General features: G+C 33.8%; 4 protein-coding genes across 4 annotated transcripts; all 4 read left to right on the top strand.

Annotated features, from left to right (window-relative positions):
• Positions 1-19,555: 19,555 nt before the first annotated feature.
• Positions 19,556-22,558, top strand: LOC107470940 (gamma-glutamylcyclotransferase 2-1). Its single transcript, XM_016090361.3, has 9 exons — positions 19,556-19,764; positions 20,357-20,476; positions 20,565-20,641; positions 20,771-20,827; positions 21,184-21,240; positions 21,350-21,390; positions 21,523-21,594; positions 21,859-21,938; positions 22,025-22,558. The coding sequence occupies exons 2-9, from the start codon at positions 20,368-20,370 to the stop codon at positions 22,207-22,209; spliced, it is 678 nt and encodes a 225-aa protein (XP_015945847.1). The 5' UTR covers positions 19,556-19,764; positions 20,357-20,367; the 3' UTR covers positions 22,210-22,558.
• A 3,991-nt stretch (positions 22,559-26,549) lies between these two features.
• On the top strand, positions 26,550-27,944 carry LOC107470846 (putative F-box/LRR-repeat protein 23). Its single transcript, XM_052255885.1, has 2 exons — positions 26,550-26,869; positions 26,987-27,944. Coding segments are annotated over exons 1-2 (780 nt in total). The 5' UTR covers positions 26,550-26,867; the 3' UTR covers positions 27,765-27,944.
• Positions 27,945-48,249: 20,305 nt separating this feature from the next.
• On the top strand, positions 48,250-51,975 carry LOC107470937 (proteasome subunit beta type-6). The gene is made up of 8 exons (XM_016090357.3): positions 48,250-48,502; positions 48,678-48,754; positions 49,300-49,355; positions 49,477-49,549; positions 50,441-50,552; positions 51,159-51,232; positions 51,484-51,558; positions 51,676-51,975. The coding sequence occupies exons 1-8, from the start codon at positions 48,394-48,396 to the stop codon at positions 51,799-51,801; spliced, it is 702 nt and encodes a 233-aa protein (XP_015945843.1). The 5' UTR covers positions 48,250-48,393; the 3' UTR covers positions 51,802-51,975.
• A 1,465-nt stretch (positions 51,976-53,440) lies between these two features.
• Positions 53,441-55,601, top strand: LOC107470938 (AIG2-like protein D). The gene is made up of 5 exons (XM_016090358.3): positions 53,441-53,641; positions 53,722-53,794; positions 54,129-54,221; positions 54,431-54,514; positions 54,933-55,601. Exons 1-5 carry the CDS (start codon positions 53,517-53,519, stop codon positions 55,083-55,085), a joined length of 528 nt encoding a protein of 175 aa, XP_015945844.1. The 5' UTR covers positions 53,441-53,516; the 3' UTR covers positions 55,086-55,601.
• Positions 55,602-63,646: the final 8,045 nt, after the last annotated feature.

Raw genomic sequence — 63,646 nt, 5'->3', positions numbered from 1 at the left:
ATGAAAAATATATATAATTAAATAGCTTTTAGAATTGAAATAACTAACTTATTGTATATGAGAAAGTTTTTCTTTCACATATTTATATAATATAAAGTATAATAAATGAATAACAAGAAAACAAGTGCAAGAAAAGAAATAGGAAAATCTACTAAATGAAATTAAATTATTGGACATTTTGATTTATTTATAATTTTATTAATACATTTATAAAGAGAATTATCGAACATTGCCCTAAGTCAATTAATTAATTAATTAATTTTATTTAGAGTACAGTGAGAAAGGGGCAAGTAGATTATAGAAAGAAAGAAATTTAGAAAAAAAAGTATAAAAAATTAATTTTTTGAATAGAATTATGTTAACTTTTATTTGTTGAAGAATTTAGAATATAAAGTTAGAAATTAAGATTTAGAATTTATTAAAAAAAATTATATAAGAGTAAAATGGATTAGATTACGCACCTCTTCTATTAAACTACTTTTCGCAAATTGATGTGGTAAAGAGAAGATTCAAATTTCAAGTAAGATGGTGCAAGAACGAGGAAGTTAGAGAAGTCATTAAAGAAGCTTGGAGCATTAATTTTAGCATATCAACAATGTATATACTAGTCCAAAAAAACAAGGCATGTAGACACGGCTTGGTTCAATGGCAGCACTCTAGTAAGTCTAATTTAAAGAAAGTTATAAAAGAATTGCAATAGGAATTAGAATTGTTGAAAAAAGCTGAGAGGGTTGGGGGCTGGAAATTAGAGAGCTGGAGAAAAAATTGGAGAAAGTGGTCGTCCAAGAAGAGAAGTATTGCCGAGAAAAATCTAAAGTCCGGTGGCTCAAAGAAGGAGACCAAAAACATCAAAAATTTCCACCAAAAGTTCAAGACGAGAGCAAACCGCAACGAGATTTGGGGGTTAATTAGGGAGAATGGTGAAGTCGTTTGCTCAAGAGCTGAAATTAGTCCAGTGACAGAATCATATTTTACATATCTTTTTCCTCCATTTGTCATGGAGACCTAGGAAACCTCTTCACATACTTTGAGTCAAATGTGACAACTAACATGAATCGAAAGCTCTAACGACCAGTTACTGTAGAAGAAGTGAAAAGAGTCACTTTCAGTATGTGAAAAGAGTCACTTTCAGTATCAACCCAAAGAGTGCATCGGGTGATAATGGAATGATTGTGAAGTTCTTTCAACACTATTGGGAGTTAGTTGTGAGGGACATTTTCAGAGTTGTTCCCAGTTTTTTGTTTTTTGTTTTTACGGGAGGTGAAATATTGAGAAGCTTTAATCACATCCACATTTGCCTCATTCTAAAAATTTCAGGTGCGATCAAGATAAGACCTATTAATTTATCTTCAGTTGTTTACAAGATTATTTCTAAAGTGTTAGTGCATAGAATGCGAAGCATGATGAATAAAATGATCAATTTGAACCAAAGTACCTTCATTAAAAGAAGATTTATTTTTTATAATATCTTAGTTGCACATGAATACATGCATTATCTCAAGAACAATAAAAGAGGACCTGGTAATGATGAAATGGCAATCAAACTGGACATGAAAACAAGGCTTATGATAGGGTGGAACGAAAGTTTCTATGGTTCATGATGGAGAAACTTGGATTTGACATTAGATAGATTAATTGGATTCGTGAGTTGGTTTCAACTATTTTGTTACTCAATTATTATGGAAGAACAACCCTGCCCATGGCTTCTTCATGCCAACTAGAGGCATCCAATAAGGTGACCCTCTATCCCCATATTTATTCTTAATTTGTGTAGAACGATTTTTCTTTTTGCTACACAAGACGTAGAAAAACAGTTTTATTCAAGGAATCCAAGTATCTAAAAGGTGTTCTAAGATAAATTATCTACTTTTTTACGGATGATTCTATCGTATTCTGTAAAACTAATGGTGAAAATTACGAAGGGATACTAAACTTGCTAAAGAACTATGAAAGTTCCAGTGAGAAGAAAGTTAACTTGAATAAATCAATTATTTTTTTTGGCAATAACATCCCGCAGTATGTCATCAGAATCGAGATTGCTTCAGTAATGAACATTACTCACATAGGAGCACAAGACAAATATTTTGGCTTATCCTCAACTGTTATCAGATCTAAAAAAGCCATATTTAGCGCAATCAAAGAGAAAGTCAGATCTAAAACTTAAGGATGGAAAAGAAGTCTCCTGTCAACAACAGAGGAAGGCAAATTTTGGTGAAGGCTATAGGTAAGACGATCCCTATATATACCTTGTTATGCTTTAAATTCTCAAATAATTTGCTATTAGAAATTCACAGCATATTATTTTAATTTTGGTGAGATTAAAAAGATAATGAAAAGAAAATAGTATGAATTAGCTAGAATACAATGACGAGATTAAAAAAAGAAAATGGCTTAGAGTTTAAAGATTTAAGAACATAAAATCCAGCATTGTTTGGACAGCAATTCCAGAGAATTCGCAAACATTCTAACTCATTATTAACTAGAATCCTCAAAGAAAAGTATTTCAGATATAGTATTGTAATGCAACCAAAAGTCGGAATATTATCATCCTGGAAATGGACGAGTGTGTTGGAGGGATTCCCTTGGAGGGACGAAGAATTATGGAGAAAGGTATTCTTTGGAGTGTCGGTGATGGCTAAAACGTCTAGATTTTTCAGGATCTTTGGCTCCCACCCCTTATCCTTTTAGCATTAATTTGACAGAGAGTCTCCATGAGCAAAATCACCAAATCAGTGGATATGGAATAAATCAAAGAACTATGATGTAGCATCTGGCTATAGAATAGCGTACCAATTTTTTCATGAACCAGTTGAGATGAATCAAAATCTGACACGCCAAAGAGAACTTTGGGTGCATTTATGGAATCTTCATGTGCCTAGAAAAATTGCAGTTTTCCTATGGAAAGCACTCCATGGCCCCCTCCCGGTGATGCAGCAACTACACCAAAGATTCATATACTGGAGGGTGTCAGAGAAGATGGTTCAAGAAGTTCAAAAGGTTCCAAGACCTTGAAGAAAGCCCACTTTTCCATTCTCATGTATTTTATTGTTAAAAAACTTGCTTTTATATTTGCTATTGTCATTTCGTCAGTTGGGAGAACCCCATTTCAATTTTGTGTCCTGACTTGTGAACAAATGTATTCTTTGATTTTTAAGGAATAAAATTTACTACCTTTAATAAAAAAAAGAATTAATTGTTGACTTTTAATAAATAAATAGTTAAACATTTGTGCTTAAGCAAAATGATTGAGAGACACCATTACTAAGCCTAGTTATCCTCTTAATAACATAATTTTAATACTTGTCAAATTTGTTGATATCTCATTAACTATTTTTCTTTCTTTATCATATTTTTTTATTCTTAATTTACTCACACATTTGGTTTCATATTTCTTTCTATTTCTTAAACTCTACACATATCCAATTATGCTATTAGCCTTGAAAGGAGCTTGAAATTTTTTTTTCGCAGACATTCGGAATCAGTTTCTTAGCCCCTATTTTCCATTTGTTCTTTTTCCTTTTCTTTCTTCTTTAGACAATAACAAATTAAAAGAACAACTTTACACATTTTCACTCATCAGCACATTGCATACTAGTAATTTATTTGATTAAAAAAAAGAAATATCAAATTAAAGGAATTAGAATAATTAATTATAATGGGAGAGATGGATCCGCTTTCATCCAAAAACCAGTATGCAAAAATTTGAAGTTGGAATCAGAGAATCAAAAGATGATGGGTCATTATTTTGTATTTGTAAGATTAAAAGAAGAGTTTAATTTTGATATACTCACAATGTAAAATGTTTTATACAGTTGTGCAATCATATTTGTTTTTTTGAATGTCCATTCACGCGGTCAATAAAAATAGCTGTTATTTTAATAATGTGGTGTTACATAATTAAATACATGTGTAAAACTATTTTATATTAATAGCGCATCAAAATTAAATTCTTAAAAAAAGGTGTCTAAAGAAAAAAAAAAACAAAGAAAAACCAGGAACTTCTTTTGAATTCTTGCAAAAAAGATTTTAAAGCTCTATCCAAAACTAATAATGTAAGAGTTTAACTAACATGTATTCTAAGAAGATATGATAAATTTATTAAATTGTTATTAATAAAANAAATTGCTAAATAATTAGTCAATAATTTGAATTTTAATTAGAAAAATTAAAAATGCAAAACTAATATTAAAATAGGATAGAGCTCTTCAAAACGAAAGTTTTGATACCAATTTTAAAAAATTTGGCTGAAAATTAGACCGGATGGGCCGAACCAGCTGAACAATGAAACAGCAGCTTCTTCTTCCCCATTCTGCATCAAACACGCCAAACAGGTTGGGGGAGGAAGAGAGCTCTCTAACCCTCATCAAACACCCCAACCACCATAACTTCCCCGTTTGAGCTCCAATCGCCACACCGTTCGCGGCCACGCGTCCAACTCTATATTTTTATCGGATCAATTTTACTGGTAAACTCCATTTTCATTTCAGAATCTCTATTCCCTTTTTATTCTTGAAATTGAAACCCTATGGTGAGATTTTGCTAATTTTGATGTTCTAGGTTCGATTTAGCTTGTGAACTTACTGGGTTTGAGTTGCTACGGGTGTGGGAGCGATAAGGTTTCCCTAAACTTTAATTTAATTTTGAATCCATTAGGTAAAATCTGAATTTGGGATATATGTATGTAATAGGTGTGAATTAAGTTCATATATATGCATTGGAATTGAAAAGTGAGTATTTGGAAGATTATTGGTGATTGAAGCTTTATTTGTGGCTGGTTTCGTTGAGCTTAGGGGGCTGTATTCTAGCTTGTGAGGCTGCCTTGGATTGAATAAAGTGATCGGCTAAGGTATGGTTTAGGTTTCACGTGTTTAACATATAAGGTTTTGTGAAAACTTAGGGTAGGAGACCATAGGCTAAGTTGAAATGGATAAATATATGAAATGATTAGTTGTGTGATGATGTACGATAAATTTATGATTGAGTTTGTATTGGAATTTATGAGTATGAGTTGTTGGTATTGTTGAATATGTGTGATTGTAATTATTAATGTTGGGTTGATGATGATGTTGATATGAGTTAATTGAATTTGGTGGTATAGCTTGTTTAATTAGTTGAAGGTGGATTATGACATGGTATTAATGAATGAAGGTAATGGACTAATGAATTTTAATATAAAAGTTATGGTTGGAATGGGTGAATTCTTTGAATAATGTATGGGTTTTATGAATTGGTATGAAAATTAATGTGATAATGGATAGGATTAATAAAATGGAACTTGTTATATAATGGAGGTGCACGTTTTCATGGTAAGGAACATGACTTTGGTGAAAATGAGGTTTGGATATGAATTGGTAAAAAGTAAATTTTGGTAAACTTTGGAAGTCCATAACTTGCTCTTCAAATTTTGGATGGAATTGTAGTTTATTTCAAATGAAAGATGGTTTTATAAGCTTTTGAACGATATCAATTTTGTAAAAAACAGAATTTTGTAGAGAAAGTTATGGATGATGGAAGTTTGGTATAAAAAATGTGCTTACAGGATAACAAAATCTGGTTTGTAGCAGCTTTCTGAGCATTGTGCCAATTTTGGAAAAACGTCCCTCCACGCGTACGCGTGGTGTGGCATTTTGACGACGCATGCGCGAGTAGCCATGCCTGTGCATGAGAGGCCAATGTGCATAATCACGCGTACGCATGACTCACGCGTACGCGTGACGTGCTATTCTCACCACGCATGCAAGCGGCACCCGCGTGCGCGTGCCCCTGTTTGCTGCAAAATTGGATTTTTTGCATATAAAATCAGATTTTCACTTTTAAACCTCTGTTTTCTCCTTTTTAGACTTAAGGTATAGTACTAAGTTCAGTAGCTAGTTGAAGCTAGGAAAATAAACTAATTTGGGGGAAGCGGTAAATGATGACTTATATGACGAAGATGAGAATATTAAAAGAAGTTTAATGACTTGGCTTGATAAATGATTGTATATTGATTATGAAAATGAAATGGCTTATGAATAATGATATATGAGATACGAGTTTTTCTGGATAAGAACCGTGGCTTGCCACCACGTGTTCCAGGTCGAAACTCGATACTCTGTTGACCCTACGTCGTAACGGTGACCGGGCAAGTATAAATTCCCGGGTATGGATGGCCCACATTGAGTGATTTGAATGATGATTGAATGTGAAACCTATGCATAGACTCATGGGGATGCGCGACGGAGGACAGTCTAAGGTTTTCAGACTTGTCGGGTTGGCTGGATAACCGACAGATGAGCTTCATCAGCCATAGGACAGGCATGCATCATGTGCATTTGTTTGTTTTGATTACTATGCATTTCCTGGGTTTGCTTAACTGAATATATACCTCCTGCTACCTGTTATACATGCTACTTGCACTATCTGCTCACTACTTGTGTGTGAACTTGTTTGGTTGCCTGTCTCTGCTGTATTATGGATGACGGAGGGATGGAAGAAAGGGTGAAATGGTTTGATGTTATGTTAGGTTTAAAAATTGAGTGAGTTTAGGCAGGTTTAGATTATCTACCCCTATTTATGGCTTCTGTTTAGCAATTAAGTTTTATAATTGTATGACCTAGGATTGCCTCTGGCATTCCCAGGACCTTATTTATTATACGTGTGGCACCTTTACCATGATGAGAACCTCCGATTCTCGTCCTATACTGCGTTGTTGTTTTCAGATGCAGGTCGAGAGACTCCTCGCTAGGCGTCTAGATCTTGAAGCGAAGTAGTCCCTGGGTTATTTTGGGTTTTATGATTGTATATATATGTACCTCTGTACTTAGCTTGCTCTCCAAGAAGCTTGTTTATTTTGGTTCCTCATAAAGGTTAAAGGAGAGCTACGACATTATTTTGAGTTTTGAGTATTTTGGGATACCTGTATATGTATGTATATATATTATCTGGCCAGCCTTGGCTTCGCAGGCTGAGTCAGGGGCTAGTTATGCTTTCCTTTACTCTCTTGATTATCTTTATCATTTCCTATTAGGTTTCTTAGCATGCAAGTAATCCTATTCTTCGAGCGTTGCACTTTTCATTTTGCGAGTTTGTTCTACCCGGTTTTCAAGGCTCCTAGTATATTATCCTTTTCCGCTATTATATGTATATATTTTACTTTGTAGTGGTCCGTAACACCACACTACCTCCGTTCTACGACTTAAGCGTAAAACTCTGTGTAGTAGGGTGTTACACTTACGTATGTTAGCAAAATCTTAATTATTATTAAGGTTAAGTACTTTTTTCGTCGCTAAGATCTGAGGTCAAAATCAAAATCATCCTGGATATTTTTTTCTTATTAAAATCATCCTCAACGTTACAAAACGTTATAAATCATCATTTTCTACTTCAATTTTAATTTTTTTATCAAATTACCTTTAATAAATAATAAAAATAATTTTAAAAAATAAAAACAAAAACACCCCATCCCCCACCCACGATATCTCTTCTATCTCCATCCCCTTTCTCCTACTCTCCTCGAACCCTCCCCCCAAAAAAACCTAGTTCTTCTTCTCTCCATTTCTGCCACCTATCATCTCTGCCCCGCCTCCTTGTCCACCTTCTTCTCCCTCTCTATCATCACCAATCTCAATCTTTCCTCCGTTGGCATCGAGCCTTGACGAGCCTATTGTTAAGGCCCTGAAGATTGATTCCACCAAGGAAAGAGATAAAATCTGCGATGTTGAAAGCTCCAAACAGCTTCAAGAATTTCTGAAGGATCGGGATGAACTCATCTTGACCTTCTTTGGAATTGGACCCGAAGGCGGTGCGATAGATGGTGTTCTTAGTCATTTTGAAAACGAGTTCACCAATGTTGACGGGTTTTTTGGTGTTGGAGATGAAGGAACTGACCACTTTGTCGACTTCGTCTCTTCTTGGTGCTTGTAGCTGAAGAGCTAAGTGTTGTGTTCTGCACTATGGCAAATGAGGATAGAAATGGAAAGAAATTTGTGACTTCATGATTATATATTGTCTTGTACTCTTGTCAAACAGTTTGTAAGTTGTAACAATTGAATGTGGTGGAATCTGCCTTTTTTTGTTTCTCTTTATGTTTTCTATTTTAAATTTGGGATGCACCACGTTGATTTTTGTTAGTTATGCTAGATTTATGTTAAAATATGTATCAGTCAGTAATCATGGTAAGGGTTAGTGTTTTGAGTGATGCTCTTCATGTGGGGGTGGAGGGGTTTTTGTTTTTATTTTTTAATATTTTTTATTAGTTGTTAAGGGTAATTTGGTAAAAAAATTAAAATTGAGGTAGAAAAAGATAATTTTATAACGTTTTGTAATACTGAAAATGATTTTAATAAAAAAAATCGAAAATAATTTTGATTTTGACCTCAAACCTTAGGGACAAAAAAAGTATTTGACCCTTATTACTCCTCCTCTAAAACTTAAACCTGATTGAGAGGACAGACAAAAACAAGATTCAGAGAGACGTTATACTTACTAAACCAAGTGGATGTTACTAATATATCATGATGATTTTTATGATTGCATTTGTCTTTCTTACCTACAATCTTTCTTTCCCGTTGCTTCCTAATTCCTATGCGTGAATAACTCACATAATTTAAACATGACAAAACTAACACCACACTACCTTTGTTCTACGACTTAAGCATAAAATTCTCTGTAGTAGGGTGTTACATTATGGTATCAGAGTAGTTCATTCCTACAGAGCCTGAGGACGGACTAATTGTGCTTCTGTGCATTCTTTATGTATGTATTTATCTACTATTAGGATATCTAACTGATATATGTGGCATAAACGATCATGAGTATGCATTTGGGACTCAAAGCACTGGACTTGCGATATTGGGACTGATCAACTTGATATCACTTGTTTGATGTGTATAGGGACCAGATGTCGACTCGCGGACGCGGACGCGAGCGAGGTAGATGCAGAATAGGCAATGCTATGCCTGAAGCATCAGGGAATACTCCTAACCCTGTAGACTTCATGGCTGCTTTAGGCAATATGGCAACAACAATGCAAGCGACAGCTGAAGCCCTAGGAAATCAAATTAATAATGGAAATAATGGCAATAATGGGGATAGTGGTCCAATGTCACTTTCTTCCTTCCTGAAGGTTCACCCTCCGACCTTCAGAGGGACCTCGAATCTTACTGATGCTGATAATTGGATACAGGCTATTGAGCAAGCATTATAGGCTCAGCAGGTTCCTGATGAACAGTGGGTTGAGTTTGGAACCTACCAGCTACATGGTGAAGCTCAGCATTGGTGGCAAGCCATGAAGGGCATTGTGCAGCTTGATGGGGTTGTGATCTCTTGGGAGTTGTTCTGAGAAGAATTCTATAAAAAGTACTACCCCAAATCAGTTAGAAATGCCAAAGAACTTGAATTGCTTCAGCTGAAATAGGGCCATATGACTATTACTAAGTACACCAGTAAATTTGAAGAACTGTGCCACTTTTCACGCATCTGCCAGGGAGCTCCTGAGGACTTTGCTGAGTAGAAGTGCATAAAATATGAATGAGGCATTCGAAGTGACATTCAGATGTTTGTAGCACCTATGGAGATTCGAGTGTTCTCTGAGCTTGTGAATAAGAGCAGGGTGGTTGAGGAGTGTGTCAGAAGGGCTGTAGCAGAAAAAGGGAGTATGAGGATGTCATTCTAAAGGACCACAAAGAGGAATTTTCCACCTAGGGGCAGACAATTCAAGCGTGGTGGCTTTGTCCCTTAGAACAATCAGGGGCAAGGCAACTTCAGGAGGCCTAATACCAATGTTAATCAGGGAAGGAGACAGGGGAAGCAGCCACAGCAAAATGTGAGTTGCCACAGATATGGGAAGTACCATTCAGGACCATGCAGGTTTGGAACTGGAGTCTATTATTCCTGTGGACAGCCTGAACATTTGGCTAACAGTTGCCCAGAGAAGAAGAGGTATGAGACAGGTAGAGTGCAACAGCCAGGGAGAGTGTACACTACTTCTTCAGTAGGCTCTGAGGGGTCAGAGACATTGATCAGAGGTAACTATGAGATAGCTGGTAAAACTTTGAATGCCTTGTTTGATTCTGGAGCTACACATTCTTTTATTGCATTTGAGAAGGCTGATGAGTTAGGATTGAAAATAGTAGTCCTGGGATATGATTTAAAGGTGTATAATGCCACCCACGAGGCTATGGTGACTAGGTTAGGGTGCCCCCAAGTTCCCTTTCGAATACAACAGCGTGACTTCGTGCATAACCTAATTTGTTTGCCGATGACTGGTCTTGATCTCATTCTGAGATTGGACTGGTTATCCAAGAATCACGTTCTACAAAAATAGTGTGTTTTATGCCAGAAGACACAGAGGGGCCAGTGGTGATGAATGACTACTATCTGAATTCCATGACAATGAAATACTCTGGGGTCGAATGTCAGGGAATATTGTTGTTAGCTGTGGGTATTTTGGGTGATGTTCAAAGCTTGGAGCAAATTCCGGTTGTGTGTGAGTTTTCAGAAGTGTTTCCTGATGATATTGAGGAATTTTCACCTAATGGAGAAGTTGAGTTTGCCATTGAATTAGTACCTGGGGCCAGACCAATCTCGAGTGCTCCTTATAGGATGTCACCTCTAGAAATGGCCGAATTAAAGTCTCAACTGGAGGATCTGTTGGGTAAGAACTTTATTCGACCAAGTATTTTTCCGTGGGGCGCGCCAGTGTTACTGGTGAAGAAGAAAGATGGAAGTATGCACTTATGTGTTGACTATAGGTAGCTGAATAAGATTACTGTGAAGAATAAATACCCGTTGCCAAGGATTGATGACCTGATGTACTAGTTACAGGGAGCCGTGTGTTCTCTAAGATTGATCTATGATCTGGATACCACCAAATAAGGGTCAAAGATGAGGATATTCCTAAAACTGCCTTCAGAACGCGCTATGGCCACTATGAATACACAGTGATATCCTTCGGACTGACTAATGCTCCGGCGATATTCATGGACTACATGAATAGGATTTTCCATCCATACCTGGATAAGTTTGTTATTGTGTTTATCGATGACATTTTTATCTACTCTAAGATAGAGTGTGAGCATGTAGAGCACTTACGAACAGTGCTGCAAATCCTAAAGGATAGGAAGTTGTATGCCAAGCTATCCAAGTGTGAGTTCTAGAAGTCTGAAGTGAAATTTCTTAGTCACGTAGTGAGTAAGCAAGGAATAGTAGTGGATCCTGCTAAGGTTGAGGCGGTGATGAATTGGGAGCGTCCAACTTCAGTGACGGAGATCAGAAGTTTTTTAGACTTAACGGGTTATTATCAGAGGTTCATTAAAGGGTTTTCACAGCTCGCTTTGCCTTTGTCCAAGCTGACTCGGAAGGATGTTCCTTTTGAATTGACTCCTGAGTGCGAGGAAAGTTTTCTTGCATTGAAGCAGAGGTTGACTACCACACCCGTATTGGTGTTGCCTGAACCGAGAGAACCATTCGAGGTATACTATGATGCATCCTTGAAGGGTTTAGGATGCGTGTTAATGCAGCATCACAAAATTGTAACTTATGCCTCGCATTAGTTAAGGCCACATGAAAGAAACTATCCAACTCATGATTTGGAGCTTGCCGCCGTTATCTTTGCTTTAAAAATTTGGAGACATTACCTCTATGGTGTGAAATTCCAAGTCTTCTCAGACCATAAGAGCTTGAAGTACTTATTTGAACAAAAAGAGTTGAATATGCGTCAGAGGAGGTGGATGGAACTCTTAAAAGACTATGACTTCGAGCTAAACTATCATCACGGAAAAGCGAATGTAGTGGCGGATGCTCGGAGTAGGAAATCCTTATGTGCTGCTTGGATGATGCTAAGAGAGGAAGAATTGCTGAAAGCCTTCCAAGGATTGAAACTAGGGATTAGAGAAGACTCTGGGACTTTATGCCTAAGTCAGTTACAAATTTCAAGCAACTTCCAAGGCTGAACTACTAAAGGCTCATCAGAATGACCAAGAATTGTATAAGATTTTGCCGGCGATTGAGAAAGGTAAGCAATGGAGAGTGTCAAAAGATGAAGATGGGTTGTAGAGGTTCAAGGGTTGGATAATTGTGCCAGATGTCGGGGATTTACGATAGAGCATATTGGAGGAAGCTCACAAGAGCAGGTTCCCCATTCATCTTGGAAGCACCAATATGTACCAAGACCTAAAGATGATGTTCTGGTGGCCAGGAAGGAATCCTTCAACCTTTGGAGATTCTATAGTGGAAATGGGAGAGCATTGTTATGGATTTTGTGTTGGGTTTACCAAGGACTCGGACAGGTTGTGATGCTATTTGGGTGGTTGTAGATCAACTGACCAAGTCAACTCATTTTCTGCCTATTTGGATAAGTTGTACTATGGAGGAGTTGGCGCGGTTATACATAAAGGAGATTATGAGGTTACATGGTGTACCTTCCACCATTGTATCTGATAGAGATCCTCGCTTTACTTCACGATTCTGAGGAGCTTTTCAGCGAGCTTTTGGCACTCAATTGAACCTAAGTACTTTCTATCATCCTCAGACGGCTAGCCAATCAAAATGAATAATCCAAACCTTGGAAGACATGTTAAGAGCTTGTGTTTTGGACCAGCCGGCGAGCTGGGATTGATATATGCATCTAGTGGAATTTGCTTATAACAACAATTATCATGCGAGTATTGGAAGGCTCCGTATGAAGCTTTATACGAAAGAAAATGTCAATCTTCATTATGTTGGTATGAAGTAGGAGAAAAGAGCTTGATAGGGACTGAAATAATAAGTGAAACCACTGAGCAAATAAAGAAAATCCGTAGTCGAATACTTATGGCTCAAAGCCGTCAGAAAAGCTATGCTGACCAAAGGTGGAAGCCTTTAGAGTTTGAGGAAGGAGAACACATTTTTCTAAAGGTTACTCTGACCACTGGAATAGGGAGATCCATCAAAACTAAGAAGTTAAATCCCCATTACATTGGGCCATTTGAAATCCTAAAGAGAATTGGACCAGTGGCGTATAGGATTGCTTTACAACCACATCTTTCAAACCTGCATGACGTGTTTCACGTATCGCAGCTTCGTAAATACACTTTTGATCCTAAACATGTCCTAGAGCCAGAATCAGTTCAAGTGAGAGAAGATCTGACACTTCCAGTAACTCCGGTTAGAATTGATGATACCAGCATTAAGCGTTTACGCGGGAAAGAGGTTTCCTTGGTAAAAGTAGCGTGGAGTTGGGCTGGTATTGAAGAACATACCTGGGAGCTTGAGTCAGAGATGCGGAAAGACTATCCACACCTCTTTTCAGGTAACTCACTCTGAATTTTGAGGACAAAATTCCTAATTAGGTGAGTAGGAAGTAAACCCCGCTGAAATCGGTAAATAATTAGTCAATAATTTGAATTTTAATTAGAAAATTTAAAAATGAAAAACTAACAAAATAGGATAGAGCTCTTCAAAACGAGAATTTTAATACCAATTTAAAAAAATTTGGCTCAAAGTTGGATCGGATGTGCCAAACCGGCTGAATCGGGGCCCAAACCGGGCCCGTGGGTCCAACCGGACCTATAACTTAAATGAAACAGCAGCTTCTTCTTCCCCATTCTGCATCAAACACGCCAAACAGGTTGGGGGAGGAAGAGAGCTCCCTAACCCTCATCAAACACCCCAACCACCATAACTTCCCTGTTTGAGCTTTGATCGCCGCACCGTTCGCGGCCACGCGTCCAGCACGTCCAGCTTTACATTTCTATTGAATCAATTTTACCGGTAAGCTCTATTTTCATTCTCTAATCTCTATCCCCTTTCTATTCTTGAAATTAAAACGCTCTGGTGAGATTTTGCCAATTTTGATGTTCTAGGTTCGATTTATCTTGTGGAGCTTACTAGGTTTGAGTTACTACGCGTGTGGGAGCGGTAAAATTTTTCTAAACTTTAATTTAATTTTGAATCCATTAGGTAAAATCTGAATTTGGGATATATGTGTGTAATAGGTGTGAATTAAGTTCATATATATGCATTGGAATTGAAAAGTGAGTATTTGGAGGATTGTTGGTGATTGAAGCTCGGTTTGTGGCTAGTTTCGTTGAGCTTGGGGGGCTGTATTCTAGCTTGTGAGGCTGCCTCAGATTGAATAAAGTGATCGGCCAAGATATGATTTAGGTTTCGCGTGTTTAACATATAAGGTTTTGTGAAACTTAGGCTAGGGGACCATAGGCTAAGTTGAAATGGATAAATATATGAAATGATTAGTTGTGTGATGATGTAGGATAAATTTATGATTGAGTTTGTATTGGAAATTATGAGTATAAGTTGTTTGGTATTGTTGAATATGTGTGATTGTAATTATTAATGTTGGGTTGATGATGATGTTGATATGAGTTAATTGAATTTGGTGGTATGGCTTGTTTAATTAGCTGAAGGTGGATTATGATATGGTATTAATGAATGAAGGTAATGGACTAATGAATTTTAATATGAAAGTTATGGTTGGAATGGGTGAATTCTTTGAATAATGTATGGGTTTTATGAATTGGTATGAAAATTAATGTGATAGTGGATAGGATTAATAAAATGGAACTTGTTATATAATGGAGGAGCACGTTTTCATGGTAAGGAACATGACTTTGGTGAAAATGAGGTTTGGATATGAATTAGTAAAAAGTAAATTTTGGTAAACTTTGGAAGTCCATAACTTGCTCCTCAAATTTTGGATGGAATTGTGGTTTGTTTCAAATGAAAGATGGTTTTATAAGCTTTTAAACGATATCAATTTTGTAAAAAACGGAATTTTATAGAGAAAGTTATGGACGATAGAAGTTTGGTATAAATACTGTGCTTATAGGATAACAAAATCTGGTTTGCAACAGCTTTCTGGGCATTCTGCCAATTTTGGAAAACGTCCATCCCTCATGCGTACGCGTAGCATGGCATTTTGACGACGCATGCGCGAGTAGCCATGCATGCACATGAGAGGCCAATGTGCATGATCACGCGTACGCATGACTCACGCGTACGCATGACGTGCTATTCTCACTACGCGTATGCGTGGCCCTTGTTTGCTGTAAAATTGGATTTTTGGCATTTAAAATAAGATTTTCACTTCTAAACCTTTATTTTCTCCTTTTTAGACTTAAGGTATAGTACTAAGTCCAGTAGCTAGTTGAAGCTAGGAAAATAAGCTCATTTGGGGGTGAAGTAAGAGGTAAATGATGACTTATATGATAGAGATGGGAATATTAAAAGAAGTTTAATGACATGGCTTGATAAATGATTGTATATTGATTATGAAAATGAAATAGCTTATGAATAATGATATCTGAGATACGAGTTTTTCTGGGTAAGAACCGTGGCTTGCTACCACGTGTTTACAGGTCGAAACTCGATACTCTGTTGACCCTACGTCGTAAGGGTGACCGGGCACGTATAAATTCCCGGGTATGGATAGCCCCATTGAGTGATTTGAATGATGATTGAATGTGAACTCTATGCATAGACTCATGGGGATGCGCGACGGGGGACAGTCTAAGGTTTTTGGACTTGTCGGGTTGGTTGGATAACCGACAGATGAGCCTCATCAGCCATAGGTCAGGCATGCATCATGTGCATTTGTTTGTTTTGATTGCTATGCATTTCCTGGGTTTGCTTAACTGAATATTTACCTCCTACTACCTGTTATACTTGCTACTTGCACTATCTGCTCACTACTTGTGCGTGTACTTGTTGGTTGCTTGTCTCTGCTGAATTATGGATGACGGAGTGATGGAGAAAAGAGTGAAATGGTTTGATGTTATGTTAGGTTTAAAAATTGAGTGAGTTTAGGCAGGTTTAGATTACCTACCCCTATTTATGGCTTTTGTTTAGCAATTAAGATTTACAATTATATGACGGAGTTCTAGGATTGCCTCTAGCATTCCCAGGACCTTATTTATTATACGCGTGACACCTTTACCATGCTGAGAACCTCCGGTTCTCATCCCATACTGTGTTGTTGTTTTCAAATGCAGGTCGAGAGACTCCTCGTTAGGCGTCTGGATCTTGAAACGGAGTAGTCCCTGGGTTATTTTGGGTTTTATGATTGTATATATATGTACCTCTGTACTTAGCTTGCTCTCCAAGAAGCATGTTTATTTTGGTCCCTCATAAAGGTTAAGGAAGAGCTAGGACATTATTTTGAGTTTTGAGTATTTTGGGATACCTGTATATGTATGTATATATATTTTTCGGCCAGCATTGGCTTCCCAGACTGAGTCAGGGACTAGTTATGCTTTCCTTTACTCTCTTGATTATCTTTATCATTTCCTATTAGGTTTCTTAGCACGCAAGTAATCCTATTCCTCGAGCGTTGCGCTTTTCATTTTGCGAGTTTGTTCTACCCGTTTTTTAAGGCTCATAGTATATTATCTTTTTCCACTATTTTATGTATATATTTTACTTTGTAGAGGTCCGTAACACCACACTACCTCTGTTCTACGACCTAAGCGTAAAATTCTGTGTAGTAGGGTGTTACACTTACGTATGTTAGCAAAATCTTAATTATTATTAAGGTTAAGTACTTTTTTCGTCGCTAAGATCTGAGGTCAAAATCAAAATCATCCCGGATATTTTTTTCTTATTAAAATCATCCTCAATGTTACAAAACGTTATAAAATCATTCTTTTCTACTTCAATTTTAATTTTTTTTACCAAATTACCCTTAATAACTAATAAAAATAATATTAAAAAATAAAAACAAAAACACCCCATCCCCCACCCACGATATCTCTTCTCTCTCCATCCCCTTTCTCCTACTCTCCTCGAACCCTCCCCCCGAAAAAATCCAATTCTTCTTCTCTCCAATTCTGCCACTTATCATCTCCACCCCGCCTCCTTGTCCACCTTCTTCTCCTTCTCCATCATCACCAATATCAATCCTTCCTTCATTGGCGTCGAGCCTTGATGAGCCTGTTGTTAAGGCCCTGAAGATCGATTCCACCAAGGAAAGAGATGAAATCTGCGATGTTGAAAGCTCCAAACAGCTTCAAGAAATTTTGAAGGATACGGATGAACTCATCTTGACCTTCTTGGGAATTGGACCTGAAGGCGGTGCGATAGATGGTGTTCTTGGTAATTTTGTAAACGAGTTCGCTAATCTTGACGGGTTTTCTGGTGTTGGAGACGAAGGAACTGACCACTTTGTCAACTTCGTCTCTTCTTGGTGCTTGCAGCTGAAGAGCTAAGTGTGGTACTCTGCACTATGATAAATGAGGATAGAGAAGGAAAGAAATTTGTGACTTCATGATTATATATTGTCTTGTACTCTTGTTAAAAAATTTGTAAGTTGTAACAATTGAATGTGGTGGAATCTGTCTTTTTTGGTTTCTCTTTATGTTTTCTATTTTCAATATGAGATGCCACGTTGATTTTTGTTAGTTATGCTTGATTTTTGTTAAAATATGTATCAGTCAGTAATTATGGTGAGGGTTAGTGTTTTGAATAATGCTCTTCATGATATAGAGCTTACGCATCTGGCGTCAGAGGAGTCGTAGTGGGCAAAGCTGCTAAGGCCATGTCGGTGCGGTTGTAGGTCAGGAAAAGAAAAAGATGTCGCGGTTGGGGGTGGGGGTGGAGGTGTTTTTGTTTTTATTTTTTAATATTATTTTTATGAGTTGTTAAGGGTAATTTGATAAAAAAAAATTAAAATTGAAGTAGAAAAAAACGATTTTATAACGTTTTATAATGTTTAGAATGATTTTAATAAAAAAATCGAAAAATAATTTTAATTTTGACCTCAAACCTTGTAGACGAAAAAAATATTTAATCCTTATTACTCCTCCTCTAAAACTTAAACTTGATTGAGAGGACAGACAAAAACAAAATTCAAAAAGACGTTATACTTACTAAACCAACTGAATGTTACTAATATACCATGATGATTTTTATGATTGCATTTGTCTTTCTTACCTACAATCTTTCTTTCCCGTTGTTTCCTAATTCCTATGCGTAAATAACTCACATAATTTAAACATGACGAAACGTATGTTAGTTTACCACACATCTACCCACAAATTAGAAAAAATAAAAAATAAACAACACACTCACACATTTGACATTTCTTATTTGTTAATTAATACCATGTGTTCATATTCATACTTACCAAATTACTCAATCCAATGCTAAAACATATGCTAGATGTATATTTTATTTACGAATGTTGTTAAATTTTCATATTAGCATTCTAAATTTTAAACACAAAATTAAAGGGAAAAATTGGGAGCTAATATTTTTAATTAATAATCAATTAATAACAAAGTGAAGATTTAATTACGTATTAATTTTTTAGTTGAAACTAGGGTTGAAAGTGAGTCAAATTTAAACTTAAATCGGATAAACTCAATTCATTAACTTGTGAGTTCGATTTTATATATATATTAAATTTATTTATTTATTTTTTTAATATATATAATTTATAATTTATTAATATAAAATTATAAATTATACTCTTATTATTTGAACCAACTCATAAACTTAAGCCTGCTCATAAATTTTGAGTGAATCGAATTTAAATTTAAAAAATAGATTTGATGGTTAATAAATTGAGCTATGAATCAAGCGGTTCAAGTTCAACTCACTTTTAGACCCAGTGAAACCATGAATGTTCTACGCGGAAAAAGTTTCCAACTGTTGTAGTGTTGTGGACACGGCTAGCTGGAACCCTATTAATTCTATGGAACCTAACCTCTTTACCTGCCAACCATATATATTTGTGTGTTCATATAATAACATGTCCAGGTTCAATGAACCTATCTCACTCCCTCGCCCTCTTCCTTTCATTTTTTTACACACTGACTCAGACTTTATTCAAATCAATATCCACGCATCAAGCAACTTGATTTAGAATGCAGTTGCACGCAAATAAATGTCAATCTTGTCCAGGTTCGATGAACCTACCTCTCTTCAACACACTTTCCACACTTTCCTATTTCACCACCTATGCCATTCAGTTTTGACTTTTGACTGTCCGAAAAAAAAAAATCCATCATTATAACTAACAATTAAGAGTGATATTTATAATTATTTTTAATAATTTGTTGTCAAAACAATAATGTTAACAAAACTAGATAAATTGATAATTAGTTTTTTAATAATTAGTTTTTTTCTAATTATTCTTTCACTTTATCATAAATCAATTTATCCAATACAAAATTCTTAAGAAAATTCTCTATAATCAATAATTAAATACTGATAGTACTAATTAGGAGTAGATAATAAAATCAAATGCTTTTATTATTTCTTAATATGTAACTAATAAATTAATATACATGCATAATTTCCTATCTAGTTAACTGAGATTCCAATAAAAACAATATACTCAAAGAAGTATTTCTCATTTTAATATATTTTCGAATTTAAAATACTGATAATTTATATGCAGAAAGAGACAGTTTTTTTGGTAATAAGGAAAAAATGACACTTTCTTTTTCCTTTTTTAAATCGGTTTACAATATGACAACAATAATATAATAATGGTGCGTTGCCCAGCTTGGGCACATTCACATGCACGTGGGTCACGTGACAAGCGTGCTTCCCTCAGCATAAATACGAAGCATTAGGAGATTTGACCACCTCAGCTGAAAGAAGAGGAGAAGCGAAGAGAAGAGAGGGGGAGAGAGAAAGAAGGGATTTAGAGAGAGAAAACACAGGAAAAATTCGAAACCCTAATTCCCAAAGCTAAGCCCTAATCCTTTCTATCATTCCTCTCGTCGCTTCTCTTCATCCAATCGCCACCGCTAAATCCATTCTTTCTCACTCATCTTCATCTCAATTGTATGAATCCTTAACCATTTCTTCTTCCTATTATTATATTGTTGGTTAATTTTACTCAATGCTGGTGATTGTTGTTGTTTGAGCTACAAATTTGAATATAGAATTGTGTGTGGCACAGAGAAGAGTTGAATCTTAAATTTTCGTATTGGTAGATCGCAAAGGGGTTTATACTTGAAAGACTTAGCAAATCCGTGATTATGGATTTCATTTTGGGACACCTTCGACTTTCTTAATTTGGATTTTCAAAGCTTAATTGTTGAGACATTCTTTCCATTTTGTGATGATAATCTTATCAGTGTATTGAATCTTAACAAATGTTTTGGGTTTCTTATGGTTTTGTGGCGCTTCTAGCTGTATTCAAGTGCTGCTACTGCTACGTTTGATTTTTCTTTTTTTGGTTAGTAGTGTTTGCCGTTTTTGTTAGTTATTTTATTTCTGGACTTCGTGTAGTGTAGTCTCTGTTTTAAAAGTAAAGATTTATTTATTAATTTATTTTTTTACAAGTAGTTATGTGGAAATATTTGTTGCTGTTTCTATTTGGTGAAAACCATTCACCCATATTAAGTTTGTTTTTCGCTTTTCTTTTTCCCAGAAAATTAAGCCATGGTTTTCTGGGTTTTTGGCTACGGTTCACTTGTGTGGAACCCAGGATTCGAATTCGATGAGAAAATTATCGGCTACATTAAGGATTACAGACGTGTATTTGATTTAGGTAACATAAACGTTCTTCCTCATACATTGGTATTTATATTTCTGCATATCTTTCCCAGTTGCATAAACTGGCATTTCATATTTGGCAGCATGCATTGATCACCGGGGTACACCTGAAAGCCCTGCAAGAACTTGCACGTTAGAGGAGAAAGAAGGAGCAATTTGCGTAAGGGCACATTTTTTCCTATTGAATGTTGTAGCTATAGGTTTGCTTCAGTAGTCTATTGCCTTAAGCAGTGGATGATTATGTTGGTTTTTTCTTATATGTATTTACTTATTTCCAATTTTGTTTCAGTGGGGTGCTGCTTATTGTGTTAAAGGTGGCGCTGAGAAGGAAAAATTTGCTATGCAGGTGAATTTTCCATAACCTGAAACTATTTCCATATTTAACTGTATTCAGCAATGCTTAATTATATAGTAATGATTTTGAATCTTGAAACTGTTTCCTTTATATTAATTTAATGTCAATTTATAATGATGCTATCTTCCATGCATTTAAGGGTTTTTTTTTTGGTATGTAATTATTTAAGGATTCTTTTGCCATTTGTGTTATACTAAAATGCCAGGCAATGCTTAAGAACTGAACACTTTTTTAGAACTAATGGATGTTTGTACTAGCAATCCTTGCATCCCCATTTAGGTATTAGCTTCACATTTTCACTCTTATTTGTTTTGGTAATAGTTTCTTCTAATCTTTGGGTCTTGTAGTATTTGGAAAGGCGAGAATGTGAATATGATCAAAAGACTCTCGTAAACTTCTACAAGGTGAGTTACCTGCAAATTTTAAGGAGTTTTTTTGTAATTGCTTTCTATTTATTTAACTGTTAATTGTTCTTATTATTATTTCTAATTTGTTGTCTTTCTGATTCTTTAGGAAGGAGAGACACTGCAACCTGCTTTAACGGGAGTGATAGTGTGAGTTGTCAGATATTGTTTTCCACTTTGTAATTTTCTTTAGCTGATTGATCAAGCAATGCAGTTACTTGTTTATGTAATTTAGGTTTTAATTCTCAACTATGCTAACGGAACTTTCGTCAATTTGTTCAGATTTACATCTACGCCGGATAAAATTAACAACAAATACTACCTGGGACCTGCCCCTCTTGAAGACATGGCTAGGTAAATCTTCTTTGTACATTTTCCTTCTATTTTTTAACACAATCATTTCTATGCATTCACAATCTAATGCTGTCTGCCATTACACATATTAAGGAATATAGAAGTTTTGGTGGGAAGTTATTAAATATGATTTGACACTTGAATTTTTATTGTTAGTTGAATAAATTTACTTTATATTATCAGTTCATAGAAAGTAAATCCATTTTTTAATGTGGAAGCCGTGTTCTATCTCTGGGCTTACCAAGTTCTGCTTATTTATTTCAGGCAAATAGCAACTGCCTATGGTCCTTGCGGAAACAACAGGGATTATCTTTTCCTTTTGGAGAAGGCCATGTACGATATTGGTAAGTCATCTGTAGCATCCACCTTTATCATTTCTACACATGAAACCATAAAGCATGTTAATGAGTTGCGATGTTTGATTTTGCAGGCCACGAAGATGACTATGTAATAGAGCTAGCTAATGAAGTAAGGAAAGTACTTGGAATGGGGAAGGCACTACCAAAGGACAAAAAGTTGGTTGGAGCACCATCACAACTTCAACACCCTCCTCATGTACCTATTCCAACCCTTCAGCTTCATCCTCTTCCAGAACCCATTGCTTTGGATAGCTGATATGACCAGAGGTTACTGAAAGATGATGCTGAATTATGGACTAAGCTAATTCACCCTGGATCCTGCTAAATGCTAACCCCATTCAAATTCTTCTACTACCCTTTATTTCTCAAAAGAAAAGCATAAGAAATATATAACTGTTCTACCTGTTATGACTAGTTTTAGAGGCACTCTTTTAAGCCTTTCTACGGAGGTACTTCTCAGGTTTGGTGAGACAAAATAAGACCATGTTTTGAATTAGAAGGAATTTGAGGATACTTTACACCTGCAGTGCGATTATTGAAAATGTTCCGAGGCATGTAATACTTGAGTTAGTAATGTATACTTGACTACTTGAGCTTTTGTTCAATTAACTTGACTTTTCTTTGTCTTGTCTACTTGGATGTACCGCGTATTTTATCTTATTGTTTCGGGTTGTAACTTGAGAGTGGGTTATTGTCTTATTGATGAAGTTTGCAATTGAGTTCGTAGTTTGTTATCGGTTGATTGGAAGTGCCATTGCAAGCTCTAATGTTATACTCTAAAGAATGTCATTTTCCACTGATCAACTTTCGGTTAAACGACAAAGTGAAGATTGCAAATAAGTTTTGATTCAACAAATAATGATCATATAAGACTTGAAGCCCAAGTGATCGAGTCCATCGTCCACTCCACACAAGTCAGCTCATTATACTCACGAATACATCCACGTTCAAGAGTTCGTTACATAAATAAGAAAAACAAAATCCATCATAAAAAGGGTGAAACATTCACTGATATTTCATTGTTTTGAACTAATATTGGTGCACCATCAGAATAATTGTTAGATCATAAGATTGGAGATCTGACAACCATAAACTAATGGTATTTATTCTTCACGTTTTAGTCATTATATATGTTTATTTTTAGTCTAGTACATTAACCTAATATTTACAAAATGAAACAGAGTCTTTATCCAACCGATCTTCTGTCAGCACTGAGTGGAGGTGATCGAACCAACCAAGAGCTTAGTAAGATCTGAAGCATGCAGTGCAAACTGTCACTAAAATAAGAACAAAACAGATAAAAATTAGACTTAGTTTCAGCTATGCTTTTCTTCCTTATCAGCACCTTTCCCTTGGTTCAATCACTATGTTCTCTTCGTCTCTTTCCACCTCTGCTATTTCTTCATTTGCATTCATAGATCACATTGCAAGTTCGGACACTTTCTATTTATTCGATCATAATTCCTTATTTACTTCCTCTGCATATGTATATTCTTTTGTATCCTCCATAAGATATATCTATTCCTATTTTGGTGGAAAGGAGAGAAGAAAATAGAGAAAGGTTGAGTGGGATAATAACAACAATAATTTTGTATAAAATTCATGGTTAATGTAGTAGACAGATAATAAATAGCATAGAAAAGTTTAGCTAAAATATATAAAAAAAAAAGAAAGACAAAGTCTCAGGACCAACACTTTTATTAAAATCTAATTAGCAGTTAACTATCAAGAAAAAAAAGTGTCATTCCACAGTATTAGATATGATCTCACACCATTAAAAATACTAATGATGATTAATTAATGGTTATAAATCACCAAATGTACTAGCCTCTAGCACTACTGGAAAAAAAATAGGTGCTGCAATTGATATTGGTCAGAGATATCCATGATCCAACTATCATTCTAATTGTATGCCAATATTAGTAGCGGCACCCAACATACACCTAAGAGTCTTAATTGACTATTAACATGATTAATTTTTAAAATTAGATCAAATCAATTCTAAATTGAAATATTCCAATATCTCAAATTCTTCCTTCAATTAGGTTTTGATTTGATCTAATTTCATAAACTTATTATATTAAGGGAAAAGCTCAGTATACAAGCGATTAGGGCTTGTAACTATTACAAGTTTATTAATGCCTAATCCACCAAAACGTGTTGCAACTCCTACGTCACTTACACGCACTTTATTCATGCCGTTTCACGTTTTTTTTGTGCCTCTTTTTCTTCTTCTTCTTTCTCCGTGCTTCCTCTTCTTCTTCCTCTTCCTCTTCCTCTTCCTCTTCCTCTTCTTCTTCTTCTTCTTCTTTCTCTGTGTCTCTTTTTTTTCTCTTCCTCCCTCTTTTTTTTTATTGAAATTTCTTCTCCTCTTTTCGTTTTCTCTTTCTTCTTCATCAAAATCACTAGAAAAAACGAAGAAATATTATTCAAGATACGTTTCTTGCCTTCTCTTTCTCCTTCTTTTTCTTCTTCTTCTTGCTACACATTCTTCTTACTCTTGCTGTTCTTCTTCTTCATTTACGTGCTTTTCTCTCTGTTTTCTTTTTTCGTTATTCTCGATTTCTATTATTTTTTGACATCAAGCTCTGAAATCGTTTTTGAAGAAGAAGAAGTAGCAGAAGATGAGGAGGAGAAAGAGAAAGAGTTCTGAATTATGCATGATTTTGGGTGTATTTTCTTAAATCCTTTGGGTGTATTTTCTGTAATATTTTGGGTGTATTTCTATAATCGTTTGGGTGAATTCTTGTAACCGTTTGGGTGTATTTCTATAATCCTTTGGGTGTATTTTTGTAATCGTTTGAGTGTATTTCTGTAATCATTTGGGTGTATTTCTGAAGTTCCATTATCTTCAAATTTGGCAAGAAATTATTTTTTCTGAAATGAAAAATACACCCATAGATATCAGTAAGATACACCCATAGATATGAGTCAGATACACCCATAGATATCAGTCAGATATCACTCAAATACACCCAAATGATTACAGAAATACACCCAAAGGATTACAGAAAATACACCCAAACGGTTACAAGAATTCACCTAAACGATTATAGAATACACCCAAAGGGTTACAGAAAATACATCCAAAGGATTTAAGAAAATACACCCAAAATTCGTTGAAGTATATCTTATGCATAATTCAGAACTCTTTCTCTTTCTCCTCCTCATCTTCTGCTGCTTCTTCTTCTTCAAAAACGATTTTACCATGAAAAATTGAAAAAAAAAATGAGAAAACAGAGAGAAAAGACGTAAATGAAGAAGAAGAAAAAGAAAATGAGGAAGAAGAACGTGCAGAAACGAAAGAAAAGGAGAAGAAGAAGAGTAAGAGGAAGAAGAACGTGCAGCAAGAAGAAGAAGAATTTCAGAAACCATGAAAATCGAAAAAAACGAAGAAGAAGAAGAAGAAGAAGAAGAAGAAGAAGAAGAAGAGGAAGAGGAAGAGGAAGAGGAAGAGGAAGAGGAAGAGGAAGACGAAGAGGAAGAAGAAGAGAAGAAGAGGAAGAGGAAGAGGAAGAAGAAGAAGAAGACGAAGAGGAACTGTTTGAGTGGGGCGCGTGTAGTTACGCTCCATTCAAAATGAGTTAGTGCGCGTGCTAATAAAGTTTGGGCTGATAACTTGTAAAACTTGTACGGTCCTTTTACTTGTATGTGTAGCAGACCCCTTATATTAATAGCCAATTAAGACTTTTAAATATGTGTTGGCGTGCACTTAACGTGTTACATTAGCAAATTTTGACACCATCAACAAAGAAAGTAACGAAAAACTAACATGACTAATTTAAAAATTTTAAAGGACGAATTTGATTGAAAAAATCTTTCGAAAACCAATTTGAACAATGAGTGATCTTTCAAAGATTAATGTGACCATTTACTACTTTTTTATTCTAATTAGCCATCCTATCATTTTTTATTGGAGACATTTTTTTTTCAAAACAATTACTAAAACGAAGATGACGAAATTATATTTTCATAAAAATGTTTTGTTTAAAAATATAACTTATTTATTTAGCCATATTTTAAATAAAAATAATACTTTTATAATATTAAAAAATCTAACTATACAATCCATAAAAAAAAATTTATACGAAGACAATTATGAAATTCAGTATCCACCTTTTTTCAATTCACTCCAATGACTTATGATACAATAATTTCTTTCTGAAAGCAAATTTCTATATTTGCCATTACATTTAAAGTTTGTCATTTACCACACTATTAATATATACTTTTCAATCAACAAACATTAACAATACATTAATGATCATAGGTGTCACTTGTTATAAGATTATTTGTGAGTGAAACACATGATATTCTTAACCACCTAAAACAATGCCACCACAAAACTCACCATATATTTATTATGAGATATGCAAAATAAACAAAATATTCAATGATATATGTTATATAAGATCTTGCTTGAGTAGCAAGCAATTGCTGTAGTTATATACAGTGTCATTCTCCCTCATTTTCACACGGAAAGTGAAACCTAATCCCAATTTTCACTTCATCAATTCTTTGAGATCTCTCTCTCTCTCTCTCTCTCTCTCTCTCTCTCTCTCTCTCTCTCTCTCTAAGAAAAATGCTGAGCTACAAATCCAATATACCGGTTTCCCAAACCAGGGAGAAATTGGTTGGATCTTCCCTACGAATTGACAGTGGAAATCATGTCGAAGGTAGGTGCGTTTGACATCTTCGCCAATGGCGTCGAAGAAGTGTGCACTCTTTGGCGTAGGGTTTGCAACGATCGGTACACGTGGCGGACTATACATATCGGCAGCTACTTAGGGCGCGGCGGCCCCTTCAAACGGAAGTTGGTTATGATGCGCATATTCGACGACAGTTTTCGCCGTGCAATTCGCCGCAGCTGCGGCCAGGTGGTCGATTTAAGTCCAATATATTTTCCTTGTTGATATGTACGTACATTTCTGCTTCCTAAGCTGAAAATTTAATTCTTCTTTTTGAATTTTATCTGTTCCTCCAACATTTTTCTTATGGGTATCGCCCTAAATTTTATTGATTCGTCGTTGCAGGGGATGTAGTCTGCAACAACTACGACGGCTACAACTTGTCAACTGCGATAATACAGAAATATTGATTAAGATGGCTAAAGGATTTCCTTTGTTAGAAGAACTTGATATCACTCTGTGCGATATATATAAAACTAGTGTTACTTTAAAAGTCATAGGCCAACGTTGTCGTCGTCTAAAATCATTGAAATTTAACATGAGTGGTTCTAAAGGTAACCAAGACGCATATGCTATTGCACAAAATATGCCAAACTTAAGGTATCTAAAACTATGCAGGAACAATTTGGATAATAATGGCTTGAGTGCAATTTTTAGTGGTTGTCCTAATCTTGAATATATAGATTTAGGATGGTGTTCCAATGTTGATTTGGATGGGAGCTGGTTGGGGCAAGAATATGCTGACAAAATTGTGGATTTAAGATATTTGCATGCATCCATGGAGGACTACTGGAAAATGTATGATAGAGGTTCACATACTTGCCTAATGGACTATTATTACGATATGCAATTTGGTGAACCTTGGGATGAAAGAGGGATTCTTATTGATGAAATTGAAGATTTAATACTTGTATCTGAAGATGAATTAAAATTAGAATGGAAAGAGGAAGTAGATGGCATATGTGAAATTGCAATACTTCAAAGATGGCATAGGTCAAGGAATGTTAATAGTTTCAAGGAGTTTAGAAGATACTGTCAAGAAACCAAGAACAGGAAATCATCCAATGGCAAGAAACATGGAAGAAGGGCTTGGAAGATTAACTATAAGAGTCTATATCTTTAGTCTAAGGAATGCATTTTTTTTAATCTTTAATCTGGTCACTACCTTGTTCTTCCAATTACTGAAATCTGAATATCAAATTAAAGGAAGAACAAAGAATGCAGATCTTGGTCTCCAGCACCTGCTCCTCTTGATCTCTGTTTTTCTCCCTTTTCCAATCTCACTTTCTTTTCCTGTTTCTGAATCTTGCTTTCTTTCTATGTTTCTTTTAATTGGAAAACAAAGATAAATAAATTGTTTTTTTTTTCTTTTGATTTGTGTTTCGTTTCTCTAAAGAAACAGAATTAATTGGTTTATGATCTTTTGCTTTAGTGAATAGTGGTGATGGATGGAAGAACTTGATACTGATTTAATGTGGTGATGAAGAAGAAAGATAGAGTTAAAATTGTTGTTTTACAATTTTTCTACCATGTACTTACTATTATCACTTATTAATTATGCTACACATTTATAATTTTTTTTAGATTTATCATGATTTTGATTGATAAAAACTAAATATTTAGATATTATAATAGAAAAATTTAAAAACTAAATAAATAAATTATGTACTAAAAATATTTAGATTAGTATCTAAAACTAATTAAGATAACATCTAAAAAAATTATCAAAAAATTGTGTTTCACTACCGTGTGAATTATGAATAGAACTCATTGTATCGCATTAGAGATTACATCTTAAAATATTTTTGTTCTTTCTCTTTAATTTATTAATAATATAATTATCAAATGCTCATAATATACTAAATTAATTTTAAATAATTTCAAACTAACATACATCATGCTAAGAGTCAATTCAGATTGATATTTGAAAATGTATCTTTTTTTTAATATATATTTTTAATAAAAATATGTTAAAATATGTATTTTATATTCGTATAGGGTTTTTAAGAAAAAAATTTAAATATTAAAAGTAATTTTGTTTTATTTGAATAGAAAAAGAAGTATTTTTTAAAATTAAATTACATAAAAAAGACATGTCAAAAAATAAAGTTGCATCATTTTCAATTTTTGAGAAGCTTTTAAACCATATTCCTAATTTTATAAAAGTACGATATTCCTATTGCAATTATACATAATCTTAAAGAATATCTTATCATAATTGTGAACACTTTAATTGTGCTTTTTCTTAAAATTGATAACTCTATCTTTACGAAGGATTTCAGGTCTATTAGCTTGTATAATGTTGTTTATAAAATTATCACTAAAGTATTGACTAATCAACTTTGGCCTTTTCTTCCAGATATTGTTAGTCCTTTACAAAGAGGTTTTATTCCGGGTCGTGGTGCTCCTGATAATATTATTGTGCCCCAAGAAATTCTGAATTTCATAAAGCACACAAAATTCAAAAAAGGTACTCTTGTTTTTAAAATTGATATTGAAAAAGCTTATGATAGAGTGGATTGGAGGTTTTTTGAGAGTACTCTCACTGCTTTTGGTTTTCTTATCATCATTATTAATTTGATTATGAATTGTGTCCGTATCATCTCTTTCTATTATGTGGAATGGAAATAGATTGGATAGTTTTGCTCCTAGAAGGGGGCTTAGACAAGGCGATCAAATATCTCCTTACTTATTTGTACTTTGTATAGAAAGACTTGCTTGCTATATATCTCATAAGGTGGTCGAGGGTATGTGGAAACCAGTTTCTATCATTAGGGTTGGCCTAAAATTTTCTCATTTGATGTTTGCAGATGATCTCTTACTTTTCTATCAGGCTACAAAGAGTCATATCCAAATGGTCATGTGTTCTCTTAATATTTTTTGCAAGGCATCTGACATGAAAGTAAATCTTGAAAAATCTAAAACTTTTTGTTCTAAAAATGTGACTGCTCGTAGAAGAGATATTTTTACTAGTGTTTCTTCAATACATTTTGCTTTGGACTTAGGAAGATATCTTGGAGTTAACCTTAATCATTCCCGTATCAGTAAGGCTTCTTTTCAATCGGTGATTGAAAAGGTGAGGGAAAAATTAGCTAACTGGAAATGAAGGTTTCTAAATAAAGCAGGGAGACTTTGCCTGATCAGTTATGTTGCAGCATCCATTCCTATCTATCATATGTAGGTATCTTTTTTTTCAAATTGGGTTTGCGATAAATTATCTTCTATGATGAGACAGTTCCTTTGGAAGGGTCAAGTTGATGGCAGAGGTCTTTCTCTTGTTAATTGGAGGACCGTGATCACTCCAAAAAAATTTGGTGGCCTGGGTGTTAGAGATCCTGCGTGTGTTAATATATCTTTACTTGGTAAATTGATTTGGCAACTTTTTTATTGTCAGGACAAGTCTTGGGTTGCTCTATTGAGGGTGAAGTATCTGAGAAATGAGGGAGTTTTAGATGGCCCTGTCCCTTGCAACGCTTCTCATGTTTGGAAAAGTATCTCAAAGGCTTTTGGTGCTCTTAAGGATGCCTTCTCTTGGTGCATTGGGTCACTTGATCAATCTTCTTGGCTTGACAATTGGAGTATTGAGGGCCCAATTGCTAAAGATATCCCTTTTGTACATATATCTAACTCTGATTTAACTATTAGAGACGTTTGGAAAGATGGTCAATGGAATCTCCATAATGTTTTCTCTAACATTCCAGAAGATGTCAAACAGCATTTGAATGCTTTTAATCTGGATTTGAATGCTGGAGAGAGTTTGGGTTGGTCGTGGAGTGTGGCATCTTCTAGACTCTACTCAGCTAGGAGTAGGTACAGTTGGTTAGCCAAAATAAAGTTTGATTGGAATGAGCATGATAATTGGTAGAGGGTATGGCGACTGCATATTCCTGAAAAGTACAAGTTCTTGATTTGGCTCAATCTTCATAATGCTATTCCTACGGCAAAGTTTCGTTTGGGTCATGGCTTAGCTTTATCTAGCACCTGTCATCGGTGTCAAAATGGTTATGAATCCATTCTTCGTTATCTTCGAGAGTGCCCTAGTGCCAAGGAAGTCTGGAACTTTTTAGGCATCTATATTCAGATAACTCGGATTTCCGTGATTGGCTCTACAAAGGTGCAAGGTGTGGAGATATTTTTCTATTCTTTTCGACCTTTTAGTGGATTTGGAGAAGCAGGAATCATGACTTATTTAATATAGATGACTCTTGGAGTGCTAGTAAAGTGGTGAGTTTGATTTGTAGTTCAGTAAGGGAGTTTAACACTATTTTTGCTATGCATCAATCTTTGTCTCCTCCTTCGCTTTGTTTGCATTGGGTTCCACCTCTAGTTCATTCTATTAAATTGAATTGTGATGCTAGTTATTTTGCTCCTTTTGGCTATGCTGGTTTTGGTTGTATCATTCGTAATTCTGATGGATGTTGGTTGAAAGGTTGCACTGGAAAAGTCGAAGTGTGCAGTGTTCTTTTTGCTAAATTGTATGCAATTTGGAGAGGTTTACTTCTTGCTTGGGATAGTGGATTTCATGAGCTTATTTGTGAAACAAACTGTTTAGAAGCTCTTTTCTTGGTAAACCAACGAATGCTTGGTAAGGATATTCCGAAATGGGATTTGGCAAAGCATATACAAGAGGTTATGAATTAGAATTGGAGAGTCTCTATTCTCTTAATTCTGAGGAATACAAATAGTATTGCATATTGTATGGCTAAAGCAGCTGTTTCTGGTGCCGACATTCACTCGTATTGGAGTCAACCATGGAGTGAGCTTTAACATCTAATAGATTTAGATATGAACCTAGCCAATTAATTTGGTTTTATCTTTATTTTTTTCTTTCTTTTCTGTTTAGTCACCGAAAAAAAGATAAAGAAAAAAAAGTAAAGTATAACTTTTTGTTCTCGAAATTTGTCAAAAATTTTAAAAATATCCTTAAATTTTATTTTGTTTCAATTTTATCCCAAAAGTTTTCGATTTGCATCATATATACTCTCGACGTCTAAATTTTCAAAAAATTTAAGACAAATCTAATAATAATGCATGAAAATTACACCTGATTTTCTTGTATTTAGGGTTGTTCTTATGAAATTGTTATTAAATTGGTCTTAAATTTTTTAAAAAATTAGCCGTTAGGGGTATATTTAAAGCAAATCGAAAACTTTTGAGATAAAATTAAAACAAAAAACCTTAGGGGTATTTTTAAAATTTTTGTCAAACTTTAAGGATAAAAAATATACTTTACCCAAAAAAAAATCTCTATAATTAACATGACGCTCATAATTGACCACAAATAATAAAAAAAAGTAAAGATCTAGAATTAAATTTAAAAAGGGTTGATAGGCATTATAATTTGCTGTGTAAGGATAGTGATAAATTCACATTTCATGGTATTTATCTGCTTTAAATGAGTGAAATTCATCGACTTTTCTCATGTTTATTCATTGAAATAGCATAGTTTTGTGAATTTCTTCTAATTGTGCTTAATGATTAAAAATATACATTTTAGACTCTTAAATTGCTAAATTTAATTCACTTTAATTTCATTTGATGCCTTAGTGTGTTTGTTGAGTGATTTTAGGCTTAGAAGGCAAGGATGACTTAAAAAAACATGCAAAAGTGGAGAATTCATGAAGAAATGAAGATTGGAGTTCCTTATGGCCATGCGTACACATGAATTTCAAGTTGCGCATATGCATAACTTATGCTTACGCATGAATACCAATTTGCGCATACGCATGGTATATGCGTATCAAGGTTCGAAAAACCGGACCGGTCATCAAACCGCTCTAACTACTGGTTCACTTGTTCATTGGTCCAACCAGTCTAACCAGTGGTTCAACCGGAAAAACCGTTTTAAAATAAAATAATAAATAAATTATAAATAATCATCCTAAATTATAATTATAGTATAATATAAATATTAAAATAGTTTTCAAATCTAAAAAACTACATTAAATGTCATCAATCAAATTCATATAATCTTATTAATATACAAACTCAAGTTAAATAGTATAAAGAAATATCAAATATTAAATGTCAATATAAAGATTTATCAATCATCAAAATCTCAAGATGTTCTTGTGAGTTTCTTTTTTTTTGGGATAACTATTTAAACATATTATGTAATTATGATTTTGATTTCAACTATTGTGCTAAAGAAACCTTCAAGTAACAATGTCTCCTCATCCAGCCCCTCCAATTTCTTCAGCTAAAGCCATAACAAAAAGAATGGTACCAGAAAATGAGGTAGTTAATGGATCATCAAATGAGAAGCTTTTTGTTATTGTAAGTGAAGATGAACAGGCTAATGCACAAGTTTGAATATAGCAACTTAACAGAGACAGAAAGAAAAAAGAAGCAGCAACAAAAGTTAAATACCAGCAACAAATAATCACTCTGAACCCTGAAATCAATAACTATTTCAAAAAAATTTAGAAACGTCATACTTAAAAATTAAAAAACGGCAACAGCAGCATAACAAATCCATTTTAATCAACAATTTCAACAACACAAAATTAATGATTTAATTAATTTCAGATTCAGAAATCACAAATCAGAGTATCAGACATTCAAAACACTAAACCTTCACCCAGCAATTACAAACAAAGCCAGCAAAACTAGCACAACCAGCAACTACAAATCAAAGCAAAACCAGCAACTACAAATCAAAGCCATTAGCAAATTTGAACAAAATAATTAGGAGCCATCAGCAAAACCAACAATTAGAAAACAAAGCCAGCAATTACAAAACACTAAACCTTCACCCATCAATTACAAACAAAGCCAGCAAAACCAGCACAACTAGCAACTACAAATCAAAGCAAAACCAGCAACTACAGATCAAAGCCATTAGCAAATTTGAACAAAGAAATTAGGAGCCATCAGCAAAACCAGCAACTAGAAAACAAAGCCAGCAATTACAAAACACTAAACCTTCACCCAGCAATTACAAGCAAAGCCAGCAAAACCAACACAACCAGCAACTACAAATCAAAGCAAAACCAGCAACTACAAATCAAAGCCATTAGCAAATTTGAACAAAAAAATTAGAAGCCATCAGCAACTAGTAAACCAGTAAAATGCCTCTGCCAACGAGCAATTAGAAAATACTAAAACAGAGTAACAATAAGTTTGAAAACAGAGAAACCACTAAAGCAGAGAAAACCCTAAAATACTAACCTGGGTAATTACAGATCCATCAACAAATACATTCAGAACCAAACTTCAAACCAAGACCGAAGAAGAAGAATTGAAGAAAAATGGAACAAAAATTGAAGAAGAGAAGAAGACCGAAGAACAACGACTTTAGATCTTAAAACCAAGAAAATGACTGAACATTCAGTGAAGATGAAGACATGAAGCCACTAACCTGGGTTCCGTGTTGAGAAGCCAGCAAAGTTGAAGACGACGTGCTGAGCTACTGGGTTTCGGACATGGGGAAGAGGAAGAAGCGGCGACACGGAGGACCTGGGGACAGCGGCGGTGCTGAGGGCCGGGGAACAGCGGCGGCGCTGACGACCTGAGAACCACGACGACGATGAAGGGCTACTAGGCTGGGAATGCTTCAGACTTCAGATGGCTAGGGTTCACCAGAGTGGAGTGAGACTGAGATGAATGAATGGGGGAAGAAGGGGGTGGTTCACGAGTGGGTCCGGGTCAGGTTTCATTTAAAAAAAAAAACAATTAAAAAACGGCGTCGTTTAGAGGAACCAACCGGTTATCGGTCCGGCCCAATCGGTCGGTTTTTGGCCGGTTCATCGGTTTTCCAACGGTTTTCTCTCCAGCGGTTATTGGAGGAAGACCGGACCATTTGCATTGCCTGTTCGCGGTTAAACCAGTTGAACCGGCCAGTCCGATCCAGTTTTTAGAACTTTGATGCGTATGCATGACTGTCAGCACGTGATTTACTTAAAATGGCATGTGGGTCGCGATTTCAGAACTTTTTTGGGCCCAATCCAACTCATTTCTGAAGTATTTGATGCTGAATTCAAAAATGATCAAGAGCGGAGAATTAGTATAGTTTAGAGCATGTTTAGGTTACATTTTTAAAGAGAGAAGTTCTCTCTTCTCACTAAAATTTAGGGTTCTTAGGTTAATTTCTCCTTATATCTAGGTTTTAATTCTTGTTTTAGTTTTATTTTTTTTATAATTTCTTGTTTTAATATCATAATTTGCCTAGTTTCTCTTGTTAATTTCTCTATTTTGCTACTTTTTAGTTTATGAATAATTGTCAATTTTCAAAATGCTTGAATTAGTTTTAGATTCTTATCATTTAATTTTTTGCCTTTTTTCCCTTCAAACCCCTTATGCTCATAACCGATAATATGCACACCTCACTGCAATTCACTTGAGAGACGATCTGAGATTTAATACTCTCGATTTTTATTAGTTTGCATTCGTGACAACCAAAATTAAACTCTGACATGGGTCATTTACCAGTTTGAAACTATATTTACAACGAGATTCGAGTTTTATAACTTGTGAATTTTTGAACCGATGATTGGCTCTCGTCAGGTAGGATTGACTGTGTGTACCCATTGGAGGATAACTCGAGAGAGATATAGGATTGTATAACCAATTATTTCTTATAATGTTCATACCTCAAGTATATATAGCACAAGGATTTTCTAAAGGTGGTGAATAATTTGGAGGTAATCCATATTGAGGCCATATAATGGGAATGGCCGTAGGAATGTCCTTTGTCGACCTTTGACCCGAAAGACTGGTCGAAGCCTCTATTTCAGGAGCTCTAGTGGAATTTCCACTGTCACTGTTTGACGTACTCATCGACGTTGAATCTCTATCTGTCATAATTAATCTACCACTGCGTAATCGCCTACATCTCTCGACACAAATTTAACTTGGAGGTATCACCAGGCGTGCTAATTTGTTTCACTCATTTTTTGATCGACTTTAACAAGTGGTGTAAAAACAAGTTTGTATCAAGATCTCAAGTATCGGTGAGCAGATACGACTCCTTTGAAAAAAGAGTGAGCTTAATTCGGAAATTACTTAATTAGTGCCGAAGCAATTTATATTGAGATCGCTAGTGGCAAACTTATGATAAGCGATAAAAGAATGAAGCATCAAATAGAAAAGATGATGAAAACGTAAAATATTAACTAAATCCAAGGAACAACAAAATATAAAGGAAATAAATAAATAAATCGAATAAGCAAAAGAAAGCAGATAAAAAAATTGACTTTCAACACTCACATGCACTTGCACTTCATGTTCTTCCGTTGCGTCGCAGAGACTGGAAATTTCATGAGTTTATGTAATGATCTAGTGTTCCTGAAAAATGAAGTCTCAAACCTCTCCTGAATTTTTACTATTTATAGACCATGAAATTGACTGATCCTGGAGCATGTCGTCCACGGTCCCATTCCCTCATTTTTCTCAACCACGACCTTGCCTTGACCATGAAAAATCTTTATCTCCAAGTTTTGACATTCACTTCTCCCTTGGTCTTCAAGTTTTGACTTTGCTCCTCAAATCTCGTTGCCATGTTCCCTTCTTCGGCTTCAAAGATCGAGTAGCGAGCCTTGATACCCAAGAAAAATTAATAACTACCTTTCGATTGCGACACTCTTTGTTTCATCTTTCGTCAACTTTGACTTGCCCTTTCTACTGCCACAGTCTAAATATCACGTTTATGGTCAAAAAATTTATTTTTTGTACCAACAATTTGCAACTAAAATTTGTGTAAATACATCTCATTACTATTACAAATGAGGTATTGTTATGTAAAATTGTAAATACTTTTAAGAATATATATGTTTTGAAGTGATTATCCAGACTAATGAGGTCGAATAAACTTGTAATAAAGGTAATCCAAGGGTCTTGTGGGCGCGTTTGGACAGTGGTTAGGGATACTTACAAACGACTTCAAACCCAAAGTCACCAAGTGCATGAATATGATGAGTGTCACTTAGAACAAAATGTTACTAGAAATAAAAATTTATAGGCAAACTAAGTGCTGATAACTATTACAAAGTAGGATTCTCTATGACAGGTTGTGTGATAATTAATGTCGTCAATGACGGAATCTTTCTTGTAGTAGAAAATCTTTGAATGAAAAGTTACCAATATGCTTTCCAAAGTCAGCATAAGTAACAGGTTGAAAGGTCGATAGAGAGACTTAGTTACAGCGAGGTACCTACTCTGGCCTTTTGGGCCTATTTTAGACCTTAGTCGACTGTAATTTTTTTTCGATAAGATAACGGGAGTATCTTCCATGTAGGCTTGTGGAAACTTGAGCTACTAGCTCATTATTCATATAGGAACAATATATATGAGTAAATAATGAATTGAATTTATTTATTTAAAAAATTTGGCCTTTTATTATTGAAAATTAATATTGTTACTCTCATTTTTTTTACGGTTTTTTTTAAAATGAGATAAAATATTAAAATTATCCTAAATTTTGAAAATGTGATAAAAATATCCTCAAATATTATAAAACGTAATAAAAATATCCAATGTTAAATATATATTCTTAAAAAGTATTTTAGAAATTGTATTTTATTGTAATTTTTTGTAAATATAATTAGAAAAATAAAAAATTTTTAATCCTTAAAATTTAGTTATTTTATGCTAAATGTGTGTGTCTATATATATAGTCAATAATAAAAAATACTTTTAAAAAATAAAAAATTATGGATTCACCTATATAAGTCGCAGCTAAAGTAGCAAAAATAAGGGCTTGAATACCGCTTGTAAATAATCCAAGGAACATGACCCGAAATCTAAAGATAGAGAGATTGTGGGCTATGTATAAATCAGTGGCATTCTAGATAGTCTGGATGGGATTCATTCCAAAAGGTATCACCCAGCTAGGCGAATTCAGGCGACAAGACAGGAGTAGACATAAGAAAGATCAGATCAAGGAATAAATTCTTTATTATTATCGTTCGCCCATAACGAGTAGACTTTAGTTTAGTGATCACTTACGCAATTCGACTGATGTTAATTAAAAAAAAAAAGTGATAGATAATTTCGACAAAGTTTTTAATTTTATATTTAGTTTTTAAATAATTATTCAAATATTTTTGGAAAATTAAGGATCAAATACATAAGTTGTATAAGTTGTTTGTCAAATATAAAAATTTGTTTACTACTTTTTATAAATAATAAAAGTAGAAAATATTTTTGTGGATATATCTTAAAACGGGCGTCATTTGATACTCTATCCTTTTGAATTTTTTATAAACTCAAACAAGTATATAATGAAAAAAATTATGTGATCGTGGAATGATATTATTAAAAATAAAATTTTATATTAAAATTAATTACTAAAATCAATAATTATATATATGTGTATAAATATATGTGTTGTTGAATTAATTTTTAATATGTATTTTATATTTTAACATGTATTTTTTACTAATAGCTTATTTTGATGTATACCTAATATATTTGTATTAAAAAATAAAGTTAATATTCAAATAAGTCCCTAAAAGATATGTTGTTCTCTAAATTTATCTTTAAAATATTTTATCAATCAGATTGGTCTTTCAAAAATTTTAAATTAATCACGTTTGTTTTTCCATCACTCTATTAACCATTTTTATCAACGAATAATCTCTGTATACAAGCAATTAAGGCATACAAGCTATACAAATCCTTTACCCTAAACGCGCCTCTTGTGGCATCTGTCTTTCACGCGCCTATTTAACAGAATATTAAATCAATCCAAATCAATTAACGCGCGAATATATAACTTCCAAAATTCAAAAGATTTTGTCTCCTTCCTCGAATCTCTTGCCAATTTCGTTCGATCTCCTTCCTGCGTTTCTTGTTTATGATGCTAAATTAATGTTGTTTTATGAATCTGCTGCAGAGGTGTATATTAGATGTTTTGGGGTGTATAAAATTATTTTTTGGGTGTACGTAATGAATTTTCATTTTGCACTATGGTAATTTGTTTCAGGTATAATTTGGTTTGTGGTTCTTTTGTCGGGGTGAATCACCACTGTTAGTCAACACTTCTTGGATGCTCTTTGTTAAAAAAAAAACAAAGAAATTAAATCATTCAAATGGTTATTTCAATGTTGCATGGAAGAAAATGCTTCGAAAGGGATTTTCACCGATCAATGTGCATCAATGAAAAGGGCTATAGAGGCTTGTATGCCAACAACAATTCACCATTAGTGTATTTGGCATATCATGAAGAAGATTCCAAGCAAATTAAACGGGTACAAGGGACATGCAGAAATTGAACAAGAAATGAGCCAAGTTGTTTGGAACTCTCATACCAAAGACTTATTTGATAGGAATTGAAATGATTTTCTGCTGAAGTATGGTCTTGTGGACAACATGTGGCTTTCAGGTAATGTTGTTTAAAATCTGCAGCAGAGGAGTAAATTGCATTTTTTTAGGTGTATTATAGCTTTTTTGGGTGTATTATGCAGATCTTTACGAAGACTGCGATACATGGGTTCCAATTTATCTGGATCACCACTTCTGGGCAGGGATGAAAAATACACAAAGGAGCGAGAGCATGCATTCATTTTTTAACAAGTTCATTACACGGAACAGCTCGTTTATTCAATTTATCAAGCAATACGATAATTGCCTCAGAAGTAGGGAGCAAGCAGAGAGAGAATCGGATGCTGCAAATTTTCATACGGTCATACCGTGTGCAACAAAATTCTCCATTGAAGCTCAGTTTCAACATGTGTACACTCACCAAAAGTTTAGGGAAGTCCAAGCACAATTCAGAGGAAAGGCAAATTGCATCACAAGATTAACGAACTCCGCTCTAGGCTATTCAGTATACGAAGTTGGAGAACAAGTTTGCAGCTTAATATTCAACAAGTTTGTGGTTACTTACGACTCAGTAGCAGTCGAGGTGAAATGCCAATGCTTATTATTCAAGTCAAGAGGCATATTGTGCCATCACGCACTAAGCGTGTTAAGCTTTGAACCTAGCCTATTTTTTGGACGTCCTCTTATACGAACCCTTGGAGGGCTTTGAAGCTCGTTAACGAATTCCAAGTTGGCATCTTTGTGAGATAACGAACATGTCCCCTTCTTTTTGGCTTTCAATTCTTCCATCTCAACCATGACCTTATCGTACGCACAGTGCAGAATGGCAGTTAACTCCTCCGATTCTGATGCAAATTTGCAAATATTTTACGAACAAAATACCAATTTGTCAAACCTCTTGCTTCGTGGCTCCAACAGTGGCTCGTCGTGGCTGCTCTTGATGTGTGTGTGTCGCCTCTTTACCTTCTTGCTCCATCGTTCCAATATATATCTCGGTGACACTTGGGTTACTCGTTCAAAGCTGGACAAACAGATTGCAAATGCCTCAAAGAAGAAGAAAACAAAAGATCTAAACGAGGTAAAAGTGATGTTCTTTAAACTTGTGGTGATTGATTTTAATTTTCTTGTTAATATTTTTGCTAATATGTGAGTTTATTATATATAGTTAAACCTCTTTGATGCTGCATCAGTGGTGCATCCAAATTCCAGCCAATATCAAGGACGTGTTATGAATTATCAGTTCAGAGAACCAGCAGCAGGGGATAGTTTTTTGGGTGTATAGTATATATATATTTCAGAATCTGTTGTTTATGTTATAAATTATTGTTTGTTTTTTTATTATGGTTTAGGATTTAGGGTTTAGGGTTTCAGGATTTAGGGTTTAGAGTTTAGGGTTTAGGGTTTTAGGATTTAGGGTTTTATGGTTTAGGGTTTAGGGTTTAGGGTTTTAGGGGTTTTGGAATGAAGCATTAGGGGATAGAAGTCTGGTGTATATTTAACTTTTCTTGGGTGTAAAATAAGATCTTATGGGTGTAAAAATCAATGATTTGGGTGTATAGTAGGTTGGGTGATTTAGGGTTTAGGGTTTAGGTTTTAGGGGTTTAGGGTTTAGGTTTTTAGGGTTTAGTGTTTAGGGTTTAGGGTTTAGGGTTTATGTTTTTAGGGTTTATGGTTTTAGGGTTTATGGTTTAAGGTTTTAGAGTTTAGGGTTTAGAGTTTTAGGGTTTTAGGATTTTAGGGTTTAGGGTTTAGGGTTTAAGATTTAGGGTTTTATGGTTTATGGTTTAGGGGTTTTGGGTTTTAAGGTTTTAGGGTTTAGGATTTAGGGTTTAGGATTTTAGGGGTTTAGGGATAAAGCATCAGGAGATACAAGTCTGGTGTATATTTCCTTGGGTGTAAAATGAGATCTTATAGGTGTAAAAATCAATGATTTGGGTGTATAGTAGGTTGGGTGGTTTAGGGTTTAGGGTTTAGTGTTTAGGTTTTAGGGTTTAGTGTTTAGGTTTTTAGGGTTTAGTGTTTAGGGTTTAGGATTTTAGGGTTTAGGATTTTAGGGTTTAGGTTTTCAATTTTTTAGGTTTTTAGGGTTTAGTGTTTAGGGTTTAGGGTTTATGTTTTAGGGTTTTAGGGTTTAGGGTTTAAGGTTTTAGGGTTTAGGGTATAGGGTTTTAGGATTTTAGGGATAAAGCATCAGGGGATAGAAGTCTGGTGTATATTTAACTTTCCTTGGGTGTAAAATGAGATCTTATGGGTGTAAAAATCAATGATTTAGGTGTATAGTAGGTTGGGTGGTTTAGGGTTTAGGGTTTAGGTTTTAAGGGTTTAAGGTTTAGGTTTTTAAGGTTTAGGGTTTAGGATTTTAAGGTTTTAGGGTTTAGGTTTTAGATTTTTAGGTTTTTAGGATTTAGTGTTTAGGGTTCAGGGTTTTAGGGTTTTAGAGTTTTAGGGATAAATCATCAGGGGATAGATGTTTTAGGTTTATATTCAACTTTCTTTGAGTGTAAAATATCAGATTATGGATGTATATTTTGTTTGATGTTTTCCTTCATATTATAGTACCTATAATTCAGACATTTTGAATACAGCACAGAGAGTTTAGTTATGGAAAAAAAATTTACTTATAGTTGGCAAATTTTTACAGCATGTGTTCAATTTCTTATAAGACTATATAATAGTTACATTAATCAGTGTCAATATCATTAGAATCTATCTGACAATATGGACTCAATAACAATGAGGATGGCTTGGACAGTCTTATTGCATTACTTCCCCTAATGGCTTCAACTTTGTCCTGATTCATTTCATGGAATAGAATCCGGGAAGCATATTCTACTCTATAGTGGTCCACCTCGTCCTGAAGTTTAAAAGAATTTTCTTTTTAATCAACTATGTTAATTTAGTAAGGTAATATAGAGTTATATAGTTTTTAAACACAATTATCTGGGTCCAGTTGTTCCACTCATATTTTTTCCTTTTAACGTTTTCGGGCTGAATTATCTCAAGCCACTTCATTACATAAATAGCACAGTCATAGCTGAAAAACAAGAAATAAATTAGCAAATTACATCTAGGAAAGTTTAATTTTCAGATTAAAAGAATTATACCTTGTCTTTTGACCTGAGATGTTAATGTATGGTGTATGAATTTTGCGATCGTTTTTCTTCAGAGGTGCCCCCAGCATATACTCTCATTCTTGAAATTACATGTCCCTTAAAACACAAAACAAATCAGTAATATATGAATAAATTTAATAAAAGAATATAAACAAAGGAGCATAAACCTACACTTTATATTGAACAGAAATACACCCAAATATTAAAATACATAACACATAACCAACTTACAGCGAATATATTTATGTTCTTTCTTTCATCGGCTGGACAAGTCTTGTGATATGGGTCGAGTACAAAAGATTTTTTTCTTGTATTAGCCACCCATAACCACCAATGTTGTGAATGGAAAACAGGTGCAAAAATTTGAAGTATGTCCACATTAAAAAGTGTTTTAGTTTATTTGGCACATAAGTAAAGAATGGTAATAAGAAGTTTTAGAAATGAAAACTTACATAACGATGCGATGCTAATTTTTTAAGGTTCAAGAAGGGTATAAACGTTGGGTAGTCTTCCACCCTAAATGGCTTATTGGTTTTAGGCTGTAAGAATACCCCTTCTGGATGATTTGTAATGGCCATGTTCTGCAACAATTGTGAAACACCAAATGAATACAGAAAATACACCTAAATGAATATATAAAATACACCCAAATGAATATAGAAAATACACCCAAACGATTACAGAAAATACACCCAAGATTTGTTGAAGTACAACTTACCACAATATCAGGGGAGAGACAGTATATTTCTTCTTGAAACCTTATAATCTTTTGCTGGTTAAGGATGAGGCACATGGCAGAGACAATCTAGAAATAAAAGCCCAAATCAATTTTACATAAATCGATATTGCAGTTACTTTTCATGATAAAATCATTAATGTTATTCTAATATTACCTCAGTTTCTATATGTGTATCAACTTGGAGAAATGCGAAGTGGATTTTTGACAAAATGTATTGATCTTGGGCATTGAGTGTGCACACGGTGTCATACTCATTAGTATTTCCATCTGCGTATGTTTTCACACGTGTGGCTCAGATGTAGCATTTCTCTTTCATTTCAGCACTCATTTCATTTGTCCACGCAGGAGTTTCAAACTTTTCAAAACTTTCTTTACCACTTTGCTTATAAATAGGTGGAGTTTTACCTTCTGTTTTCACCCCATTGCCTGTAATTTTTTCCACTAGCTCCCTTAACTGTTCTATTAGTTTTGGTGTTTCAGGAGTTTTCGCCCTCTGCCCCTCTTGCGTTGCTGCTTCTTCTTGGCTTGAATCAGTCAAGCCGATGCTGAATGATGGCCTCAGACCTTCTTTAGGAATGTAGGATGTTGTCCGTGCCATCATCATCAGTATAGCAGCATCTTCTGAGGCTGGATTACTGTGTGATGAGATATAACATACTATAAGAATAAGAATAGATGAATGATATTGGAACCTGGATTTTACTCTGCCGAGCTTACATTTTAGATGGAGCTAGTGAAAGTGTGGGTGTGCTTTTTTCAGGTTTTGGGGGTGGTTCTGGAGTGCTGCAGGGTTACATAAAATTAATCATGTTATAAAAAAACTAGTCAGAGATTAATAGTTAAAATATACACCCCAACAAGGATCATATACACCCTAAAAAGGGACAATATACACCCAAATTATAACCAAATACAGCCCAAGTTTATTCCTTACCTTTTTGTAGTTCCTTCATTATTTTTTTCAGTTGAAAACTTTGCAGGGGTTGGTTCAATTTCTGGCACAGGAGTTGGTTCATTTTCTGGCATAGGGGTTGGTTCATTTTCTGTTATAGGGATTTGTTCAATTTGTGGCATTGGGGTTGTCTGGGACAAAGGTAGACAAACTTGAATTGGAAGTCTAAACAAAACAAAAATAAAAAGGTTAAGAAAGCCAATGAAAATAAAATGGTTATAAGGTTGAAATTTACTAAAAAAACTCACATTGAAAGCGCTTCTGTTTGTGACTGTGTCTCTTCCCACACAACCATCATGTTCTCATCAGCTTGGTCATTGGGTGATTCTTCTATAACACTCAATCTGAAATATACCCTAAGAAAGTAAAAAATACACCCGAAGCATTCAAAAGAAAGACAGGCTTTGTTTTTTGAGAACTTACATAGTTCCAATTTTTGCTTTTTTTGCCTTTTTTTCTTGAATAAAACATTAAAGAGCTTTTTTTTCTAAAAAATATATATATAGAGAATTAGAAGTAGAAGGTAATAAAAGAATAAACGCAACGGTTATTAGAAAGAGAAATTACATGCTCTCCGCCGGTTTGTTTACGCTACTTTGATCTGTGTGTCCTTGAGACAAAGGATCATCACTTCTTAAGTTTACCTCTGGTATTATAAACATAGAGTAGATATTATTCAGTAAAAATATCATACTGTTAAATCAGGATAACAAGATTTTATCAAATAAAGGTTCTTACGTTTCAGATGAGACATAGTGACCTTCTGTTGATTGCAGGTCAACTTCCTTCTCCCTGGCAAACCAGAAACAATTTTTAGCAAAGAAAACACCTTAAAATCGAAAATATACACCCCAACAAGACATACCCCTGTGCAGCAGATTTTTCTTTGTTAGATTCCCTTAAGAATTCTTCTAATTTTTCAGTTCCAATTTCAGATCTGACAGTCACATGCATAAAAGAACATGTTAACAAATATAATTTTGATGATAAACGGTAATATAGCTTACAAAGTACTCTACCCATGATAGGATTGAGTTTGTTCAAGAGATGAATCCTCAACAATGACCTTTTTCTTTTTGGATTGTCTCCTGATGGGAAAAAACAAGTATGAATCAGAAATACAAAATAAAATTGATCAGAAAATACTATCCAAAGAAGTGCTTACTTTTGGGGTGTTCTCTGAGTCTTTTTCTTTATTTTTTGCTTCTCTACTGGTGATGATTCTTTGCTTCTAAAAGTTAATAAGAGACGCTCTATTAATACATGAAATTTTGATAATAAACCGAAAGGAAAGCAATAATAATTTCAGAACATTACTCATCATTCGATTCAGATTCTGAATCAGAATCCTCTTAAATCTTCTTCCTTTTTTTGGATTCTATTCTGGAAGGCAAAAAATTATTATTTAAAAATATACTAAAAGAGACAAAATACACCCAAATGAAGACATAAAATACACCCAAATGAATACACAAAATACACCCAAATGTATACACAAAATACACCCAAAAAAGATTACACAAAATACATTCAAATAAAGACATAAAATACACCCAAGTATGTTACTTACTTTTTGGCTATTCGGGTGGGTTGTTTCCTTTTTGGTCCCTCTGAGTCTTCTTCAGTCTCAAAATCAGAGGAAGAATAGACTTCAGCTTCAGATGTTTCAGTCTCTGATGATAATGAACTTGCCTTCCTTTTTTTTTCATTTTTTTTGTTTTTTTGGTTTTTTCTTTTTTCTTCATTTGTTTCATTTTCTCCTTTGTTTGTTCCATCTTTACAATTCCCTAAAACAGTAAAAATGTTAGTTAACAGCAACCACATAAATAAAATACATCCAAGGTATTCTTTTCACTTACCATATGTTCATCCATTTCTGCTCTCATTCTTTCAACCAACTGCTCTTTAGTCCAGCTAGCAATCCAGGATTGTGGAGGTCTTTCTTCTCCTTTCTTGTCTTTATTTTTTGATAGATGGAAGTAAACTATCATCAGGGCAAACAAGCAGCCGTCAATTGTCTTTTTCTTTTTCAGATTGTAATCTGTTATGTCCTTGATGATGAAATTCAGAACATGTGCTCCCCAGTTTTCCTCTTTTATTATGTCCATCTTGAAAATTGGTGCCAGGTGCACATGGGAGATTTTGTTTATTGTGGTTGGTAACAAAAATGCCATCTGTATAGAGAGGATGAAAATCCTCTTGAACATGAGGCAATCCTGTTCATTATCAACAGCAATAGTCATTATCTCATCTGTCATATTTTTTAGGGTCTTTTCCTGAAATCTTCTAAAAATTTGTTTATTGTCTTCAGAAAGATCCTTATAATTGACTTTCTAAGGAAATAGATCTCTTACAAAAAGGAAAACAACATAGTATAAAAATCACTTGAAATACACCCAAACATCACTTGAAATACACCCCAATATGGCTCATATACACCTATGTTTGTAATGAGTTACCTGACGTGTTGAGGCCAAGTGCAGCCCCTATTGTGCTTGGTCTTACTCTAAACGAATCGTAGCCGGTTTCGAGTGTATTTTTCCCTAATTTAAAGGAGTTAGCCAACTTCTTTAATAATTTGTGATGCACCTTTAGCAGCGGGATGTGCATCAGGCCACCAAATTCCAAATTCCTAACAATTGCTTTCTTTTCCTTGCTCATATTTCTGAATATCTCACTCAACAAATGGGTTGCACACTTCAGGTCTTTGGTTTGCTATAAACAAAGCAAAATTAGAGTCAGATATATTTCTATTATGAAAAACTGATTTGATCTAAGACATATATTTGTGCTTATATTTTTTTCAGCTTGGTTTTTGCTTGCCATTTTTTCTGCAATGAAAAAGAGATGCTGTCAATATAAAAAAAATACACCCATATATCAATCAGATACACCCATAGATCAGCCACATACACCCAAACCGATTCTCATAAGTATTTAATTAGATCAGTTCAAAATGATGTTAAATTCACTTAAACATGCATAAATATACAAGGTCAAGCAATATTACAAGGTAAAGCAATATACACCCAAGGACAAGCAATATTAGAACAGTTGCAACAGTTAATTATATTACATTATATGAGTTCAGAAATATACACCCAACAAATTACGCCATATACACCCAACAATCAACCATACACACCCAACAAATTACGCCATATACACCCAACAAATTACGCAATATACACACAAAAATCAGTTAGGAGAAGAACTAGAACAAGAAGAACAGTAAAACCTAAACCAAGAAGAACAGTAAAAACAGTAATATGAGATCTAGAACAAGAAGAACAGTAAAACCTAGAAGAACTTTGAAGAACAGTAAAACCTAGTTCTTCGATTTTGAAATCAGAAACAGAAATGTGAAAAATCTACAAGATCAGTAAAACAGTAACTTACCTTGAATAATATTTCTTCGTTTTTTTCGGTGATTTTTGATGGAGAGTTCTATCATTTGTTCTTGATTTCTTCTAATCTTCGCGACGAGTTCGAACGTCTCTTCAGAATTGTAATTTGTTTGGAATGTTCTTTGAAACTTGACGGTTTGCATTTTCTTTGAGGGAGAAGAGGAAGAGTGCACCATAATCAGCGTGTTTTGGAAAGCGTAACCATTGTGTGAGGCGCGTGGGATTGACGCTCCATTTTAAGGAGTGAGTGCGCGTGGATTGTTTCTGGGCTGGGCCAACGTGTAAGGTTTGTAAGCCTTAATTGCTTGTATGTGTAGCAGGCCTGTTTTATCAATGATTGATAATATGAAATGTTAATTAACAAACATACATGAGAGTTAACATATCTAATTAAATGCTAAGCAAATATGTTTATGAAAATCTATCAATTGTTAATGGAGTGACGAAAAGACAAACATGATTTATTTAGATTGATTTAAGAGGAATGTTAGAGGGTCTTCGCCATCAATACTTAAAAGTATGAGATAAAGTATGTTATTGGATTTCTAAACTAAAAAAATTGAGTTGATAACTAAGTGATCGTCATTCTGATGGTCCCTAATATTTTTTCTGATTTAATTAATAAAATTTTTTAAAGACTAATTTAGATAATGTCATATAATGATTTATTAATTTGACTATTAAGTATTAACCCTCAAAAAAATGGTTAATAGTCAAATTTGTTCTTGAAAGATTATTCATTTTTCAAATTAGTTTTCAAATGATTTTTTTAGTCATATTAATCTTTGAAAGATAAAACATAAGTTAAATTGGTCCTTCCGTTTGTTAGATGACGACATATCACGTTAGGTGCCACATGTCATCAGATGATTGGTTGACGTGTCAGGTCAGTGACACCTAGCATGCCACGTGTCACTTGACATATAAAAAAATTATTTATAATCAAATTAGTCTCTAAAAATTTAAATGTAAGTCATTTTCATCCTTAAAATTTAAAAAATAATCAAATTAGTCTTTATATAGTAGCAATATCATTTTTCTTACTATTTATTTTAATTACTATTAAAGAAAATAAAAGGAAAAGAAAGGAAAACTTGAGCAGCAAGTCTATGAGGAGATTGAAGTAAGAAAAATTAAAAAAAAAAGGGAAAGAAAAAAGGGAGGTCAGTGTTTGTAATTGTTGTGCTGTGTCCCCAAATTCGTTTGCACTGCTTCAAAACTTGAGAGAGAGCTTAGGGCATCGAACTCTTAAACCCCTTTCACTCACTCACTGATCAACAATGGATCAGAAGATGGACTTCAATGCCCCTCATTCCATGGGAACCACCATCATTGGAGTCACCTACAACGGCGGCGTCGTCCTCGGCGCCGATTCTCGCACCAGCACCGGTAATACTACTCTATCTAAAGAAAAACCCTACCTTTTTCAAATTAGGGTTTTCTCTTTAATTTTTATTTTTTCGGGAACTGCTCCTTTGGAAAATTATTTGTTCGGAATTTGGATTGGTTCGTAGTTGGGGACTAAAATTTGATCTCATATCTAAATGTTAATTTTTATGCTCAGGAGTGTATGTTGCTAACCGCGCTTCGGATAAAATCACACAACTTACTGATAATGTCTACGTCTGTCGCTCTGGATCGGTATTGCTCTCTTTATCATGGAGCTATTGTGTTAATGTTTTTTGGTTGGTTAATGGCTGGTTATGGTGTTTTATCATTATTAGTATAATTAGTTTTAGCTTGGATTTGAGTCTTGTGTTGTTATTGACATGCTGTACATGATGTATTTATGCGGTTTTGATCTTCATATTGTTGATTTGATAATTTTTGTTTTTTTTTCTTTTTGTTTCGAGTTCATAAGGATGGTATTTTGAGCTGTGGTGGTTGTTTTTGACCGAGTGTATTGGTGGAGAGTCGAGCTTTCGGATATTTAGGTGCACCTTATCAGTTTCTTGCATCATGTTTTGCTAGTATTTAGTGTTCTTTTTCTTCCTCGCTGATGCTAAATTATCTTGGTACGGATTTGAAGTCATGTCACAACACTTTATTTTCTATCTAGCTTGTTTTGGCATGCCACTGAGCATGCTCATGAGTTGTAACATAATGATGCAGTAATGGTTCCAGAAATCCGCATGAAATGATGCTGATTCATGTCCTAAAAATGATCACTTGCATTCTTTTTGCAGGCTGCAGATTCTCAGGTTGTCTCTGACTATGTTCGCTACTTCCTTCATCAACACACGTAAGTCACTTTATTGTTTATTCCCCCATTGAATACTATCCTGTTGTAAAATAATTTTGAGAGTAAAATCGTGTGTATCTAAATTGTTTTTTACCTCACTGTTAGTTTTCTGTTTGTATAGTATACAGCTTGGACAACCTGCAACAGTCAAAGTTGCTGCCAACCTTGTTCGGCTTCTTTCATATAACAACAAGGTTTGACTTCCAAGTTTTTCTCTGTTAATTTACATGGTCGGGTTTCAGTATGTAATTCTGTGGTAGGAACCTGCTCATTCAAGAGCTAACAGAAGTAGAAACTATGCTATTTAGTGGGACCTGACCTTATATTAGTATGATATCCTTTATGAAGTATGAGAATGGTATGAAATATGAACAAGAAACACGGAGTATTAAGAGACCTAGCACTCTCTGAAAGACAATGGCAGCCTTCCCGTCCAATTTCCTCCCACAATCCTCTTCCCCTCTAAGAAGAATGTCGACGAAGTAGTTTGTTAAACATAATTGCCCATCATTCTCTCCCATCTCACATAGTTGGCAATTATCATTAAGGCCAATTCATGATTGGTCTGCTACCCAATATTCTAGTAGCCGATGCCAGACACCTACCTGTTAATGATTGTTAAATCTTACAAGATCACAAAAGCCAAGTTGCATCTTATTTTGAGAAGAATTATCTTGTCTGCTGTTTTCACTTAGTCGACCATAATGGCAAAATATTTGCAAATTTTATTCTTCCAAACCTAGCTTACTGTTATAATAGCATATACTTTGCAACATTATTATTGAATGGCAGCTTTTATTTTGTTAGTGTTGCATTTGATTTCACTAAATATGACTTCTAAAGGAATTCACATAGCTGATGGTTTGAAGTTTAAAAGTTTTTCAATTTCTGTTACTTAGTTTTTATTTTAATTTATTGTGAGTATATGGGGCAGCTGGGGAAGTTTAAAATTAAATTAATAGGCTTTAGCTTTGTGTTCACCTGATGGATGCTCTGTTTTGATCTTTGTGTGCTGTCTTCATTTTCTCCATAAATTCTTCCATTAGATAGATTTGGCCTTATTGTAAGCTTACTCTCATTGACAGAATTTCTTAGAGACTGGCTTGATTGTTGGTGGTTGGGACAAATATGAAGGTGGCCAAATTTATGGAGTTCCTCTTGGTGGAACAATAGTGCAACAACCTTTTGCTATTGGAGGTATTAAAGTGTTAAAATGTTTATGGTTGCCATGCCTTTCATGATTTTGTTATGTGTGTTATTTATTTTATATGTTTGTACCTATCTATATAACTTGGTTGTATTTGTTGAACCTACAGTGCCTTGAAATCCTGGTTTACACTATTTGATCTATTTTCCGCTAAGGATCATTGTTTCTCTGTGAGATCTCGCAAAAATTAGTTTTGTTGTAGAAATGGAAGACAAAATATTGAAGAACCACTGCAGCATAGAGCACTGCTTTCCTGGTCTTTTGTGGAGGCAAAGAAAGAAAATTAAATTGAAAAAGAAGTTGAATTTTCTCAATGAATAAGTTTTACTATGGAAATATGATAAATTTCTTTCTTCATCAACAAATATCTTTTATCATGCTGCTTTGCTTTGAAGAATGGAGTCGTCTTCCTAAATTTTCTCTAAGTGATTCAAGTCTTTGATGATTAGTTGCCATCATTTTGCTAGTTTAACATGTCAATTGCCATAGTAGAAGCATTGTTGTTGCACGTTTTTTATTTTCCGGGTTTTCTCTTACTATACATGTACATGCATTTTGGTCTTGAAGCTTTGGTTCATGATTTGTATTTTTTGCAGGATCTGGCTCCAGTTACTTGTATGGTTTTTTCGACCAAGCCTGGAAGGAAGGAATGACCAAGGATGAAGCTGAGGTATGCATCTTGATTTTTGCCTGTCTTTCCAACTTAAATGCCAAAACAGATTGTTGTGGATGTTATTCTATTTGGGGACTTCTCCTGGTTTTCATGTTCTGCCTACATTATGTTTCGGATATAGACAGTGGCCAATAACTTGGCAGCTACTACGTATAATATGAAAACTCTGTTTTTCCTGGTAGAATTGGTGTTCAAACTTATGTCTCAATCCTTGTTGCTGACGGATCTATCTGTATGTTCTGTGGCAGGATTTAGTGAAAAAGGCAGTTTCACTTGCCATTGCTAGGGACGGGGCAAGTGGTGGTGTCGTCCGAACAGTCATTGTAAGACTCTTAATTTGTGTCCTGTTTCTTTAAAATTTTTGTAAATATTTGCAATAATTGTCACCAAAAAAAATATTTGCAATAATTTGAAACTCACTTGATTCTGATTCCTTGTAGATAAACTCGGAGGGAGTGACGAGAAACTTCTACCCCGGTGATCAACTTCCGCTATGGCACGAGGAATTGGAGCCGCAGAACTCATTGCTAGACATCCTTGGTGCCCCTGAGCCAATGAACATCTGAAGATATTGGCGGTGCTAAAATCAAGTTGCATGCTGTTTTCATATCTTTTCTGAACTAGTCTAAAGATTTGTAACCGATTAAATTGTGTTTGTGTGGATAATGTTTTTCTTCTGGTGTTATATTCCCAGTGCTATGTACCATGAAGATTCAGGATATTTATTTCTTCAGTCTTCACATATGGCCACCAAATACAAAAGACTACAAGAGGTTTCGAGTTTCAACCACTAAGAAAAAACTTAAATGGCGATAATTAATACGGGAGAACCCAGCATTTTGAGATTGATTTGATTAGGCTCCGGAAGCTTGAATTAATTATTTGTTCTGTTATTAAGGTGGTTAATGGATTATAACCTGCTCAGATATTTAAGATGATATGTTTTAATGGGCTCTTTTTAAATAAATAAAAAAACAATGTTAGAAGGCCAGTTCAATTTATTCTTTCTGGTTTGTACTTAGTCAACAAGCATATTTTTATAAGCTGATGCATGGAGGGTTGGAAGTGAGTTAAAATCAGATCGAGTTTGTGTTTGGAATTGAGTTCATAAATTAAATTATCTAAACTTGAGCTTGGATAAGTTTAGTATACTAGCTTCATAAATTAAATTATCTAAACTTGAGCTTGGATAAGTTTAGTATACTAGCTTGTGAGTTGGTTTGATTATATATATATATTAATACACATATCTTATAAACATTTAATGTATACTTTTAATATTATATATGTACATATGAAATATAAGAGAAATAAATTATCATTTGTATTCATGAAAGATACAGATGTTAACAAATGTATGGAAGATGGCCTCCGTGCCAAGAGTACCCAGACAGTAGTTACGCAATTGGTCCATTAGAGTATTTTTGGAAGTCATCTTCTATGGTTACAATTGTCGTTTTATTCTTATATGTGTATATTTGTGAGCGTTTATATTTTTTATGGATACAAATGGTAATTTNATTGATCTTTTGAAATAATCTTTAAAATATATAAGTTATAATTTATTGATATAGAATCATAGATTATTTTTCTATTATTTGAGTCAGCTCATAAGTTTGAGCTAGTTCATAAGTTTTTGATGAATAGAGTTTGAACTTAAAAAATATACTTGATTGTAAATGAGTTGAGTTATGAATCAAACTCAATTTTTATAAATCAAATTTAAATTTGATCCGATTTGATTCAGCTCCACCCACTCCCAACTTTACATGGGCGAGCAAAAAAGTTCAAAAGTCCAACTCATACGCAGCCTGATTCACTTGTATTGCACAACTTTATTATTATACGTACTTAATAAAAATTGCAAATAGCGGAAAAATAACCATAGAATTTGGCAGTCGTACAATGCGCCCCCTAAACTCACTAACTTGCAGTCTTACAATGCGCCATTTATTGATGTTGATTTTGACATTTTGTGACCTCACCATAGAATTCTCCAAAAGAAATTAGCTAATTTATTCTCCGATCAAAATTTGAGTGATAAATTTTGTAGAAAAATTAAAGCAAGGTATTAGGAACAAGCACGTGACGGAGATATGACACGTGCAACGAGACAAATGAGATTCTTATTTAGTTGTTTAGTAAAAAAAGCAGAGCTAAGTGGAGTGATATGATTAGTTGGTTTATATATAAAGAAATAAGGAAGCGATTTTGTTGGAGAGGGAGAGAGAGAGTGGAGTAAGAGCGAGAGCGAGAGCGAGAGAAGAAGAAGCAGCAGAAGATGACGAATTCTGTGGTGAGAGCGAGGCACGACGTGTTCGTGTATGGCAGCCTCTTAGCCGATGAGGTTGTTCGTGTCCTCTTGAATCGCGTCCCTTCTTCAACCCCTGCCACTCTCCATGGCTAGTCAGTCTCTCCCTCTCTCTCTCTCTCTCTCTCTCGAATTTCTGATTTCTCCGTTTTGATTGTTTTTTCTTCCATTTCAGTCACAGGTTTAAAATCATAGGTCGCGTTTATCCCGCTATTCTCCCTGTGGAGAATAAGAAAGTTACTGGCAGGGTACTATCTTCATTTTCTTATTGTTCTTGATCCTTTGCTTTTACTTAATTTCTCATTTCTAAGCTTGTTTCGGTTCATCGGTAGCAATTTTTTTCCCATGCTGTTGTTGAATAAATCTAAATCATTTGTGCAATTTGCCCCTAAGCTCCTTGAAATTAGAAAAACCTGTTTCTTGCGTGAATTGAACCTGTGTTCGGTCTATATGCATGCTTAGTTAATTATAGTAGGAATACATAAAGAGTACATAAGGATAACCACAAAATATTAAACTAATAAAAAAAAGTTTAGGTAATCACAACCTAATCCTCTTTTAATTCTATTATTGAACACTCAGGTCCTTCATGAGATCACAGGAGTGGAGTTGGATATCTTAGACGAATTCGAGGATGTTGAATATAATAGAAGTGATGCTGAGGTTGTATTGATGGTGAGTCCAACTCCAATCTCTGCTATTTCTATTTGCCTCTATGTGTATCATTCAACTTCAATTAGATAATCTTGTATGGTACAGAAGATAATTTGATGTTCAAGTTCAAATTTTCATGACAAATGAGATAATTTGATGTATACAGTACATAGTATGATCTTGAGGAATCTAGAAAGAATCTATGAATGCTGAAATCAATTGTGCTGTAGGACACTTCTGAGAAGTTACAAGTTCACACTTATGTTTGGAGTGACCGAAACGATCCAAATTTATATGGAGAGTGGGATTTTGAGGTATGCATTTTATCTTTCTTATTTTTTGCTTTTCATGCTCCGGATTAACAAATGTTGTGTGCACATAAAAAAATCAGCTATCAAATGAACCACAATGTGTTGTTTAACCCATTTTCAATGTATATTTTATATTACAATGTTTTTCTATATGAGTAGTTAGCTGATTTAGTAACTAATTTTTGTATACACGTGACGTGGTTGCTCCAGATTACTCGTTCTCTGCATATTTATAAGGACAAAAGAGAAGCATGAAATTATATTCAAATATGTTCATCTTACTATTTTCGAGATCTAAGCCTTTGTTGGTTATAAATGTTCAGTTCGATGTCTATTTTAAGTTATACATTAAGATTTAAACCCCCCTTTTATGCATCCCTCCGTGTTAGTTCTTATTTTCTCTCTGATTTTTACCTGAAAGGAATGGAAACAAGTTCACATGAATGATTTTGTCAAGATGACCGATGCTTTCATGCGTGAATCAGAGCAAGAATCAGAGTTGCAAGAATCAAAGACAAGAGTTCAAACCTATGAATCTTTCTATAAGCAAGAAAATGATAAGCAATCCTCATGATTTGTTATTCACAGTTTCTAAAAATATATGTGCTGTGTGTTTCATGGTTCATATAAGAATAAGACCCGTCACTGCTAAGTGCTAACAATCACTAGTTACTCTTGGAATCATTCATTTGATGATTTATGGTATCTCAGTTCCATCACAATAACAAGGTTTTAGTAATATGTTTAGAGTTTAGTTATCATGCAGTTAGGCAATTTTTTTTCACGGTCTCATTTAATTAAATACTTGTATTTGTAAAACTTTTACGATACTACCCGGTAGAAAGTCATGCCTATACATATAAGTAGAAAATACTGCTATATCTTGGAAGTAGAAAATACTATTATATAAGTAGAAAACAAATGTCACAATTATCTTAGCCTAATCCTGATATCATAAAGTAGAGAACATGTTTTACTGTAAACCAACAATATTGTATGAACATACCATCTGGATATAAATTTAGTGGACATACCACCAGTCCACCTGGATATACATTTCGGGAATCGGCCTCTTTCTCAAATACATCAAGGATCACAACTTTCTTTTTATAGTCTGTCATTTAGAAGGTGCTCGTAAAAAAATCGAAATATATATAGACTTGTTTTTTTTCAATTTTTTAAAAAGGTTTTTGGCCATACAAAATAAAATTTTCCAATAAAAAAATTATTTTGAATTAAATTAACAAATTTGAAGAAAAAAAATCCCAATTTTATTGAGTTAATACTCAATTTGACCATTGAAATTTGAGGTGGATTCAAATTGATCATAAAATTAGATGTGTTTTGACTTTTATTTGAATGAAATGACGTTATTTCGTCGAAAATTGAACGCGACGACGTTTGTTTCATCTAGTGTGATAAGTTAATATGTCAACTCCGCAAGTTATTAGCTGAGATGAGCTATTATAAATTTAAAAATTTAATTTGAGTCAATTACGATTTTATAGATCAATTTAAATCCAAATTCAATTTTCAAAAGATAAATTGAGTAACTCCTATTTTATCATACCAAAGATAAAAGACCCATTGACTTTGGGTTAGGAGGCTCAGTTTAAATTAATTCAGAAAGAAAAGTATCTTATCAAATCTGATATTTCATTCAATCTGGCTATGGCAGTGTGGCTAGAATCAATGGTCGAATAATCTAGCTCGGCCGGATTGATTGCTTTAGCCATCCTTACAGGGAGGCTAATAAATGTGTTGACTCCATGTCCAAAAAAATATGCTGATTGGCTGGCTAGTTTTACCATAAGCCAAGATATATTAATATCATAATTATTAAAATCGGATCGAATAGATCTGGTTCGATTTAACACTGGAATTATTTTTACATTTGAATAGTCACAAATCGGTCAAATTTATGGAAAAGCGGCCTGTTTGATATGAATCACACGCCAAAAACCAGACCAATCCACACTGAGCTGGCAAGTGGCAACTCACGCGATGTGCAAGAACACAACCCCTTTGAGCAGCATGGCTTTGAAAACCGGCCTGGAATGGCCGGTTGGACCAGTTTGATCATGAACCAGCAATACAAATAATTTCATTAATTTGATTTTCTGCTCAAAACCGCTCGTTCTAAAACCGAATATAAACTACTGAATCGGACTGAAAATCGGCCGGTTTCTCCAATATAATACTGAATGTTTTAGGAAAAAAATGTGAGAATTTTGTCTCTCTATTTAGATGCTAACTTTCACATGGTTTCCTCCCTGAGTGTTTCTCATAATTAAGAAGACTAAAAAGCAACATTTCACTTACGCATTCAGCAACAGATACCCAAACATTTTCTGTGTAGCACCATAATTCTATAGACATAAAGGACATGCATAAGGAGGTTAATTAGGGTTTTGTAGTTGGAGGACAACGCCACATTCTGATGTACATATTTGAGAATAAAAAATGAAAAAGTCTAGGGGCCAGCAGTTTTATTGAATTTTGGCCAGTATGCAGAGGAAGGTGAGCCATTGGATGAAATTTCACACCAATCTCACACCATTAAATCATCATTGATGACTAGTTGATGACTAACAATCACAAAAATTGCTGCCCCCTAACATTGCTCATAAAAAATTATGCATCTAATTGATTCATGAATAGGACATTGGTTGCAAAATTTTGGACAAAATCTTTTTGGGTGATTTTAATTGGCATGCATTTTTTTTATACAATCTTTTTTAATTGAGAAAGTTTAGGGGATTAGCAACTTTTGTATTTTGTATCCAACACTTAACCATAAAAAAAAAGTGAATGATCTTCTATCATTGGATGTAATCTCACACCATTAAAAACATTATTGATGGCCAATTGAGATTACAAAACACAAAAATTGCTAACCCCTAGCATTCTTCTTTATAATTATACAAAAGATAAAATTTTTATCCCTTCTAATTTTTTGATCAATTAAAATATCAATATATATAATTTCTTTTACAGATTTTACATAGGTGATTGAGAATTTAGATTTTGGTAGCTACATAGTCAAGTTAATAGTCAAATTAGTCATTAAAAGATAAGACATTATTTAAATTTATTCCTAAAATTTTTTTAATCAAATTGGTCCTTCAAAGATTACAAATTAATCATAAACGTTAATTGATAACGTATATAATACCTAATACATCTAATTGGATATTGACCAAATATATATTTATGAAAATTTATTAATTTAGTTATTTTTCTCAATTACAAAAATCCTATTCCCAATATAACTTAGTGACTAAATTGATAGATTTTTATAAACATATTTAATTAACGTCTAATTGAACATATTATGTGTCATGTATACCATCAATTAATATTTAACATCATTAATCGTTTACGAAAATTATGAGTGGAGTAACTGAAGGACATATATAATTAATTCGTAATCTTTAAAAGATCAATTTGATTGAAAAAATCTTTCAAAGACAAATTAAAAAATACCTTATCTTTTAAAGACTAATTTAACTATTAATCTCTCTTTTTTTTGGGTATAGTAAACGGGGCCTACGCCCAGAAAAAAGATTACACACTAATTATACGAGGCAGAGATGCTCCTTGTTCATCATCTACTAGTATCCCAAAAGTGGAGACCTAATTCTAAATTTACACTTTTTCGTGTTAGGCAATCGGCACATCGGTTGCCTTCTCTAAAAATATTCACAAAATGGATATTTAAATTTTTGTCTTTTCATCTATTGATGTCTTTGATTAAGCCATTTGGATGGTTACTGAGATTTCTTTTGCTATTGAGCACCTCTATCACAGCTTTGGAGTCACATTCCACAATAATATTCTTTATTTCCATTGTCGTAGCTATTTCAAGTTCTTGTTTAATTCTCCAAATCTCAGCGTTGAAGACTGAGCATCTTCCAATATAATAAGAAAAACCAACAACTCACTTGCCAGCCTCATTTCTTATGAGCCCTCCACACCTGCTTGTTTGGTATTTCCCTTCATAACACCATCTGTATTAAAAGTCACGCAACCTTGTAGTGGATAATTCTATTTAATATTTATCACTTCCTTTCTCTTGAAATACTATTTCTTCTGGTTGCACTCAAAAGCTTCCATCATGCCTCATATCATTGACACTTTTTAAAACTTCCATATGTGAGTTTGATGGTCTTCTATAGTCCGCTTAGTTAACCTCTACCTAGCCATATTCTCATGCCGTTCATATTGGGCCGTTTAGTTAAGATTTTGGAATATATACTTTTTCCTAAACAACGAGAGATGTCCAATTGTCCACATTGCCCAAGAAAACAAAAAGAACGCAGCTTATGCAGGGTAGCTTATCCAACTCAATAAATTTATCTATTTATCAATACCAAAAAAGAAAAAAAATTTATCTATTTATCAATTTATAATCTACAAAAATTGATATCAATTCATTATAAAATAAATTTAACCATACATCACACATTCCACCTAACCCATTTTCTCACCTACACACTAACTGACTAGAGCGTCAGAGTGTCTTTGCAGGTGACACCCCCTCCTTCCACAACGAGAGCTCGGCTACCCGGCAGACCGGATCCAAGCACGATCGTGATCGAAGCGTTCCTAGTTCCATATATTCCACCCGAACCGTCCGGTAACCGCACAACCGAACAAATTATTTGCAAATAACAAATAAATGTGTAAATTTTGATAACTCTAATATAAAATATATATATATTTTTAAATAAACAAATTTAAATTTCTGAAACAATAAACTATACGGTATTATTAGATGTACAAATATTTTTAGCAACTAAATTTAATAAAGTTGGCTTAAACAGAATAAAAATTATTCATACAAATTTCAATTGAAGAATAAGAAAGAAACAAAGGAGAAGATACATAAGAAGAAGAAAGAGAACTTAATTAACTAAAAAAATAATTTGTTCACTTATTATTTCTCTCAACTATAATCCAATTTGTATTGTATTTTAATTGAATAATTATATAGAATTATATATAAATTATAAAATAAATATTTTATAAAATACTTTTAATATAAAAAATTTTAAATTTAACATTAGTCTATATATTATTTAAAATAATTTCTAAATAATATTAAAATATATACTATATAATATAATTAATTTATCTTTCTGCGTATGGCACGGATCTCATTCTAGTTATATATATAAAATAAAAAATGTTAGGAATAATACTTTTGTTTAATATTAGTCGATATTTAGTTAATATTTTAATTTTATATTATTAAAATTTAAAATTTAATATTTAAAATTTAAAATATTTGTCAAATATTAGCTAAAAATATTTTTATTGTCTAGTATTGCTATGTATATAATAATCTATGAATATGATGATGATGATGTTGATATGAATCACAAATCCCTCAAATTAATGCATCGATTATTCTTTATTATCACGTTAGATTCACTATTTTATCCCTCGCTTTACAGATATCTTTTTTCATTATATATATTATGTTCACGCTGATATATCTAGTCGTCTGTCTTTTTTATTGGATCAAAACCTTTTCTAAAATACGCAGCACCAAATCATGAAAAGCACCCACGAATTAGAAATAGTCTCCATCTCAATGTTAGCGTCCACATCTACGAAATGGTGGCAGGAATCTATCTTATGTATGGCCCACAAAATGAGCTTCTCAGGTATGGGGAATGCGAATTCAGCCATCCCAGCCATGGTACCCATGAAATGGAGGCAGAGGAGAAACTCAAGGGCCAGACGCGAATTGGATCCAATTCATTGGTATCAAACACGAAATATAGCAACTAAGTTGTAATAATATGAAAGTATTGATCCTCCACCACCATTTTCACGTAATAATAACATATTGACTTTCTACCACCATTTTAAAATAATATTCTATCTGAACCACTTACTGCATATATTCTTTCCAGTTTCTTTTATTATCATGTTATCACTATTTTTATTATTAAATTTGTATGCAACATTGTGTGTGATATACTGATATGAAATCTCAATTTTAATTTTATTTTTTTCACATGTGATTTTATTTTTATGTAGTTTACTATTATTTTTATAGTTAGTTATAACAAGTTCTTGACTCCAGTAAAGGAGGAGAGAGTTCTAATAGAAGTAAAAAAAAAGCAACAAAATATACGTTAACACACATTTTATATTTATTTTTTATTTTCACCTACCATATCATACACAATAAAACAGCAAACACTAACTACACAATAATTTCTTTGGCATTGCCATCAAGATTATTGTGAATTAAAATTTTATTACTATTTACCCCATACAAGAACACCGTTTTCTAATAATATTACATGGGAAGAACCAATTGCCTAAAAAATAGAACTAATAAGAGAGCAAATAAAGAATCAATTGCCTAAATGATTGTAATTTTAGTGATTATATTATATAAAATCTAACCTTTAATACTGAAAAGTATTTTTTATCATCGTTATTTTAATATCTATTTTCTTGTCTAAAAAAATTGTATTTTTTGAGTTATTTATCCAAACGCTACAACTTTAAAATAAGTAATTCTATAACTAAAAATCCAAATACAAAATAACTTATTTATAAGCTGTTATTAATAAAAGTCCTTATACTTTAAACTCTTTTTTCAAAAGAGCTTAATTATTTAAGTTGTTTATCCAAACGGGGCCTTAGTTGTTAATTATTAGAACTTTTTACATTCTAGATCCAGCCACGCACTTAATTAAGATTGATCGTTTCTTTGTCGTAGGATTTTTGGCTCCTTAAGAATTAATTTTGTTTGATGAGTACATCTAAAATGGGGGATCATTTTTTAACAAACTATTTTTTTCTATCTAAAATAAAATACCAATTTTAATTAAATTAAAACGAGAAAACCTATTTCGTGTGTGCTAAAATTGAAATGGCCCAATTTGTGTGTGCTGTCATTGACATGTCCAATTCGTAAATGCCCTCTATGAAATGACCCATTTTGCCTCTGTCAAGGTTGGGTTGGTAGTCAATGCTTCCTCTACCATACATGCCACCATTTCGTGGGCGCCAGCGTTGAGATGGAAGCTATTTCCAGTTCGTGGGTGCTTCCCATGATTTGGTGCTGCGCATTTTGAAAAAGGTTTTCGATCCATGCGTATTTAAGAAAATAAAAGTTTTTCTATATTTATTTCAATAAAAAAAGTCACACGCTGCTACACTTTCATATGTAATATACTGTAAGGGCAAAATGGAAAATTGGGCACCAAAAATTGAGCCTTATAGTGTGGGCTATGTACTAGGCTAACAAAAACATAGAACACATAACATTAATACAAAAATAATGGTAAAAACTAGAGAGAAAAAGTCTTGGCTTGTTTTGCTTCTTTTTTTTTCCTAGACGTAGGATTTTTGGCTCCTTAAGAATTAATTTTGTTTGATGAGTACATCTAAAATGGGAGATCATTTTTTAACAAACTATTTTTTCTATCTAAAATAAAATACCGATTTTAATTAAATTAAAACGAGAATACCCATTTCGTGTGTGCTAGAATTGAAATGGCTCAATTTGTGTGTGCTGTTATTGACATGTCCAATTCGTGGATGCCATCTATGAAATGACCCATTTCGCCTTTGTTAAGATTGGATTGGTAGTCAATGCTTCCTCTACCATACATGCCACCATTTCGTGGGCGTCAGTGTTGAGATGGAAGCTATTTTCAATTCGTGGGTGCTTCTCATGATTTGGTGTTGCGCATTTTGAAAAAAGGTTTCGATCCATACGTATTTAAGAAAATAAAAATTTTTCTATATTTATTTCAATAAAAAAAGCCGCATGCTGCTACCCTTTCATATGTAATATACAAACATACAGTTCTTTGGTGACATAAGAAATGGTGCCTAGCGGTGGCCAATTGTTGACCCACCAGTCAATGTGTAACACCTGGCGAAAAAATTATGAAGGAAAGGTTGCTTAATTAGTACTGAGAATAATAAAGGTAAAGTAACTCATGGAATGTTACTGGACAAAATGGAAAATTGGGCACCAAAAATTGAGCCTTATAGTGTGGGCTATGTACTAGGCTAACAAAAACATAGAATACATAACATTAATACAAAAAAATTGGTAAAAACTAGAGAGAAAAAGTCTTGGGTTGTTTTGCTTCTTTTTTTTCCCTCTTTAGACGGAGATAGTAGATAACTAAATTTACAATACATGACTTAAAAAAAAATCCTAATTTACAAAGTAGAGGGGAAAAATAAAAAAGAAGAAGAGGAAAACACCTTCCATGACACCTCTTTTCTGTCCGAAACTCTTTCCTTTTTTTTAATGGTTTTTTTTTCTTTTTTTTTGACAAAACTTAATTATTTCTATTAGAATTCATGAACACTAACATATCTTATAAATTATAGACGTTTAATTTAAATGTTGTAACATTAATTCAAAACTATATGAAAATTTTAGATTTTAAAATTATAAATTTTAATTATGTAATACATTTTTGAATAATTATAAAAAACGTCTTTAAAATTTTTAATATTGAATATTTGAATCTCTTAAGTTTTAAAATATACAAAACAATCCATAATGTTTACTTTTATTGTTAGACAATATAATCTTCCTTCAATTTGATTCTTGTAATCAAAATGACTGTTTAAAATTTTTTAAATATTTTCAAGAACTGTTTTGAGATTTTTAAATTCTTAGGGATAGTTTTATACTTTACTCTTCGAATCAAATTGAAGAGAGACTAAATTGTCTAACGAAAATAAATATTGGAGACTGTTTTATCTATTTTAAAATCTAAAAAATTAAAGTCTCTGATTTTAAAAATCTCAATGATTGATTTGGATAATTACTCTATATTTTTGTTTATATAAAAGGATTTTTTTAGTTATTCATGTTAATTAAATTTAATTATTTTTATTTTTAAAACCAAATTATTTTTATAAAAGGATTTTTATTTTTTATTTATTTATTCTTATATGGGTTTAAAATTCTAGTGTTTATGGATTTTTAGTGTTTATAAATACCAACAAAAATCTATTTTAATTTTTTAAATATAATTTGAGGGTCAGTCACCCATTTAAATTGGTTTGATTTACCCAAAAGGTTACATCTCACATTAAATCAAATTATATATGTATGTGCAGCCCTAATAAATCGTT

The sequence above is a fragment of the Arachis duranensis genome, chromosome 10, assembly GCF_000817695.3.
Source record: "Arachis duranensis cultivar V14167 chromosome 10, aradu.V14167.gnm2.J7QH, whole genome shotgun sequence".
NCBI lineage: Eukaryota > Viridiplantae > Streptophyta > Magnoliopsida > Fabales > Fabaceae > Arachis > Arachis duranensis.
The sequence above is the reverse complement of the archived record's forward strand: the minus strand, read 5'-3'. Positions and strand labels throughout refer to the sequence as shown.

Coding starts and splice junctions, on each gene's coding strand:
- LOC107470940 (XM_016090361.3), top strand. CDS start 20,368: ATGGTTTTCTGGGTTTTTGGCTACGGTTCACTTGTGTGGAACCCAGGA. Junction 20,828..21,183: donor AGGAAAAATTTGCTATGCAG/GTGAATTTTCCA, acceptor TGGGTCTTGTAG/TATTTGGAAAGGCGAGAATG. Junction 21,241..21,349: donor CTCTCGTAAACTTCTACAAG/GTGAGTTACCTG, acceptor CTGATTCTTTAG/GAAGGAGAGACACTGCAACC.
- LOC107470937 (XM_016090357.3), top strand. CDS start 48,394: ATGGATCAGAAGATGGACTTCAATGCCCCTCATTCCATGGGAACCACC. Junction 49,356..49,476: donor TACTTCCTTCATCAACACAC/GTAAGTCACTTT, acceptor CTGTTTGTATAG/TATACAGCTTGGACAACCTG. Junction 49,550..50,440: donor TTCTTTCATATAACAACAAG/GTTTGACTTCCA, acceptor TCTCATTGACAG/AATTTCTTAGAGACTGGCTT.
- LOC107470938 (XM_016090358.3), top strand. CDS start 53,517: ATGACGAATTCTGTGGTGAGAGCGAGGCACGACGTGTTCGTGTATGGC. Junction 53,795..54,128: donor ATAAGAAAGTTACTGGCAGG/GTACTATCTTCA, acceptor TTGAACACTCAG/GTCCTTCATGAGATCACAGG. Junction 54,515..54,932: donor ATGGAGAGTGGGATTTTGAG/GTATGCATTTTA, acceptor TTTACCTGAAAG/GAATGGAAACAAGTTCACAT.